Raw genomic sequence first — 56,942 nt, 5'->3', positions numbered from 1 at the left:
AACAACTTCGGACACCTTTCATTGCTATCTGAGCAGAGGTCAAGGACTCATGTTCTTTCTTTCCCAGAAGTTGTCATTCTAAGACACCTTTTTGGGACAGCGCATGGAAACTTGCATGGCTGATGCCCATGCTGCACTGTTCTGTGCATTGATAGGAGGTCTCCACTCTCCGAGGCTGTTTACTTTCCACCTTTCACAAGCATTACAGTCACCGCAATTTCTTTTCTTTCTTTTTTTTAAATTTCTCAAAACAATACAAACAAATCTTAAAAGGTGCTTTAACTTTATTGCATTGTTACCATTTCGTTTAAAGTTAGTGGTACCCTACATTTGATAAAGCTCTTCATTTATGAAGATATACTCTTCATTTATCCATTTGGTTTAGAATGCTAATCTCTTAAAAGGACCTAATCACCTTGTAAACACACTGACTTTCAAAGTGGAAACTTGTTGAAGCCTGAATAGAGTAAATTTTCCTATTACTTGCCTACCTTCTAGTCAACAAGTTAATCCTACAGGGTGTAATGCAAATTACTTTTCAGATCCTCCTAGCAGAAGGGCAAAAGGAAACACTGCTTCTAACATACGACTAAAGCTTATTAAAAGGTTTTTGGAAAGATTGAACAGTCACTTTTAAAAATAGTAGTTTTTAATTTCTTTTTATTTTTAATACAGATACAATATTGTTCCAAGGTCACTTTAGTTTAATATTTAATAGCCTATATGGCATTTAAATGGCAATACCTTAAAAATCATTTCATGTTAAATGTATACAGTGAATTCTATAACACACAAAATGCAGTTTGAACTTCCCGTGCTCCAGAATGTTTTAGCAGCTTCCAAGAGGTTTTATTACACACTTTTGCATTTTCAAAGCCATCATCATCATCTGTTAAACAATGAAATCAAAATTTGTTTCAGAAACTGGGCCTCCCCACCACAAAATGAAGCATTTAACTCGGTAGATAACCCTTTGAGGATTTGGATGCAGCACTTGCAGAGCTGTCTTTATCATGATCCTCAAAATAGTGTTGCTCTATTCTCCTGCAAAAGGCCACGAGGTTGCTGTAGTTTTTCACTTTTTCAGAGAGTTCATCACTGGTCAGCTGAGTAGTAAGAATTGTGAACAGATGTCCAAATACCAATGCATCTAACTCAGTTGGCCTATAAAAGAGACAGGGGAAAAAGTGGGCCTCTGGGAGTCAGAAAACACTGAAAACCTTATAAGGAAAATCCTACTGTACTCTGGTTTTTTTTTAAATATTAAAAAAACTCCAAGTATTTTCTCAAAGTAATCAAACTGGTCATATTTAACCAAATAAAGCTCAAGATTTAACAAATGCATAAAACCTTAAATACAGTAGAACCTCAAAATTATGAACACCAGAGTTACAAACTGACCAGTCAGCGATACACCTTGTTTGGAAGCAAATACAGTACAGCACTGTGTTAAATGTAAACTACTAAAAAAATAAAGGGAAATTAAAAAAAAAAAAGATTTGACAAGGTAAGGAAACTGTTTCTGTGCTTGTTTCATTAAATTAAGGTGGTTAAAAGCAGCATTTTTCTTCTGCATAGTAAAGTTTCAAAGCTGTATTAAGTCAGTGTTCCATTGTAAACTTTTGAAAGAACAACCATAATGTTTTGTTCAGAGTTACAAACGTTTCAGAGTTATGAACAACCTCCATTCCTGAGGTGTTCATAACTCTGAGGTTCTACCGTATTTTATATGTATACTAACAAATTGTGGCCTGAATTCTCAATTGCTGCTCAGTGCTCCCATTAACAAATGAGCGGTTTGGGGGGTTGTTTTTTTTTCCCAAACAGTGAAGAAGTTACAAAATACCTTTTCATAAAATGCATGCAAAGCCTACCCACTGACTCCTCTGTCCAGCACCAACTGTTTCTCACTTTTGATTTTGTGGGAAGGGAATCTATATTCCCAGTCTCCTCTGCAGATACTGTGCATAACAAAACTACCCCTTCGAACAGAATGGTGCTCTTCAAAACAGCAAAAACGCCACATCTCTCCTGGGCTTTTCAGCCACCCAAAAATTCCTTGAGTAGTGCGAAAAAGTAACTACATGGTAGTAGCATTTATGGCCATCTCTTTTGTGTTAAAGAGACTAAACAAATGGAAATAAAACACTGTAACCAAAGCCACCATAACCCAAAGGAGAACAGTGGTTTCTTGAATAAGTCTGCAGTCATACTCATGGCTATGTGTACAAGCCTTCCATAGCTTGACCTTAGTGAACTTTTTGCAGCTCTGGTCTATCTGCAAACAAAACAAAACAAAAAAAAAACCCAAAAAACATTTTCCTTAAGTATATTTTAACAATTTAGAGCTTTTCTTCACTAATGTCCAAGAACTACATACTAAGTATTAATGAGCTAGAAGAATATTTTATGAGACTAATTATTGAGAAACTCTACTATTTACAGACAAAAAACATTAAAAAAATTGAAGGTTGAAAGCGTGTGTTATGGAATCCACCTAACACCCCCAAACAATAGCATATCCTTTACAAAACAAATACCACCTTTATAAAAGACTGTTCAGAATGCCTCAAAATGAATAGTTGGAATAATTGTTCTCTACTACTATGTAATCCTACAGCACTCACTCTCATCCAACTACACTGCCCACCTAACCTTAACTTTGCAAAATCCTTGGGGGAAAAGAGGCAAGAAACAAAATATTACAGCCTGCTAATTGAGGCATTTTTCCATCCCCACCTAATGTACTGGGGATCATAAACTGAGCTTTCTTCGGTCTGGTCCAAACTAACAAGTAACAGTCAGTTGAAGTAAACTTAACCTATGGGAAAAACCAAACAATCCAATATACAGTTACTCAGTTTCCCAGTTCCTCCTTGCTTTCTGATTCTGTGACATAGCTGGACAAGACAATTGCTTCCTCCCACCCCCAGATGCCTCCCCTCTGAATCCCACTGGCTCCTTCATATATCCTTGCTTTAATAAGCCGTCAGTTAACCCCTTCCCTGTCTCTATTAGTGTGTAACGTCACAAGCTGATTTTATTTAAGTGTCTTTGTAATTTCCCCATTGTCACCCCACCAAAAATACCTAAAACTGGCCCCCAGATACTGCCACAATCAGGGGAATGCAAAGGCAGCTTTAAAAAAAAAAATCACATACATCGCACTTGGAATGTATATTCTTTATGTAACTTCATGGTTCACATGCCATGGTGATGGGTGCAGTACATGAATATATTCAACATTATTTTAAATTCACAGTAATTACAAGAATATTTTTGGGAGAGTACACATTTGCAACTGGACCTGACTGACAATAGCAAAGGACAGCTGGTGTATGTCAGATCTGGGTCCGCAGTGGCTTTTCTGCAAAGGCCCAGAACAGTACTTACTCAAATCATAGCTGCTACTTTGTAATCAATCCTTTGTGGGGAGAAGACCAGTGTTTCCCCACAGTCATATGACTTCACAGGCATCTTCATGTGAACCCAACTCTTTAAAGTATGTCTACGCTGCAATCCAAAGTATGAATCCTTTACCTGCAGTAGCACAGCTAAAAACAGCAGCGTCGATGTGGAGACACAGGCTTCAGCACAAGCTAGCAACATGAGTATTTACCCAGGGTCCCCAGTGTGCTTGTTCAGGCCGTGCTGCTATTTTCATCTGTGCTAGCGCCCTTAAAGCTAGTGTGGTATGTCTACACGGGCTGCAATCCCACCTTGGGATGCAGTGTAGACATAGCCTTCCCCGCCACTGTGTCACTTGAATTAACCTATGCAGGAAGCGCGGTTGGATCAAAATACGTCTCATTCATTCTGCTTATCATGCATTAGCGCACTTACACTGATAGGTATCTAAGAAATGCCAACATATGCTAATGTAATTAAGTGGATTATTGCTTAGTTACCTATTAAAACTACAGGTTTCTGTTTTTACATTATATGTTTTTAACTGACAAACTATTGTGTATTCTGTATCATGTCAGTAGAAAATAGGATTAAGTCTAAAAAACACTAGAGAAAATATATGAAATATTTTATGGAAACTTAGTATCTTTTATAATTTCAGAAATTCTTATATATGCAATTTATGGATTCATTCCCACATGTTCCTTACTGCTCATAAGGTATTAAAATAAGGCAAAAATAGTCCCCATCCAGCTATGTTCTGGAGAGTAATATACCTACAGTACATTACATTTCCATATAAAATAACTTACTGCTTATTGAAGAAATATGATTGTGTTCCCAGTCTTTGAGAGAGAGCTTGACAACACTGATCTACATCTTCCAACACCTAAACAAACAAAAGATTAGTACAGTACCTAAATAGTCAGATGAGAACACAATTCTCTACAAAATAGCTCCCTTATTGCATACATAGGAGCAGTAGGCATTTGTAATAAATGACTAAATTAACTATGTAGATCATAGATGTTACACAGATTCCAATTACAAATCTTATTTCCAGACCTTCAATGACAAGTATATTGTTGACATAAGGAAAGTTGCTAATATTCCTACTGTCAGTAATTGGGTTAAAATTAATATATCAAATGTTTACCTCTAAACTTCCTTGTATTTTTCTTGGAGCTCCAAGAACAAAATTGCCACAATCCTGCAAAGGGACCCCATTATCTTCACATGGGAATCAGAGTCCTTGTCTGCTAATCCCTTTCCAGGATCATGGTCTAAACTCACATAAACAGACATTCAGCACAGAGATACATATTCATGAGAAAACATCTTTCATTTTTCTCAGACTGTGTGTGTGATTTAAAAGTTTATTGCTGTTGAAGCCAGAGACATGGATTCCATAGACAATTGTTTTAAATGTATGGAGTTTCACAATACATATATTTTATGAAACATAGGAAATAAAATATTGCTTCTCTGGAATTTTGACACTTTTGATATTTTATTTATATGTATTTCATTGCTGAGAGGTTATTTAAAAAAGAAAAAACAGAATGAAGAATTCAACTCTGGCTATTATCTGACTGACCTGTTCAAGTGACTTGCCAGCCCATCCAATAGCTTTCATCTTACGTCTGATCTCCCATTGTTTCTGATAGGCCAAAATGCGATTGAGAGGCCAAGGATAAGGGGATCCATACCTTGGATGAGTAATCTTTGTTTAAAAAAAACCCACAAAAACAAAATCACTTTTTTTTTAAAAAAAAAGCAGGTAAGACAGTATGCTGTTATTTACAAAACAGCTATGGCTGTCATGGGTCAAAAGGCATTCACACTGGCTTTTGTAAAATATTAAGAAGTTACTCTGCACAGAAATTCATAGTTTGCAGCCTAAAGAAAAAGAAACCATTTACTCTATTACTCTAGCTGAAAAATATATAAAAACATATCTACTTTGCAGCCAGCTACCTTCAGTAATGACGCACAGCTTCCCTAAAACGTATATGCAAGCAAAATTAAAGTGAAAAACTATATCATTAATGGTATAAACCTCAATGTTTCATTTATGAGTAGGGACTTGCATTTGCGAGCAAAAGTGTTTTCTCATTAAATTTTAATTAAGATAAATGCTGCAGAACCACTCACCTCCTGTACTGTAGTATCATCACACCACTGAAGATACAACTAGGGGAAAAAAATCACTACTTTATTCTGAAATTTCGGTTAGATTGCACAGAGAGTTATTTCTAAATATTGATGTTTTCTTTTAAGTTAAATTAACAGCATATCCCACAAATATTTTAAGTCTAACAGTGCCTTCCATGAACACAAAAGAGAAGTTAATGGTGATGCTTACAAGACAAAAGCCTGGTTGCTAGTTCTCTTTCAGAACAGCCACCAGATCAGATTTGAAATTAAGATGGAGTTCAGAATACACTATATAAATTATGTGTCAACTTTCTTTACAGCTACATGTTAGTCTTTATAAACTCACCGCTGTTTTGTACAACAAAATTCAACCTCAATTCATGAAATTTTCATATGACATTTGTAAAGAGACCACAGAGAATGTGGAGTTCTTTTCTTGTAAGGACACTAGCTTATGAGTTGATGAACTATTTCCCAATCTAAGAATTTGAAAATAAAATACATTTTCCACATAGAAAAAAAACCCCTCCATTTTTGCCCACTTATCACCTACAAAATCAACAAATTATTATGGTTTGCTGTACCTCTGCTGTCAATAGCATATTATTGACTAATTCCATGTAGGCTTTCATCTCAGCTTTTTGGACTTCATCCAACCCATCACTGAGTGAATGGCCCTAAGGGGGTAAAAGAATATACAACCCTGTAAGAAAGGATATTACAATATTCAGCTAGGGCTTGAGCTAAAGTCAACAGAAGTCAATGTGCTTTAGATCAGGTCTTGATCTCTCTATATAGGTCTCTAAATCATAAAATAGATGGGTAAATATTATAAAGTACCTTCCATACTAAAATTACCTTCAGTATTAAACAGAAAATGTTCTATTGCAATATAATCAAACTCAAAAGACAAATGTAGATTTATTTTCAGCGACAGAACTACTGTGCATTTCTTTTTTAGCTGAGTACAACTTGATTTCATGGCTTCACTATTACTATGATTTCTTCTGTGTGAAGAAGTAAGTTGATGATATAAACAGTTTATCAAAATAAACTACTTAATAAGCAGACCCTGCTTTACAAGGATAGAACAAAGTAAAAGCAAATATAAACATATATTAGCTGAAATTTCAAGCCTTAAGCAAACACTGTATGTCTTTCTAAGAATACTATACTTGGGAGCCAAAAAAGAAGTGCTATTGCAAGGTCTAGGTTATTTTTCAGTTCCTTGTTAACATGATGAAATCCTGTACTTACAGCTGATTTCTATCATTTGAATAAATGCCAGAGGAAAATACCCCCATCATACCATCACAAACCCCCATTACACCATATTTTCCTTAAGCAAAAGGTTACTGCCTGCATTGGGGTTAATATATTTGCCACATTGTAAAAATGCAGTTACCTTTACATTCATATGAAGTTTTTCTACCTTACTCTCTTAAAAACTAATTATGTCACATTTCATACTAGTAAGCTAAATGAGTGCAAATGCTAAAAAGAGTGACTACCGTATTTAGCAGTTACTGATCAAGTATATTTAATATCCTTACCTTGGCTTTTACAAACTGGACTATGGGGCCAAGTTCAGATACTACTTGATTTCCTACACGAATAAAGGGTACTTTGCCTGCAGTGAGAGACAGTATATTTTTAGTAAATTAAACCTTTCAATACATACTGAGAATAATTTTTGAAATCATGGCTTTGAAGTGTTTCTGCACAAAGTCTATCAGATTGTACATGAGAATGAACATGCAAAATTTCATTTGAGAGACACTTACAAATAGAGCCTCCCCACGCCTATCGCTTTAGTTCACACTTTTATGCTACGACTTGTCCTATTGATTGGCTTTCATGCTAACGTAGTGGTCCCCAAACTTTTCACCGTCGTGCCCCCCCTTACTCCTGTCCACCCCTCCACCTCCTAGGAACTAGGCCAGGAGCAGGGACATAGCTCAGGGGGTAGGGCGGTGGTCAGGAGTAAGGGGGCCAAGGCTGAGGCTGCAGCTGGGAACGGAGCCAAGGCCAGGGGCGGAGGCTGGGACTGGGAGCTTAGCTGCAGCCAGGGCAGCGGAGGCTTGAAGTGGGGCTAAGGCAGGGTGAGGAACCATGGTGGAGGCTGGTAGCCAGGGCTGCGGCTGGGTTCAGAGCTGTGGCCAGGCTGTGGTGGGAGCCGGCAGCTGTGGCTGGAGGCAGTGCTGGAGCAGAGCTGGGATGGAGCAGGGCGTCATGGTTGCTTCCTCCCTGCCCTCTGTAGGGGCTGGCCCAGGCCACACCATACCCTGCCTCCCCACCCCTAGGTGGACATGCCCCACAGTTTGGGGACTACTGCTCTAACAAATATTTGCAAGTTATTGTACAAATCGATAGGTCTCAATCCAATCATGAATTAATCTTGCTTTGCTGGGAAGATTATTAGTTTAATGTTCCCCAAAGCATAACTGTGGAAATCCCAGGAAAGTAAATAGAGCACTTGGCCGTCTTTATGAAACACCTACTTGACAGATACCATCTTTAAACACCAGTACATACACAGGTTTCAGAGTAACAGCCGTGTTAGTCTGTATTCGCAAAAAGAAAAGGAGGACTTGTGGCACCTTAGAGACTAACCAATTTATTAGAGCATAAGCTTTCGTGAGCTACAGCTCACTTCCTCAGATGCATATCGTGGAAACTGCAGCAGGCTTTATATATACACAGAGAATATGAAACAATACCTATTCCCACCCCACTGTCCTGCTGGTAATAGCTTATCTAAAGTGATTTCCAGCACAAATCCAGGTTTTCTCACCCTCCACCCCCCCACACAAATTCACTCTCCTGCTGGTGATAGCCCATCCGAAGTGATAACTCTTTACACAATGTGCATGACAATCAAGCTGGGCTATTTCCTGCATAAATCCTGGTTCTCACATCCCCCCCACCCCCATACACACACAAACTCACTCTCCTGCTGGTAATAGCTCATCCAAACTGACCACTCTTCAAGTTAAAATCCAAGTTAAACCAGAACATCTGGGGGGGGGGGGTAGGAAAAAACAAGAGGAAACAGGCTACCTTGCATAATGACTTAGCCACTCCAAGTCTCTATTTAAGCCTAAATTAATAGTATCCAATTTGCAAATGAATTCCAATTCAGCAGTTTCTCGCTGGAGTCTGGATTTGAAGTTTTTTTGTTTTAAGATAGCGACCTTCATGTCTGTGATCGCGTGACCAGAGAGATTGAAGTGTTCTCCGACTGGTTTATGAATGTTATAATTCTTGACATCTGATTTGTGTCCATTTATTCTTTTACGTAGAGACTGTCCAGTTTGACCAATGTACATGGCAGAGGGGCATTGCTGGCACATGATGGCATATATCACATTGGTGGATGTGCAGGTGAACGAGCCTCTGATAGTGTGGCTGATGTTATTAGGCCCTGTGATGGTGTCCCCTGAATAGATATGTGGGCACAGTTGGCAACGGGCTTTGTTGCAAGGATAAGTTCCTGGGTTAGTGGTTCTGTTGTGTGGTATGTGGTTGTTGGTGAGTATTTGCTTCAGGTTGCGGGGCTGTCTGTAGGCAAGGACTGGCCTGTCTCCCAAGATTTGTGAGAGTGTTGGGTCATCCTTTAGGATAGGTTGTAGATCCTTAATAATGCGTTGGAGGGGTTTTAGTTGGGGGCTGAAGGTGACGGCTAGTGGCGTTCTGTTATTTTCTTTGTTAGGCCTGTCCTGTAGTAGGTAACTTCTGGGAACTCTTCTGGCTCTATCAATCTGTTTCTTTACTTCTGCAGGTGGGTATTGTAGTTGTAAGAAAGCTTGACAGAGATCTTGTAGGTGTTTGTCTCTGTCTGAGGGGTTGGAGCAAATGCGGTTGTATCGCAGAGCTTGGCTGTAGACGATGGATCGTGTGGTGTGGTCAGGGTGAAAGCTGGAGGCATGCAGGTAGGAATAGCGGTCAGTAGGTTTCCGGTATAGGGTGGTATTTATGTGACCATTGTTTATTAGCACTGTAGTGTCCAGGAAGTGGATCTCTTGTGTGGACTGGACCAGGCTGAGGTTGGTGGTGGGATGGAAATTGTTGAAATCATGGTGGAATTCCTCAAGGGCTTCTTTTCCATGGGTCCAGATGATGAAGATGTCATCAATATAGCGCAAGTAGAGTAGGGGCTTTAGGGGACGCTTCCTCAGCTCTCGTCCCCTAAAGCCCCTACTCTACTTGCGCTATATTGATGACATCTTCATCATCTGGACCCATGGAAAAGAAGCCCTTGAGGAATTCCACCATGATTTCAACAATTTCCATCCCACCACCAACCTCAGCCTGGTCCAGTCCACACAAGAGATCCACTTCCTGGACACTACAGTGCTAATAAACAATGGTCACATAAATACCACCCTATACCGGAAACCTACTGACCGCTATTCCTACCTGCATGCCTCCAGCTTTCACCCTGACCACACCACACGATCCATCGTCTACAGCCAAGCTCTGCGATACAACCGCATTTGCTCCAACCCCTCAGACAGAGACAAACACCTACAAGATCTCTGTCAAGCTTTCTTACAACTACAATACCCACCTGCAGAAGTAAAGAAACAGATTGATAGAGCCAGAAGAGTTCCCAGAAGTTACCTACTACAGGACAGGCCTAACAAAGAAAATAACAGAACGCCACTAGCCGTCACCTTCAGCCCCCAACTAAAACCCCTCCAACGCATTATTAAGGATCTACAACCTATCCTAAAGGATGACCCAACACTCTCACAAATCTTGGGAGACAGGCCAGTCCTTGCCTACAGACAGCCCCGCAACCTGAAGCAAATACTCACCAACAACCACATACCACACAACAGAACCACTAACCCAGGAACTTATCCTTGCAACAAAGCCCGTTGCCAACTGTGCCCACATATCTATTCAGGGGACACCATCACAGGGCCTAATAACATCAGCCACACTATCAGAGGCTCGTTCACCTGCACATCCACCAATGTGATATATGCCATCATGTGCCAGCAATGCCCCTCTGCCATGTACATTGGTCAAACTGGACAGTCTCTACGTAAAAGAATAAATGGACACAAATCAGATGTCAAGAATTATAACATTCATAAACCAGTCGGAGAACACTTCAATCTCTCTGGTCACGCGATCACAGACATGAAGGTCGCTATCTTAAAACAAAAAAACTTCAAATCCAGACTCCAGCGAGAAACTGCTGAATTGGAATTCATTTGCAAATTGGATACTATTAATTTAGGCTTAAATAGAGACTTGGAGTGGCTAAGTCATTATGCAAGGTAGCCTGTTTCCTCTTGTTTTTTCCTACCCCCCCCCCCCAGATGTTCTGGTTTAACTTGGATTTTAACTTGAAGAGTGGTCAGTTTGGATGAGCTATTACCAGCAGGAGAGTGAGTTTGTGTGTGTATGGGGGTGGGGGGGATGTGAGAACCAGGATTTATGCAGGAAATAGCCCAGCTTGATTGTCATGCACATTGTGTAAAGAGTTATCACTTCGGATGGGCTATCACCAGCAGGAGAGTGAATTTGTGTGGGGGGGTGGAGGGTGAGAAAACCTGGATTTGTGCTGGAAATCACTTTAGATAAGCTATTACCAGCAGGACAGTGGGGTGGGAATAGGTATTGTTTCATATTCTCTGTGTATATATAAAGCCTGCTGCAGTTTCCACGATATGCATCTGAGGAAGTGAGCTGTAGCTCACGAAAGCTTATGCTCTAATAAATTGGTTAGTCTCTAAGGTGCCACAAGTCCTCCTTTTCTTTTTGCGAGTACATACACAGTGCTATGTAATTTTAAGAAATTTAGATTATATATATGTATTTTACATATTGTTATTTAATCACCTCAACATGATGGAGGAGATGTTGGACATTTTTTGTTTTATGTTAGTAAACATAGTTCACTGAATATGACGTAAGACAATAATGGAGTTAGCCAATAAACGAAACAGGTCACAATACACAAAAGGCTCTCAAGGAGAGACAAGGAAAAGGAAGACAGAAAAGTGTGTCTTCACAGAATATTTTAAAAGAACAAACCAAAGTCAAATATTATTTACAGGGTTTTTAAAAGTAATATAATTTGAAAGATATTAATGAAAATATTAAGAAGTCCAACCATATGCCAAACGCACAGAACCTACTACTAGACCTAGTTCAAACAGAGATCATAACAACATCTGGTTCAGTCATGGTCTTTATCATGAGATTCACTCCTCTCTGATTCACAGTCAGCCTAAGGGTAACAGATGAGGTGCACTGCACCAACAAAAACCTCATCTGCAGCCATATGATGACATATTACAATAGAAATGCAAAGTTTTCTGAATTGCAAAAACTATGGTTTATGTTGCTAGCATATAAAGATGATCCTTTGGTATTCCTATATCCACAGTCAGCATTTGACTCCCTCAAAAGGATCTTCTAGTTGTGAAAAGTAAGTATCATTGCAAAGTATCCTGCACAAGTGTGGAGATGCACGTCTGAGAACCACTGCAATCAGTTTGAGATTTTTTTCAGGAATGAAAACCTTTTATGAATAGCCTGTTTTGGTTGGAATTAATTTTAAATGTTATTAAAACGATACTGAAGTAAACAGAAAAACAAGGACAACAGTGCGCAAAAATAGTAGGGGCACTTAGGACGATGAATAAATCACCACATTTCTACTCCTAGCTGTATTTAAAATGGAACCAGTATGACAAATAGAATATCCTAGATGTGATCCGTACAGCACAACTCTCATCAGCCCCTGTCAGTCATGCTCCTTTCTGCATTATTTAGCCAGTGGTATAGAAAAAAAGCTGCAGACACAAGTAATGGTGTATTAGATAATAGCCATGTGGCTGGGAGGAAGGGAGTGCAAGAGGTGGAGAATGCAAGTATCACCACTCCTATTCCCATGCATGTAAGATACTGGCTTGTTTCTACAAAGAGTCAGCCCATTGCGTTTATTTTGAAAGACTGATTTAAAAAAAAAAAAATCCTGGTTTTGCTACAAGAACTGTACTGTTTTCAGTGCTACCAATCATTGAGATTTTTTTTAAAGCATTAATTAAAGACAGGATTCCAGCTTATTTTCCACTAATACCAAGAAGGAGGACCAGAGCTAACCATGCAGTATGTAAATACAAAGACCCATGTAGGCAAGCATTTTTACTACTCCATACTCGAATTAAAAATTATAGAAGTAGCTTAATTTAACTCACACAAACGGATCCTAATGCAATGAAGAATTTTAGGATATCAGAACTGTGTTGTGCATTCAGCAATTCTTTTCTAGTAACCTTTTAGATGAGAGTGTATAGAAATTTCCAACATAATTTGGGATAGCATACACATCAAATACTGAATCTGCGTTTTTTGCAATCAGAAGAGGACTGAAGTACAACACTGTTCTTGGTACTGATAGTTTATCCATGATCTGTCCACAATTATTAATATGCTGACAATCACCTTCCACCTAAGATTACAAAATGCATTTCTTCTCACCCTTACAACAGTGGAAAATGGAACACCATTGATTGGCCAACAGAGTATTCCCAGGGGTATCTCCCTGGAGATCAGAAGAGATACTTCTGCGTACAGAAATCTTTGGGGTTGAGAAGGCCAAGAGTCCCTAGGCTTTTTCTGAGAGTGTTACACCAGACTTCTGAGTAACCAAGTACGTGAATCCACTGTATGTCCACTGCATTTAAAATTGCAATGCAGCACATTTAAAAAATTTGTATTTGATTTATCTCATTCTCTATAGAGGAAAAAATCGCAGTAGACTAAGGAAAAAAATAAAGAGGCAACCCACATACACAAGCACTGACTGGCTGTTATCTGCAAGATGAGGTGCTGTTGCCATGGTATCAAAACATAGGTACTAACACAGTAATTTAAATGAACACCACACTTACCAGATGGGGACATATATTCTGCATTTGCTCTACAAACCACCTGGACTGGCAGATTGCACATTTGCAAAAAGGCCTGGAAACAAAGAGGAGCACAGAAATAGGAAAACACGTATTAGCTGATAGCAAAACATGGATTTGTTTTAAATATATTAAACTAATACTTAGCACAATTTTTATAAAGTACAGATATCTGTATTCTGTTTTAGGGAAAATAGAAAAGGAAAGAAAAAAAAATATAAAACTTCATTGGACAATAGTGTATAAGGATATATTGTCCAAAATCATTAGGAAGAATTCTTCTGTTTAACAAAGTTGCATCTGTTTTTCCCATTTTATGGTGGCATTTGACTGCCAAAGTTACTGTTGTTTATAAAAAGAAAAGGAGTACTTGTGGCACCTTAGAGACTAACCAATTTATTTGAGCGTAAGCTTTCGTGAGCTACAGCTCACTTCATCCAATGTGCTGGAAATGGCCCAACTTGATTATCATACACATTGTAAGGAGAGTGATCACTTTAGATAAGCTATTACCAGCAGGAGAGTGGGGTGGGAGGAGGTATTTTTTCATGCTTTGTGTGTATATAAAAAGATCTTCTACACTTTCCACGGTCTGCATCCGATGAAGTGAGCCGTAGCTCACGAAAGCTTATGCTCAAATAAATGGGTTAGTCTCCAAGGTGCCACAAGTCCTCCTTTTCTTTTTGTGGACACAGACTAACCCGGCTGCTACTCTGAAACCTGTTGTTTATGAGTCACCAATAATCATTCTAAGTGACATTTTGTCAACCTGAACATTGGGGCACAAATCTTCTGTGGCTATTACTGACTAATATGCTTCGAGAACAAGCCCCAGCATGTGCTACAACTCTAACATATTTTTTTAACAAAAAAAACAAAAAACACCACACATACTTCAGGTCCTTCTGCTGCCATATTTTCACTAGCCAACATTTTCACGATTTTTGCTTTGCAATTCTGCTAGATTAAAAGGCAGTGTTTATTACCAATAAAGTTTACTTGAATTAAGGATATAGTTGACTAATGGAATGGTTTTTTATATCTATCTATAACCCTGGACAAAGCCATTTCCACAGGATACTAATTTTTATCAGCGGCAGTCATCGTCATAAAATACTTACAGTGTTTCTGTGTAAGAATAAAATAACTTTCACAAGGTAACTCTCACTTTCGATAGTGAGAGCATGGCAAGTATAAATAACCTTTCAAGCTCAGTGGTGAGGAACACAATGTTAAATCCTATTGGGTATTTGGCATTCGCCTTTGCCAGCCAAAAGGCCAAAATCTCAAATTCCAAATCTGAAAGCTATTAATCCAGACTTGAGCCCTTCACTGCTTTCTGAACAAAGGCAGGTACAACTAAATTATTTGTAAAGAGAATCTACTGCACATAAAAAGAAGTTTCATTATGATTTTAAGGATGGTATATGGACTTAACATGCATGCACGACAGCTTTGTTAACATAGCAGACCAGTAGGGTCTATCTGTTATATTGTGTGACACTGGCAGACCAGGTTTCAGCTCATGCCAGGGTCCCCATGTCTCAACTGAACACTGACAAACCAACAACTGGAATCAGTCTGGCTCACCTGTGTATTATCTTTAGGACTAGGATTATATAAGAATATGTTTAGTGTTTACACTTTATTGAATGCTTGTAAATTGCTGCATGCATTAATCTCACTTATAGCATCTATATCCTATATTGTAAGGTAATATTTAAGAATTTGGATTGTAAACCTCTATGACTGGGTAAATCATCAGACAGGAGAAAGACATTAACTAGTGTAAAGTACTGGTCTCCAACAGAAGGTGCAACATCCTGGCCAACAAGGAAGTCCCATCAACACCAGACAGACTATTGTGGAACATTAAAGAGAACAATAGATTGTGATGCTCTGCACTCCTCCCCTCCCCATGAAGAGGAGTCATGCAAGTAAATTCATCTCATCAGCTCAGTTTGCAGCTCAGCGCGGGCGGGGGGGGGAGGGGGGAATAAAAAACCCTAACAAGAAGGAACGGTATCTCTATGCTGCTTGGACTCTAGGGGGCAAGGTTTTCTAAGCACAAGCAAGGAATCCCCAGCTGCTTAGCTCGGGTTAGCCCTAAAGGACGTATACAGCTTGCTTATTATAGAAGCTTCTATTACCTTTTGAAACTTAAGATTGTAACTCATTTGTGTATAATGTTTACCTGCTTTAATCTTGTAAATAACTCATTTTCTTTTTGTATTAATAAATCTGTCGATAGTTTATTTCAGTCTGCCCGGTACTTGAACCACTGCAGAAGAGCTTGACTTATTGATCAAGGTGAAAAGGGCTATTTCTGGTTCAAAGTACATAACCTCCCAGGAAAGAAAAACAGTCTTTTTCTACCTTTATTTTGGAAACAATCCCAGCCTGAGGAATGTATATTTTTTGCAGTTGTTTCAGTTCTACTGAATACAATTTTACTTGTATTAAAAAGACAAACTAATGTATGAAAATAAACTTTAACTAAAGGTAAGATTGTCACATAAACCAAGAAAAATTCAAATCTTAAATTGACACTTGCCTGTTGCCCACTATGCACAAGTGTGCCATCACTGTGTGATTTAATGTACCAAATATTCTACAATAGTCAGGCACTAGGGGGCAAGTTTAATACATGGCTTTATATTTTTGGCCAAACAACTCTTCTTTCTTTATTATAATTTCAGTTTAGTAAAAATATTGAAATTAGGATTAATTTAAGAACACACTTCAAAGCCCTGGTTTCCTTCTCCTGATTTAAGTCAGAGGCTGAGGAAATCTTGCTCTCATGTTTTGTGGCTAGAATGATGCCAGAGAGCTTAGAAGAGTATGTCTCAAATCAGTCTCAACCAGTAGAGACTATACTAAAATACCATCTAAACTAACAGCATTTCCTTCCCTCCACTTCATTTAACCTCCTCCAAGAGTTTAGTTTGGGAAATAAGAATAAATTTAGATCTTTGGTAGGACTTTGGAAGAATGAAGTTAAGGAAGATAACCAGCAACCCACTGAATAGTTTGGAAAAGCACAGAAACTGAATGAGACACACAGAAAGGAGGTCCCCTCACAGACTGCCGGATGACGGCTTCTCCAGCCACACACTGAGTAGGCAGTAGGAAGAAGAGCCTTTTACCCCCAGCCGGAGGACAGCCAGGAGCTGGGACAGTTGCCAGGAACCAGCTTCTTCCTTGGCCACTGTGCGAAGAGACTCAGTCAGCATTCTTAAACTCACCTGGTTCCCTTCTGCTGTGCAGAGATATGAGGAGATTGCTGCTTCTAGGGAGCCCAGCTCTTATATGGCAACAGTCCTACCTCAGGGATAAAAATATCTTCACACATTTGCTCACATCATTGCAAAAAACAAAAAACAGCTACTCAGCTGCCTGTCAACAGCAGTCCTCCTTTCCTGTTTTCCTCTGCTCCGTTCAGCTCCATTCTCCACAAAACAGCACCAGGACAGTTGTCTCATCCCCATCTAGGGTGACCAGACAACAAGTGTAAAAAATTGGGACGGGGGCGGGGGGTAATAGGTGCCTATATAAGAAAAAGCCCCCAAAATTGGGACTGTCCCTATAAAATCGGGACATCTGCCTAAACATCCTGGTTCTGCTCTATCCTGCCCTAATTCCTGTGTTCAACCAGGAAGCATAAGCAATGGCTGGGAAATAAGATTTTTTTTAAAAACCCAAAACTTATTAAAAAACTGATTGAAACTTTCAGCATAAGCCTCCCAATACCAAATAAGCTATTAGAAGTCATAAAAGCCTTTAATGTATAGGGCATTTGTCTTAACTTTGAATTTCCTTTCTTTGTTATTCTGGGACTGTATGTATTTTTTTTTAAGTACCTTTGCATACAAATAGGCCCATTCTCTCTCCATAAGGTCATCTAAAAAGACTGGTGTACAACATACTTTATAAAACCCAACATGCAAGGTCCACTAGAGAAGGGCCTACATGTAACCCCAAATACAAACACTCCTGAACTTCGGGACAGCGTTGGCTCCATATGTACTAGCTATCTTATGAACTAATTAAAAAACAGGAATTTGATTTTATATTCTGTGTACTGGTAGAGTAGGAGTATGTACAGAATTTTAGACACAATATGCAGGTGTAATATACATAGGTTACTAATTTTGCATGGCTTTCAAAGCTGTATCTGGGCATGCAGAAATGTAAATAGCATTCAATCAGCAATACAGCATTATAGTGCTAACAGTGTACATCTCAAATGACAGCTTCGAGAAATACAACCTTTCAGGAGCAAAACATTCTTAAATTAATTTATCACACCTCAAATCCATGCTCTTATTCCCTAGCTGTTTATTTCCTTCTTGAAAAGTAGCTGAAGTTTAATTTTGTCCAGGCTTGCCACAGTAATTCCCTTTGCAATAGGGCACTAAATTAACTTCAGGATTCTACATCTAGCTGGAGGTGAATTTTTATAGCTGCCATGTGCTGGTCTCAATGCTGGTTCTAAAGAAAGTGTGCCTGAATTATCCCGGAGTCAGTGCAGCAAGCAAGTCATCTCAGAGCTTTTAAATGTAGTGGTACATGGAAGGATAGGATTGTATGCCAAAGAACTATCACTGACCTTTTCAGGTCTGAACAATGTAGCTATACAGACATAAATTCATAGTGTAGATCAAGCCATAGTCTTTTCCTTCCAGAGATAGACCTCACAAATGCAAGCCAATAATTAGGGAGGCTTTTCAATGAAAAAAAAAATCTACAAAATTAAAGCTGATCACACAAGCAGCAATGGCCATCAGAATTAGAAAGTTCTTCTAATTCTTATTTTGCCAGATCTTAGCTGGAGAAATTGACGTGGGAATCACTTCAGATAAAGTTAACTGGATTCATTCATCCATCCATCCTCCCTCCTGCAGTGCCCCACCCAACAAGCCTTAGGTTCATTATGGTTTGCTCTTTCCCTAAGCTTTAGTAGGCTCCCCCTGTGATGTTATTGACATGAACTGTGATCAGTGTTGCAACCAGGGTCCTATGGTTGCACCAGGTCTTGTAAAGAGGAGGTCAAGTGGGGTGTCTATTGAAAGGTTGTATGTAGTTTGCTAGTCATGATTATGCTGTCTGTATGTGTGTATCATTTTTGTATTTGAAGTTATGAATATTGGCTATGTACTTGTATCTCAATGTGTTTGAGTCTAAGTAGCCTCAGTGAACTACTTGGTCAGCTTCTTGAGAAAGGACTATTGTCAGTAAGTGCCAAATCAAGAAACACTTAACTGACAATAGACTTTGATAGACGCCAATTCACATCTGAGCTTTCCTGGGACCGTTCAAACTAAAATGTAAACAATGGCCTCGGCCTGCAAAAAGCTAAATCATTCATGAACATGTGACTTGCCCAGGTGGCTACAAACTCCATCTTGTTGCTTTGACTTTGCACAGAAGAACAAAGGGGTTTCCACCCACAAGAGAGAGAATATAAAAGGCCCCGGAAGCCTCTCCATTTTGTCTTCAACTGGCTCAAGAGATGGCCCCTCAACCCCCAAGAGATGAAGGAAACTGGAACAAAGGACGGTAATTATGGGGGTGTGAGTGATTGCTGGACCCAGACTAGGAAGGAGTCCAGTCTGTGAAAGAAACTTACTGGAACATCTCTGGGGGTAAGATTTCATCTGTAATCAGTTTCTCAATGTATTAGGCTTAGACTTGTGTGTTTTGCTTTATTTTGTTTGGTAACTTACTTTGTTCTGTCTGTTATTACTTGGAACCACTTAAATCTTACTTTTTATACTTAATAAAATCACTTTTGGTTATTATTGAACCCAGAGTAAGTGATTAATACCTGAAGGAGCAAACAGCTGTGCATCTCCCTCTATCAGTGTTATAAAGGGGGGGGACAATTTATGAGTTTACCCTGTATAAGCTTTATACAGACTAAAACGGATTTATTTGGGATTTGGATCCCATTGGGAGCTGGGTGTCTGGGTGCTAGAGACAGGAGCATTTGCTAAGCCATTTTCAGTTAAGTCTGCAGCTTTGGGGCACGTGGTTCAGACCCTGGGTCTGTGTTGGAGCAGACTGGCATGTCTGGCTCAACAAAGCAGGGTTCTGAAGTTCCAAGCTGGCAGGGAAAATGGGCTCAGAAGTAGTCTCAGCACATCAGGTGGCAGTTCCAAGGGGGTCTCTGTGACTGAACCCGTCACATCCTCATCCTCTACAATCGTGAGCAGGATCATCAGATCCCAACAAGCCTTGGGTCCTGCCTTCAATCATAGGCAGTGGGTGGCGAGGGCTACAGGAGGCTCCAAATCTCCCCAAATCTCTGTCCGGCTGTGCCAGGGCCATGAAGAGGATGGCAAAGGAGAATCCTGAGGGAGGGGAGAGATCCTGAGGCCCCATGTTTAGCGCCACCAGAGCCAGGAAGGAGACAGGGCGTCGTGAGGGAAGGGCCCCACCTGCGTGTGGATGTGCACGTCAAGTGACGCTGTGGCAGGTTCCTCCGAATCTACATTGAGAGCCAACAGGCCAAAGTGGGGAACTGGGCCCAGCCCTGTGGGACTGGAGCCACCGTTTCAGAATGAGTGAGGGATGGGCTCAGAACATCCAAAGAATACTTTCACCAGCTGCCTATGCCTACACTTGGAATTATCTTTGAGTGGAACCATCAGAATTGCTTCACTGGTACAAACTCCAGGTAAGAAAAGTTGTGATTTACACAGGTAGAGTTTTCCTCCGCTTCAAACTGCAGTAAGTTCACTCATTGTGAATTGCTGCTTTCTTTGCCTGTGCTAGAGATTTGCAATGGTTCAACCTCTGGTTGAACTGGGCTAACAGACAAGATAGAACTAAGCAAGAAAGCAAGCAGGCAGGAGATTTAGAGGCCAATAGACCAAGGGAGGTTATTTCTCCACTCCCCACATGCAGAAGTCCTTCTAAGATTTACTACATTAAGATTCTTCTATTATTTACTTGTATTACCATAGTGCCTAGGAGGTCTAGTCACAAACCAGAACTCTACTTTGCTAGGTGCTGTACAAACAGAGAACAAAGGCAATATCTGCCCCCAAGAGCTCGCAATCCACTGTGGGCTTCCTCAAGTCTCAGGGAAACAAACTCTTCCCCAGCAGACCTTTGACCATTTAAAAAAATAAAATAAAATAAGAAAATTCCCACATAAACTTTGTTAAAAATAATTAAGGTTCCAGACACTTAACATACACTCAAAACACTAACTTACCAGAACATGAGAGTTGGAAGAACCCCGAAGTGTTAAAGACCTAGGAAATTCAGAGGTAATTACTTATATATTTTCAACTGCTTAGAGTTTTAAGTTCACAATTAAGGTATCCAAATGAACTTAAAGAAATGGAACTCAAAGTGCCTTATTACCCATCCACATCAGTAATTACAAAAACTAGAATGTTTTAATCAATCACATGGCAGCTGTGCCAACTCTGGCTTTCTTTATGGAATCATAGAACTGGAAGGGACCTTGAGAGGCCATCTAGTCCAGTCCTCTGCACTCTTGGCAGACTAAGTATTATCTAGACCATCCCTCACAGGTGTTTGTCTAACCTGAGCTTAAAAACCTCCAATGATGGAGATTCCACAATCTCCCTAGGCAATTTATTCCAGTGCATAACCACCCTGACAGCTAGAAAGTTTTTCCTAATGCCCAACCTAAACTTCCCTTGCTGTGATTTAAGCCTTGTTCTTTCCCTATTTTATCCTCTTCTGTTCCTACCTCATTTTCACGGGTATTCACTATGTTAGACGTCCAATCCCATCAACCTTCTTGGTGAAAACTGAAACAAAGACGTCATTAAGCACCTCTGCCATCTCCACATTTTCTGTTATTGTCTCCCCCCATTGAGTAATGGTCCTACCCATCCTCTTGCTTCTAATGTATTTTTAGAATGTTTCTTGTTACCCTTTATGTCTCTAGCTAGTTTCATCTTGTTTTGTGCCTTGGCCTTTCTAATTTTGTCCCTACCTACTTGTGTAGTTTGTTTATATTCATCCGTTGTAATTTAACCTACTTTCCACTTTTTGTAGGACTCTTTTTTGATTTTTAGACCATTGAAGATCTCCTGGTTAAGCCAGGGTGGTCTCTTGCCATATTTCCTCTCTCTCCTACGCAGTGGGGTTGTTTGCTCTTGTGCCCTTAATATGGTCATTCACCGTTCACAGCGGGGAGAGGAGGTGACTGACACTTTTTCACAATCTGTGTAATATCTTCCTAATCGGGAATTTATAAACATTCTTCCTCATAGAGGCATTATCCTGTAAGGTGCTGAGAACTCTTAATGTATGTGCGGGCGGAGAGAGGGCGGAGGTCAGGGGTGCGATTATACAATTTCCCAGATTTCACCACCCATTCATAAATATTGGGGCTGGTCTACGATGAAAACTTACATCAGCATAGCTATGTCTCTCAAGTGTGAAAAAATCTACACCCCTGAAAGACGTAGCTATGCTGACCTCACCCCCTATGTAGACAGTGCTAGGTTGATGGAAGAATTCATCTGTTGACCTGGCTACTGCCTCTCAGGGAGGTTGATTAACTACAGAGACAGGAAAACCCCTCCCGTCACTGTCATGAGTGTATACACTGAAGTGCTGCAGTTGTGCCAGACTATAGTGTTTTAAGTGTAGGCATAGCCTTAGACAATTTATTTCACTATTATAACTTTCACATTCTCCTGTATTAATGTGATTGACAGAGTTGGTAAATTATGAGCATTAAAAACTTAACTGAATACCACAATTAAAAACATGGTAAGCACAGTTAATGCTTTTCATGCAAATGACAATTATGTTATCCCCTAGATCATTTGAGGGTAAGGGAATCACAAGCAACATATGCTTATAGGTATGTATTGCCAGATAATTTTGACTGCTTTTTTGATACAGTAAACATTATTATATGAAGAGAAAGCAGTGGATTAATATATTTGGATTCTAGTAAGCATTTGATAAAGTGTCAGGGAAATTACTCAAAATTAGTTTAAATTGTCTGGATTTGAATAATCATGAGGAGAGAAAACAGACAAAGACCACAAACAAAAAGGCACAAAAAGTGACAATGGACTGAGTTGGGGATATTTGGGAGGAAGGGTCTAGTGGACAATGCATAGATCTTTGTTAGGCTTGATCTTATTTAAGATCTTCTTTAGTGACTAAAAAGGAGTGAGCAGCACTAAGTGTATAAATGATACTAAACTGGAGTGCATTGCAATACCAGCAGGAATAAAAAAATAATAATAGAATATTGATGACTTTGCAGCCCCAAGTATCTCATTTTCTCACCATAGTACCTTCCATATATGAAGAGTGGAGGGGTGACAAGTTGGAGTTCTACTTCACCTTTTATAGAAGAGCCCTTGTGACAGTAGGGGATTACCCAACATTCTCTTGGACTTTTCAAAGAGAAGAGATTGGAATCACTCCAACTCAATTCTGCTAAGGTCCACAAACACATCAGTTCTACTTCACAGTCAATGGTAGCGAAGGCAGACATATCTATTGGTTCAATATTCATCAACAGAGATCAGTCAACCAAACCTATGCAGTCTCTGTCCCATATTCAGGCCTAAAATCAGAATACAAAGGGCCAAGGAAATTTGATTCTAGATGACACAAGAAGTTGCTATGCCAAATCCTTCTTTAAAAAGGAAAAAAACCCGCCCCCAAAAGGTTAGGAACTGGGCAATAACTGGGAAGATGACTAATATCAAAAGATAGTTCATTGAGAGTGGGCACAACAATCACTTGTTGAAAAGATGCCAACATCTCTAATGGGAAGCATTAATCTCTATCAAGAGTGCATCCAACTCCCCCAATAAATTATTTTACAAGCCAGGAGGGGTTCAGTTTGCAGGCCAAAATCTAACGTTCCCCCAAGACCTTCAGAACCTCATATAGGAAAAATGTAGCATTTGCACACATCCACTGACCTCAGCCTGGATCTATTACCCAAGCAGCAGCCAAATCTTAGTAATCTTGCCAATGAGCTCTTTAAGGGAGATATTCTACTCTGAGTGAACACAGTGCAGATTCACCCCTTGCAACACATCTGCCACTCATAACTTCAGATGGAAAAGTTTTCACAGCTATTTTAGTCAGGAAAAATGTTCATAGCTTTCCAGGTCCCCCTCTAGGGAAGTCTTAGCCCTCTCAGCCAAAAATACTCAAATACCAATAGAAAAAGGAGAACAGCTTCAAAATGCAAACTGAACTCCTATTTGGTAGCTTAGAAAGAGAAAATGTCTTTTTCTGACTTATTAGCATCTGGCCATAAGAGCTGGGGTAGATTAACAGAAATATTTAAAATCAAGAAGAATAAAGTGAAAACTGATCAGTCTTCTTCTTATTTCCCTAGCCTGTATTATAACAATAAGGGATGGTAGCAACAATACTAGTAGTGTCCAGCACACTTATAAAAGTAAAGGAAACTTCCTACAAGAGTTAATGTGGAATTCATTGTCACAGGAAGATATCAAGCCAAATATTCAGGCTGGATTTTAAAAAGACTCGATTTTATGGCCTGTATTTGTAGTTCAGCATGCTATGATAACAGTAATCAAATCTCGTATTTCTGGGTATAAGATTATTGCCACTGGCATCAAGAATTCCTTCCCTATCCACCCATCCCATGGGATCTCATGGAGGGGTTTGCGTTCTTCTGAAGCAATGATATTGGCCACTGCCAGAAGCAGAACATCAAACAAGCTGGACCTGCAGTGCAATCCAGTATGGCAAGTCCTATATGACCAATATAGCCTCTGAGGGTTATATTCTATTAAAAATTGTTCCTAAAACTGAAGGTATGTTGTCCTCTCAGTGACTGAGGTTATTAAGCTTGTGGCAGACAAACAATCCATCTCCTAAAGCACAATGTATTCCCGTAAAGGACCTTAGTTTGCTATTTCATGTGCATTTTTGGTTCCACTTAGTAGTAGCAGCAGCATCTATTTTATTTTGAATGTCAGTATGGAACAAAAAAGTGCATTTTAACTGCAGGAGAATGAACTAACAGCAGATATGCAGAAAGGGCTCCTGTCAAACTTTAACATGCCACGTGTTATGAAACTAATAAACCTCTTTCACAGGTCTTTCATTTTAATCAAGGGAGATTGCACATCCTATCAAAATAGCATTGTTACCCATGTCAGCCAGTTCTAAGATGCTCCTATATATTGCCTTACAAAGTCAAGTTACTGAGCACATGGTGTCTTTTAATATTAATAATCAGAAAAAAATAAGTTTTCAGCCTCTGTATGAGCTTTTGAAAATGGATTTCACCTGTAAATTTAGTTTGATTTTAGGTGAAAGAACTGTTAACTAAGAAAGCATGTGAGTCTATATTAATTGAGAGAATTTGAATGGGACACAGTGTGATTCAATTAAAAGAACAAGAAACAACAACAACATTGCTTAAAATAAGACCATCAACTTGTTTTATTTCCCCAATGTCAGAAAATCCAATTTTCTGATAGAGCACCCTTTAAATAGCATGTGTTGAATTTTGGTTAGCATTAAAAATAAAGAGAATACTCTTCCTGAACACATTGCTAAGGTTCAGAAGGGATCTGGAGCAGGCCAAGAGGACACAGCAGGGTTTGCTCAGTGTCCCTCTCCTTTCTCTGTATGCTCACACATGCCTGCCATTTTCACCTTTGCTGCTGCTTTTGAAAGTTCCCCTCAGAACTATGCAATAGACTGATGTCATCATACTAGGGCATAAAATGGGAAATGAAAATGACTATACACAGTGCTATTAGAGAGCGAAGGTGAGTGAGGTAATATCTTTTATTGGACCAACTTCTGCTGGTGAGAGAGACAAGCTTTGAAGCTTACACAGAATTCATCTTCACTCCTGTTAAATGTACAAAGTAAAATAAACAAAATAGAAGATTTATTCTCTTTAACTTTTCAGTTAGTTATCCGAGGTGTTACTTGAACACTAGTAGGTACAAAAAAAATTTTTTTTCAAACAGAAATGTTATTTTTCAAGTTGACAATGCGTCTACTACTCCAAAGTATCTCTTAGTGAATCATCCACTAGGTTTTTCCATCTCAAAGCAGAAAATACACATCCACTAAAAACAATAATCTAAGCATAAATTCCAATTGGATGTAAATAATATCAAGATTTCAGTATTTAAGGTCAGAATCACTACCTCCCGCCCTCTTATTCCAGAGTTCAGACAGTTCGCATTCTATATCCCTGTATGAAAAACCCTACTTTCAGATGACAAGATCCAGGCTTCTTTCAGAGGAGACACACATTATCAGTTTCATAATTAAGTCCAAACCATTGTAAGTAATATCTCATTGACTAGTATTTTAAAAGCACTCACAGAATGCTACTGTGAAGAAAGAGATTTGTGTTTTCATTCTTATTCTGTTTCATCAAGACACAAAGGAGAATCTGTGATGACAACTGAAGAATTATTCTTCCCCTTATTGAAGGGACGTGTTTTAAAATGAAAAACCACGAACAAATCTACAAAATAATTCAGTTTTTATATCAAACAGCTGCAGACATTGTAATTGAAATAGTGTGTCTAAGACTACAAATGAAAACTGTTCAGTATCATTCTTTGAGTGACAGATTAAATTCCTAATCCAGTTGTGGTAATGGCCATATTTGTAGTTTAACATAAATTAAGAGCTTAACTATATTTGCAACTATTTTAAACAAAACAACAAATTTCTTTGTACCTGTGAATGTAATTTATAGCAAAGCCAGGTTCATTTTCCAAAACAATCTATTTTACACTGCAGCAGAACACTGCTAAAATGGTATAATGTAATTCTCGTTGTAGAATGTGGAAAGAGTAGATTCACTGGTAGTACAGAGGAGGTTTTGAAGATAAATGAAGATGCTATTCATTCAGGGGTAATTTCATCTCAGAACTATATGAAAGATGTTTCACTCACATGCTGTAGTTGTATGGCTAGGGATATAAGTGTATTTTCAGCTACGAAGTAATGCTACTAGATCGATTATGTTGATACTGTATTTCTCATCATGAAGAATTTTAGCTTTTATTCTGTTTCAGAATGGATTGTCAGATTTTCATTTCACTACTGAATCTTTGTTTTGTGTAGGGCAACAACTTAAAATTCAGCTTACTGTTTAGCTTCAAAAACAAAATTACACAATTCATATGCTAAAATCACAAGTCTACAAAAAACTATCAATCATGGGTGATATACCTCAACAAGTTATCAAATAATTGTGTAAATAAGCAGTTAACCTGGGCAATTTAAACTTCTGTTGCATAATCATCCCTCTTTGATGCAATACTACTAGCCAATTCTAGCCCCCTTCTTGCAGCAACACAGACCAAATGCATGGTTTCTGCAACTGATACTGGACTTTAAAGTATCAACATGTTTAGGCTTGTGTAAATACCATTTTGAGAGAGAGAGATTACGAAAATGGTTTATAATGTAAAGTATTAGGAAACCTAAATATAGGGTCATTGTTATACAATATACATAGTATTTAAAGCAATACATATATACTTAGCCTCACATTTTATATAAGAACGTAACAGAACACTCACTTCTGGAATTTAGAATTGAATACTAAAGAGGTCTTAATTCCCCACTCATCTTGAGCAAAATTCACACTCTCCCTTTCCTTCCAGCATAATGTCTGAGTAATTGACTTTTGTGTGGGAAACACCATGGAGATTGTGGGGACAGAATCTACTTCCAGTCCACAGGCAGACTGCAAAGCAGCCTGTCTGTTATTCCGTCCCACAAGCTAGAATACTATCTGCAGACCCGCCATGCCCTCTTATTTGAGGCCCATAGATTCATAAAACGCACAAATCCAATTGCCCCACTTCTGGTTTCTCCTTGACTGTTTAACGTTACAGAGGTCTCAATAAATTTGGCTTCCAGACTTTCTTAAGGTCACTGAAATAACCCTTATTCAGTCAGGTTTTAATTTCTGTAATTTCTCTTCTTTTATGTGTTTCAGTCATTATATGGATTACATACGTGATTCACAAATAAAATGCCTTATTGACTTGAGAGCATAGAGGTTGTTACAAGGAAATAAAATATGGTGTTTTCCAGTTCCTATCTTTTGCTTTTTGTATTGCAGTAATGTCAATAAATTGGGGCCCAAATGTGGTAGGTGCTGTGTGAACTTGGAGGAAGACCATCCTGAAGAGTTTACAGTTAAAAATAAGAGAGTTATTTAAATAGTATTATGTAAGTTATTAAAATTGAGTGTTAGTAATTTCCATTTTGTTTCTCTCTCTCACAAACATAGTAAAATGGTACCATAGAGAATCAACACAAAATCCTTTTGTCAAATTCTCAAGGTTCTTCTTTCAAAATTAGAGTGTGTGTTTAAGGTACAACAGAATACAGCAGGCAGAAACTGTAAAATTTGAGGCATTTAAATAAGAGTTTCATATCTGGGGAAGGATTTGGGGGACAAAAATTATATCTTTATTTTTATTGCTAGGTGTCTGTCGAGTCCTTTCTACTTGTCCATAGGATTAAATAAATGGCTGGGCAAGGGAGACCAGGAGAGTATTTTGCATGTATACACTGGTCTACAAAATAAAATAAAAATATATTAGAAAACCACTGCTTTAAAATCAACAAATTTGCAGTTTGCCAGAGGGAGTTATCTTGGGAGTATAAAATGTTCTTCTTTGCAATAATACAGTAGTGTGTGTGTATATATATATATATACACATACACACACAAACCATACTATATGTATTTAGGATGTCACTGATTAATATTCTCGTAATGGTTTTCATTGTTAACTACATCCACTCCTTTTTGGATATACGGAGGTTTTGCTATTGAGATACTGTTTTTATAGTAAGCAGAAAGGAAAAACAGGAATACTGAGTAACGGAAAATACCATCATAAATAAGGTGTAGGAAATGATTTTTGGGGAGGAAGATGATAAGAACAAAGTTATATCACTTATCTTGATTTTTGCATGTAATTTTTCATTAACTTTAATGGGAGCAAGGCTGCACATATCATGGGAAGAAAAGAGACTTATTCTATGTATGGCATTCTCTACCCTGTAGCAGGATAATCATCACTGAAATTACACCATTTTCCTTTTACATGAATTTCTTTGCTGTGAAAGTAAATTGACATTTTGTATCAAGATTTCCAGCATAAAATCGAATCATCTTCATTTCCAGTAGGACTGTATAATATACTGCTTTAGTTTAATGGACAAGCAGTGTACATCAAACACCATGAAAGATTGATGGATTCACAATTAAATCTACTTTCAGGAATTGCAGGTTACTCAAATATATATATATCTCCAAGCAGGATCAGCACAGGAGTTCCACAATGGGAATTATTAATTAAAAGAAGGCATTAATATTCAGTATAATTACTACATCATACCCCTTTCTAAAAAGATTACCCCTAGTCACATATACCCAGTCTTAAGTTTGCACTGCGATGAGCAAAGAATAGGCCATGCAACTCCATTCAATAGTTAAAAAATGTACATAATTAATTCCTTATACTGAATCTTTAGCCGTTATAAGAAAATGTCTGCAATAAATCACTCACACACAGAGAGAGAACTTATTTTGCTTTCCACAGTATCTGTTCCATAGCCAAGCAGAAACAGACATGCTAGATCAGGGGTGGGCAAACTACGGCCTGCGGGCAGGATCCGGCCCATGAGGGCTTTGGATCTGGCCTGCGGGATTGCCACCCCCTTGGCGCCATAGGGCTAAGGCAGGCTGCCTGCCTGCCCTAGCCCTGTGCCACTCCCGGAAGTGGCCAGCACCACGTCCCTGCGGCCTCGGGGGGAGGAGCGGGGGCAGAGGGTTCTGCACACTGCCCACGCCTGCGGACCCCCCCCCCGCAGCTCCCATTGGCCAGGAATGGGGAACCGCAGCCAATGGAACCTTCAGGGGAGGTACCCGCAGGCAAGGGCAGCGTGCGGAGCCCTCTGCCCCCCCCCGTCCCCCAAGGGTCGCAGGGACATGGTGCCGGCCGCTTCTCGGAGTGGCGTGGGGCCAGGGCAAGCAGGGAGCCTGCCTTAGCCCTGCTGCATGCTACTGCCACCCCGGAACCGCTCACGGAGTGGCACCAGGCCAGAGCCTGCACCCCGAACCCCTCCTGCACCCCACACCCCAACCCTCTGCCCTGAGCCCCCTGCCACACCCTGCATCCTTCCTGCACTCCAACCCCTTGCCCTAAGCCCCCTACTGCACTCCACACCCATCCCTGCACCCCAACCCCCCTGCCCTGAGCCCCCTTGTACACCCTGCATCCCTCCTGCACCCCAACCCCTTGCCCTGAGCCACTTCCTGCACACGACACCCCCTCCCACACCCCACACTCCCTCCCGCATCCCAACCCCCACCCCAGCCCTACATTCATGGCCCTGCATGCAATTTTCCCACCCAGATGTGGTCCTCGGGCCAAAAAGTTTGCCCATCCATGTGCTAGATGCATGGTAGCGTTACCACTTGTAAAGACTGTGGTCAGCTTTTATTTTAACTAATTGCTTAGTAAGTCATTAGTTATGCCCTTTTATAGATATATATATATTTATTCGTCTATTCTTTGGGAGCCAGCCAAGACAGACATCATAAAGAGGTGCTATGATGGAAAGGAGATTTCTAGAAGGATTTGGTGTAAGTGACAGCCAAATTATGGCAAGTTTAGAGTTTTATCTAAACCATCTTTCCTGAAGGATCTCCTAGCAGCCTCCCCACCAAACCCCATTTAATCAGAGGAACACAGAACTCCGAGGCATCTTCACCATGCGGAAGCCCAAAGAAGCAATGAACAACCTGTGTGCTACGTCTAAGGGAAATCCACGTACCATAGGTCAGTGGCTGAGAGATACTGGAGAGAAAAAGAAAGGCAGTTTGTATAAGAATATATTGAGGAAAGAAGTCCCAGGTATTGGCTTCCTCTCTTCCTACCCCAACACATGCCTATCCACCCCTCCTTAAAAAACACAGACACAATTCATCAGAAAAAGATACAACTGTTCCTGTTTTTGATATTGCCTAATGCAATGTATGCCAAGTGAGCTAATTTTAAAACTGCATGATCATTAAGCTATTTTTTTTAAAATTACACATCCTAATATTTATATTTTGTGGACAGCTACTTTTTTTTTTTTTTTTTGAGATCACAACTGTGTTCCTAATACAGATTCTTCTAAACTGATACCATTCCCCCATACAGAATAAAATTGCTCCATAAAGTTTAAATCAGATATCTGCCAAAGTCATATTTATAGTCATGGCTACTATCAGCTGTCAAGCCAAAGAATATTGAAGAAAAACAGGCATTTTTAATATATTATGGTTAATATATCATCTAAGTGACATGTACAGGATAACAATAGAATTGGAATGGTCAAGCAAAATCCTACATTAGAAAAGGAAACTTCTGTTTTGTTTGGAAAGAAACCAAAACCACACCTGTAACCCTGATGGATGGATAGAAGATTCATGAGAACTACATAAGCAAGGGTTTCTGGAGCTAAAGCTAACACTGAGATCAAATGCTCAACAAAACTCCTTATTTCTTTCCACTGTAAGGAATTATTTAAAACATACTACACCACAGAGAGAGAAAGGTAAAACACTAGCATCTGTTTTTCAAAATAAATGGAAAACTTGTCCACCTATCAACAAAACAAGATACTTTGGAGGTGGTGGGGGGGAGGGGCTATCAAAGGAACACTGGTATTTTCCAGACTCTCGGCAAAAAATATATTATATATCTTGGACCGAATAAGGTCCATAGAGGATTGCTAGAGTGACCAAAGAATCCTGAACTTTTGATTGGCATTTTTACAAAATACAGGTTAGTGGACCTTTTACATGATGTCTCTAATGGTCCCACTCTGACCAAAAGAGATGCAGCCTTCTGGGATACATAAGCCCCCAAAGGGTTATATTAACTAGACCACATGGGGGAACAAGTGGAAGTGAGGGAATAAATCAACCCTCTTCCACAGCCAATACTAGAGTTGCTTTGGAGGATGAGGAACTTTTCTTGCCAGCCAGTCCCTCTCTACTACTGGGAGCAAGTATCCCGTCAGAATAAAGAGAAGCCTCTGGGGTCACTGAACTTAAAAGGTTAATGGAGTTTACATGGACTTTCCAGCCACAAAGGCACTTTTAAGCAAATTAGAGCCTTTACCTCTAACACATACTGGAGTGTACAAATATACAGTGGATTCTAATTCTTTACATACAGCGGACCTGGATTCCTTGTGTTTTGGGGATATTGGCTTTGAGGGTAATGTAACCAACAAGCATATGAGTGGTCTTTGGGAGGACACCTTACCCTAAAAAACCCAGAAGGTGGACGACAGCTGGAAAGACAACAACAAAGGTCAAATATGAGCTGCCAGTAGTGTGTCCAATTCAGATTATAAATAGGTAGACAGATGTAAATATTAACAGATGCATAGGCACTAATATTAGGAATCTTAAAAACAAAATCAGTAACACCTCAATGATAAAGACTAAAAAGGAATAATTTCAACTTGAAAAATTATGTTGTGTCCAGGAACATAAAATGTTAAATCTACAAAGTACTTAGAAAAATTCTAAATATGTCATTTGAATACTTTTTATGTAATTTACTTAGGATTTAATCCTTCCAAGAAATATTTTAATTTAACATCTCTCTATTTTAAAAAAGATGATGCTTTACCTGAACAGCAAGAGAAGATGCATTGTCAGAAAGCAAAATTTGCTCCTCTGTAGAAAGAAAATGAAAGAATATAATTACAAGAAATAGTTCTTCTTTAGTTATTCATGTGTAACTGCATAACATTCTGTGTTAAATCTCTTGTATATAAATTAAAAGGGCAAATACTTCAACAGAGAATATATGCACCATTAGATTAATTTTATGCTATGCTATTGGACAACCAAACATGAGGTATGAATACAAAAATATACCAGGAATATTTCTTCTAGAAATGCCCTCCCCTTTACCTTATTTCACCAGAGATATACAATTAGAAACCTCAACTAAAAAAAAGAAAAGAAAAGTGTCTCAATTTTAAGCCAATTATTCCTCTACTAATCAAAGTTAAATAAAATAGCATCTTCATAATTCCTCTAGCTAAGAAGTAAAAGCTTTCAGAATCCTCAAAAAAACAGCTTGCAGTTAATATTGCACACTGTGTCTAGGTCTGTCACACAAAAGAAAGATGACAAGTTCGCTGCAATAAAAATTCCATGCTTAGAAGACTAGGGCTGCTACCTATTAGTCTTCATTACTTTGCAGTCTTCTGACAACTGTAGCAGGCTGCTGAGCCCCAAATGGGGGCCATAATGTGATCTGATGATATATGAAGAGCTGCTAAAGGGAGCCTGAACCATCCTAGCCTATACATTTTAACAGTTCCTTTTTACTGAGAGCCCACTTTACCATAAGACTTCAAAAATCTGCTGCCTCAGCTATTGGTGCAGTAAATCTGCCAACGGTGCCTGCAACCACATCATTTTACACTGCCTACAGCAGCCAATATAATGAGTCAATAATAAACCAAGGACCTTATAGGCCATGAATAGCTGGTTTATATTGGCAGATGCAAGCTTAGCTAAAACCTCTGACCAGACAAACACAAAAGAATCTCTTCTTAACAGTTTCTATTTTCCCTGAAGTTAATTATATTACTGTATATTTAATGTTTTTAAAAATAAAATCATTAATTGTAGAAAATGATGTACCCACCCTTCAGTTGCTGATACAATGCAGCATTTTCAGGCCAAGGTTCTGCAGCTGTGGAAAGAAAAGAAATTCATAATTAAGCCAACCAACCAACAATATGCTAGCGGACGTGAACTGATCATGAATGTTACCTAGAGCAGAAACAGAATTTTAGAGCCACTAATGCAAAATTTGACCTACCTTAAAAATGGCCCACTGTTATTCACACTGCTCTCCTTTTCCCAGGGAATGAAAAGGGATGGGAGAAAAGAGAAATCTGATTCCTCCCAAAAACAAAGGCTGCAATATTCCTTAAATTCAAGCTATGCCAAAGGGTGAACTTACTGCTCTAAAACCATAGTAGCAGATTTCTTCCTAACTGTAAGAGTTCTTGTACACTTTCCCAACAAAACATACCATGCTCCATTCTGCCCACTCACAAGACAAGTAATTTAAAAGCTGTAAGATAAAGAATTCTGATAAGAACAGAACAGACACGCAGAGGAGAGATGGCACAACTGGCAGTTACAAAACTAAGTTTAAGAGTTTGCTTTGGGACAAAAAGTTTTCTGCTGTTTTAATGTTGGTTCTTGATTCAGCACCCCCTATAACAGAACACTCAGCTAAGTGTTTGGGCACTTCAGAAGGCAACACACCAAGTAGATAGTAGTACTAATGGTTTATTTTGCCACACAATATGTGACAGCACCAAAGTTGATATTTGTCAGTATTCTTTTGAAAGACTATCATCATTTGTTCAAAAAGGCAAGATAGTCCAACTAAGAATCTGTGTGTTTAATCAATCATGTACCAAGTGAATTTCTGGCATAGCATAAATAATCATCCATACTGATTTACTATTGCTAACAGTGGTTAGATAACAGACAAAATGACATTACAATGAACTATTACATTTCTTTGTTAAATACATCTTAGATGTCCGTTTTGCTAATGTTAATTCAAGTTTTTTTGTTTCAATCAAATTGACTAGTTGTGATTAAAATTCATTCTACTCACAAACATTTTTTAAAAGCATTCAAGTCTACAAATGACTATATGTAGAGCAAAACGGAAGCCTGCCACTGGCTAAGAAAAGGTGTATCAGTTGGCCTTCAGAACTCTAAAGAAAAATACTGCATGATTTCATAATTAAAATATTCTTTTCTACTACTCCTGCACTGTTAAACTTTATTTTTTATGACAGTTAGACAAGATTGTAAAACTTGTAATGTATACACAATCTTGCAAAAGGTCACTACCCTAACATCAAGCACAAAAAGCCTACCAGTATGGGCATGAGACGGTAACTAATCACATCCAAGTGTCATGACAAAATGTTTTATGTTTTCTTATAGCATTTATTGCTTTTAAACCCATCCATTAAAGTTTGTTTCCTGAAATAATAATTCTTGAGATGAAATACACTCTTATTTATTTAAAGAAAAAAAAGACAACACCACAGCGTACCTGGCACCAATTGTTAAAATGACGTATCTAAATTGCATTTCTTTAATTCAGTAGAAGTCCAGGCCCATAGAAATGTTGAAATTTAGTGACACGACCTCCATATGTGAATGGACCAACTACTATTTGCATGGAAGAGGCGGAAGTACTGCCAATATCAAATGATCTGTGTGGTTTCCACCATTTGGGGATGAAGTCTAGTGAGATTTCAGCACCAAATTGACCTCAAAATGAAGCCTAATCTCAATACAGATCTAGATGTAGACACCATATTTCCATTAGGAGTCGTGCTAAGAAGTCAAAGAAGCTCCTTCACTGAAGATACAGATGCACACAATATAGGGCAAATGTGAAGATACCTATTTTTGGCTGTGACCACCTGGATGTCCTGTTCAAAAATTTCAGTCATATCCCATATGTTAAAAAGGACTGCCATCTTCAACCTGCTATGTATATTCAGCTGTGGACTTCACATTCATTTTGTTAACTATTACATATAGCCCTAGCTCCCAACCTCAGGTGTATGGACGAGCACAGTATAACTTCAGGAAGAAAGGTGCAATAGTTGTTTTAAGCCACAAATGTGCTCACGTAAACCTAAACAGACTGTGCACCAGTCCAGTCTCTGGAGGCAGAAAACCTCCATCTGTTCTGTGAATAAATACAGCACAGATAGTAATGCAAACTTCCCCATACTGCATTGCCCATGTATCTCAAATCCTGATCTACAGTAACTACTTCAAGGAAGTAAGAGTGTAGTACTGTCTGTGTTCAGTCCAGGGCAACAACAATCACCGTGCTTACCTCTCTGCTAGGTGTGATGGTGCTTGGGTGATGTGGACGTTTGTCTGAAAGAACTGGACTGCGTGTCAATTTAGTTCTCACAGACTACTCATCAGATGGTAACAGCTTTTGGTCACTGAAATCTGGCCTAGGATAGTAAACAACAAACTTGGAAGAAGAGGCTTCATATTCTGTTACTCATATCCCAAAAGAACCACCTTATAAGATTTTCCTTAGATTCTTGCACACTGGGCCAAGTGTCCTGGAAGAGTAGCCAAACTACAATACAAAGGGTACACTCTCAAAAGTCTGCACAATTCTCATTGACTTGACTGAGAATTATGTTATTAAACACCTACACACTACTCTATTACTCACCCTGTATCTTGTGGGCACCCTATATGCAGTCATTTCATATATTGCTTTGGACAGAGGTTTAATACCACAATATAAATCTGACAAATGACAAGCCATGAAAGATGGAAATTTAATTCAGAATAGTATCATTAGAGTCCCAAAGACTACTTAAAACTCGTCATAACCCCAAAATCTACTGCTCAGGAAGACTAGAGCCCCTATTTTATGACAGCAAGGAAAAATTTTAAAAGAGATGCCATGTGTCTCCGTAACAGGAGAAAAAGAGTATAGTATTTTTAATGTTCAGCACGACTCCTGGCTTCTGCAGGTGAAGACATAATTTGTAGAATAATAGGCACTAATATTACATGCTGCTTCAGTTCTGTCATATTTCCAATCCATCAAGTTGATTAATGCTATAATAACTCTACACAAACTTATCATTGTGCACTAATGAAGTCAAATCCAGTTTATCCTTCAGCAACTAGATTATTTTGGTCTCCAGATGTTAGTTCTCCAGCTAACTAAGGCCAGCCTGGCAGTGATGGGGCAGAGGAAAAGCAACAAATGTGACATATACCCAATTTTGAAAGTTTTCTGCAGGGGATCAACTTCATAGTGTCTCAGCAGCATCAGATCCAATAGAACAGACAACCATCTTCATCGCTAGCTTACAGTATGAAATAATTGACTGGTTATATGCCTTATGGACTGCAAGTTATTGTTGAACCTCAGGAATATGGACATGACAGAGGAGCTAAAACTGATGGTTCAGCAGATGGAGCATTGCAGTGATCAAAGAAGCTAAACGGTAGTTAAACCTGGCATGTAAAAGCTTCTATAGTTTTTAAAAAGAATTAAATATAAAATTTAGTTATTGAAAACTTTACTAAACGTCATGTGCGTTTGATTAACCATATCAGTTGTTTACTCATCACTGGTGGGTTTGGAGAACAGCAGCATATAGAACTAACAGACATTGGCAGGGTTCATTGATACCAAATTAAATTCTCTAGAAAAAAATCCTGAAAATTAAGAGTCATCATATGACCCAAGAAGCTTTAACTACCAAGGACAGTGGCTATATAAGTTGATTCCCAGCTCCTCTTCTGTCATATACTGTCCTAACCATTCCTTGATATCATTTTTTCCTGATAGAAACAAGGTTCCATATAAATCAATCTGACATGAAAGTTCTGTCAAATTCTTTGTTGCTGGGAAAATATTGCATAAGGTGCACTTTTCAGATTTAGTAATGGAATATTTTACTCCTGAAGCATTAAGGACTGGTTCAGCTAACCAATTTGTCTTTAGATTTAAAATGATCATTTCTAGTCACTTCTGATTTTTAGTTCGGTTTATCTGTCTAGGCACTTATATGCCCTGTCCCATCATCGGAGCAGGAGCATCTCACAAGCACTTGTGTAAATATATTCAAGACTCTCCCGTCAGATAGGGAAGTATTATCCCCATTGTATAGACAGGGAATTCAGGCATAAGAAAATGAAATTCACCTCTGTGCAGGGAGCCCACACAAAGCCTATGCACCCGCTCAGTTCCCAATTAAGCTTTCAAAACAGAGCTGAAGTGGGCCGTCAGTGATATATAGGCCTTGTGGAGGCTCTCTGCACAAAAGTGAACTGCAACTAAAGAGATCAGGTGAGGTGACTCAACCAAGTTCACCCAAAATGTCTGGAAAAGCAAAAGACTGAATTCAAACCCCCCAAGTTCCAGTCCAGTGCCTCAGCATCAAGAATTCCCCTTTCTAGACTGTTACTTCAAAAATTAAAACAATTGCATTAAAAATTATCTCATGACATTAGAGAAATAGCCACTGAATTTCCAGTCCGGCAATCATAAGCGAGTGTGAAAATTTCCAGCAGAATGGTATTGACACAGAATGGGGAAGGGAACAGAAATAATTCATCCGTGCAGCATTAGCAACAATTCTCTTCCATAAACTATTTACAATTATTCAATTATTACTATTTACAATTATACAATTATTACGTTTATTACTTTACAAAAAATAAGAAACTGACTCTAAGAAACTACAAGATATTAAATAGGCTTTCAAGACTTTAGTGAGGTATAGTATGTGCTAGGCCACCATTTTACAACTTTTCTTGCAAAATTCCACAGGGCATAACTAATGTAAGATAGCATAGTATATGGTGGTATGGCTTACCTGCTGCTCAGCCACCCATTCAGCAAATTTACTTCCAAACTGTAGCACTCTTTTATATTACAGATAGATAAATAAATAAATGTCTTAAACCCACTGGGAGACTTCCAGATCCATCCTTTAAGCCCTTCACCTCAGAAAAGGAGATAGAAGTAGTAAGAAGAGAAGGTATTTTGTTACCGAACACATCCAACTTGAAAATTACTTGTTCCCTGCTTCTAGGAACACCGCAGAAAAACAAAATATAATTTAAAAAGTAAAGTTTTTATTCAATATTTATGATAATGCCTACTTACACACTAGTTCAGCCCCATCTACAATCAAGGTAAAGAATTAACCACAGCACTGTCCTCTGGCACATTCATTATTTGTTAAGTGATGATGCTATATATACTCTGTGCCAAATAAGATGCAAATAAAGACAATCCCTGCCCCCAACGCCTACAAACTAACTCTCTGATATGTCCACTATGACACTAATTTACCTTGGTTTTCTTTCTTCCACTTCTAAAAATAACAGTTATTTAATGGGCTACCGAACTAGTTCATGTGATTCACTACATGCAATTATGTAATTGAGGATAGAATCTAGTCCTTGGTCATTTTGGTCCATTCACCCAGTATAGTTTTCTAAAATGCCACGTAATGTTCATAGATCTCAAATGAAGGAAGGATGTGCACAGAAAAGAAATGTTCCTTCTCTGTGAAGAAGTGGCTACATGAATTAGTTTCATTTCTCTATTTTTACCATGTTCTCATGGTATACTACAATATTTAATTTGCATAAAAAGTAGAAAAAAGAAAAGCATCTGTACGTTAACAATTAGACATAAGAATTTAGGTTCACATAATGGTAAAGCCCTGTCTTAAACTAGCTAAGAGATAGAATATTCTGAATTAAGACCAGAAATGTTGTCCTTAATTCACCTTGCTGTTTAGACACTGCACCTGGTGAGATAAGTGAATTTATATACTATTCTCAAAGATTTCTCAAGAGTATTTCATCACAACAATGCAAACACTAAAAGCAATGGAATTGTAAATTTGGGCAATAGCCACACCTACCAATCTTAATATCCAAGTATTCGCTCACAAACCTCTCCACATTCAATCACACTGACACCTAACAGTAAAACAGACCATTTGTGATCCACCCAATTTCAGGCTGAGACTGGAGCCACAGGAAAAATCTGCTTTGCAGTCAGTATCTTCTACCTTTAGACATCCCAAAGAAAACCCCATTGTCAGTCTCTTTCCTAGCTGAAATACAACAAAAGGAGGCAGATTACCAGTGTATTCTCCTTTCATAATGGAAAAGCAAACATTTTAAGTTTTGGGGGTGCCAATGGGTCTATTAAGTATAAATATGGAAATGCTGGTAATTAATATTTTTTTAATTTACCTGAAGATAAAAGTGTAGGAATAAACCTTGATTAATGCAATGATATTGCAGTCAAATTGGAACCAAAGCAGTTCAAAGACATCTTATCCATTAGTAGTGATCAATAAAGGAAGTATAACTAAGTTATGAATTAGCTGCCTGAACACCAGCCAATTCAACCCACCTATGTGAAGACACAGATCAATTTTAAAAAGGTACTCAAATCAATTTCATAAAATTGACCTAATGTTGTAGGCTAACAAGGGTCAAGAAAACCAGTTCATAGAGTCAGTAACTCCAAGGCTCTGCCAAAAATGAACACTAATTACTTGAAGGAAAAAATGTGTTATCCTAAGATTCATAGTTGTGCAAACACCCACCATTTGTTCTCAAATTGAAGTGTATGCATTAAATCATGTACCAGTAATTACATTATTTGGTTAAATGCATTCCCATAACCCTTCCCCCCAAAGAAGTTACCGCAGAACTTCAGAGTTATGAACACCAGAATTACGAACAGACCAGTCAACCATACATCTCATTTGGAACCAGAAATATGCAATCAAGCAGCAGAAGAGACAAAAAAGGAAAACTACTAAAAAATAAAGGGAAAGTTTAAAAAAAAAAGATCTGACAAAGTAAAGGAAACTGTTTCTGCACTTATTTCATTTAAATTAAGACAATTAAAAGCAGAATTTTCCTCTGCATAGTAAAGTTTCAAAGCTGTATGAAGTCAATGTTCAGTTGTAAACTCGTGAAAGAACCACCATAAGGTTTTGTTCAGAGTTACGAACAACCTCCATTCCCGAGGCGTTCATAACACTGAGGTTCTACTGTACAATGCAGATAGATCATGTATGTTCAGTGAATATTGATCAGCAACCTGGTCAAAGGAAAAACCCAATTTCAGCAGCAACTCTGGAATTTAGCGGCCAGCAACTTGTAGAAAAGTGTCATATGCAGAATCTCTAGCAGCCATTTGACATGATGGAATTTGCTATTTTATCCTACAGAAAGACTGACTAAATAAGTATGACCTTTAGTTAGCTTATTTGAACTGGGTGTTCTAGCTGGCATTTACTGCAAGGGTAGGGCGTTGACCCTACAAAATACTGAAAACTTTTGACTAGAGCTGAGTACCCACATCTCTCACTTGAAGTCAATGGGTATTGAGGATGCTCAGCACCACATAGGAGTATCTGACAGGATGAAGATTGAAGACCTAAGACCAGTCAGGATAAAACCAGGTCAAAATTAAAATAAAATAAAAATAAATAAATAAATGCAGCTCCTAAAACAAAATCTATATGTTTTCCTGGGAGTGAGGACAAAGGGTTAGGCAACTTAAGAGGACTTATAAAGAAAATCCTCAAGAAATGACATACTATTACTTGTTCTATTCATGTGAAATCCTCCCTCTCAAAGAAATTCCATAACTCCTAGTTATACCTGTGACACTGTATGGAATCTGAGGGTCACTTTAGGATATCATGAATACCAATACTGTAAAATTGCAATGTGTGCGCCAGATATGCCACATAAGGTATCTGTGAAAATGTTATAATTTACCAAGTATGATAATCTTGTTTATATGTTTGCATCATCTTTGTATTGTAAGTTATAGATATGTGTGGTATATCTGTATTCCCAAACTTGTGCTGTGCATCTGGGTGACATCCCCAGACAGATTGGCATCAGCACTGTAGGAAATACTAGCTGCATGGCAAAAGACTATAAAGGGCAGCTGCATCTTCTCCATTTTGCCTTCAGTCCTGCTTCTTACCTCTGGAGTAACTTTTCTACAGACTGAAGCTCTGAACAAAGGACTGGATGACCAATGCAAGCTGTGGATGTGTTCCAGAGGGACTTTCAAACCAGCAAACTCACCAGTACTGCTAAGAACCTGATATATGGATTTTGATAGTCTCTGTATATATTTGAGTGCTTTATCATTTAACAACTCTCTTCTTGTTTTTTCTTTTTTCTATATAATAAACCTTTAGTTTTAGGCACTAAAGGATTGGCTGGCAGCATGGTAGTTTGGGTAAGATCCAACCTAATATTGACCTGGCAACATGGCTGACCCTTTGGGATCAGAAGAACATTTTGCACATGTGAGCAGAGTTTCTAAAATAACTTCCCACTATACGTCAGCTAGGTGCTGACTGGGAGCCAGAGAACTGGAATGCAATAAAGAGGGCTGTGTGATTTCTGTTTTAGCTTCTTGATAACCAGCATGGGGGATCAGAAGCACAGTTTGTGACCGGTTGGGGAGTTTAACTTCAGTGTTACCCACCAGTCTTGGGAGTATCGGCTTTCTCTTTTGCAGCCTGCCCTGACCTAGGCATTTCCAGTGAGGGATACACCCCAGGCACCCCTGGGGCACGATACCTTCCTTTGCCACTCTAAATACATTATCTTCCTGCCTTATGCGAACAGCCTTCAACTACTTTTAGGCTACATCTACACCTGCACTGCTACAGTGGCACAGCAGCAGAACTGCAGCTCACAGCGCTTCAGTGTAGACACTCACTACAGCGATGGCTGGGGTTCTGTAGGTAATCCACCTCCCCAAGAGGCTGTAGCTAGGTCAACAAAAGAATTCTTCTGTCAACCTAGCACTGCGTACAAAGGTGGTTAGATTGGCTTAACTATGTTGCTCGGGGTGTGGATTTTTCATGCCCCTGAGTGACATAACTCGCTTGACTTAACTTTTTAGTGTAGACCTGGCCTTAGATTTAGGTCACCTGACCCATTTTGACTATCATAGAATATCAGGGTTGGAAGGGACCTCAAGAGGTCACCTAGTCCAACCCCCTGCTCAAAGCAGGACCAATCCCCAATTTTTTTTACCCCAGATCCCTAAATGGCCCCCTCAAGGATTGAACTCACAACCCCGGGTTTAGCAGGCCAATGCTAAAACCACCGAGCTAGCCCTCCCTCCTTGAGCTACTAGGATTCAGCAAAGTACTTAGGCATGTGTGTAACTTTAACCATGTGAGGTGTCCCAATGAAATCAATGGGGCTACTCAAATGCTTAAATACCAACCTGAATTGGAACTTGGTCATCTATTATCCAAGTTATTTACATTCACCATACTTTAAACTTTCCTCTTAAATCAGTGTCTTCAGCCTCCTGATCATTTTTTGAGGCGAGCAGGGGGCTCTTTTCTGAACACCTTCCAACTTGTCAATATCTTTCTAGTAATAAGGTGCCCAAAAACAAATACAATATTCTAGGTGCAGTAAAATCAGAGACCTTTGCAACACCCCTACAATGCCCCTCTGCCATGTACATTGGCCAAATCGGACAGTCTCTACACAAAAGAATAAATGGACACAAATCTGACATCAGAAATCATAACATTCAAAAGCCAGTAGGAGAACACTTCAATCTCTCTGGTCACTCAATACAGAGCTCAAAGTGGCAATTCTTCAACAAAAAAACTTCAAAAACAGACTCCAATGTGAAGCTGCAGACGGGAATTAATTTGCAAACTAGATACCATCAGATTAGTCCTGAATAAAGACCGGGAGTGGTTGGGTCATTACAAAAACTAAACTTAATTTCCCCAATACTAATTTCTCCCTACTGTTACTCACACCTTCTTGTCAACTGTCTGTAATGAGCCACTCTCTAACCACTTCAAAAGTTATTTCTCCTCCCTTGGTATCCTGCTGTTAATTGATTTATATGGTTAGACTGATCTAACACTTGGTAAAGCAACCCACATCCTTTCATGTATTTATACCTGCTTCTGTATCTTTTACTTCATACATCTGATAAAGTGGGTTCTAGCCCACGAAAGCTTATGCCCAAATAAATGTGTTAGTCTCTAAGGTGCCACAAGGACTCCTTGTTCTTTTTGCTGATACAGACTAACACGGCTACCACTGAAACCTATCCCTACCTATGGACTCCAGAAGGGATGCCAGCTTGCGATACAACAGCTAGAAAGGTATTCCTCGGTTTGACATATTAGCCTACCACCTCTTTCAGCATTTCTATCTATTAGGTTTCACCCTTCAATTCAATACCTGTGTTATGAATAATTTCCCCCCTCCCAAATAAGGCTTACATTTTCCCCTCTACATTATTTGCAATTTCATTTTGTTATTTTCTAATTTCTCTGATCTATTTTGCACTATTTGTCTTGACTGTTTAAGCACCTTCTTCCAGTTCATAGTAAAATTAAATGTGCAGATTAACAGGCTATTTATACCCCCTTCTAATAATTAAAGATGTTAAATAAGACTGGATTTAAAGATCAAACCCCATAGAATCCCAATGAGCACCTTCTCTTCCCTGCTTTCCTCTGCTTCCTACACCTCCAATACACACACTGCAACTTTGCACACTACTGTATCTTTCATTATAATTTTAAAAAGCCGCTCTAAGGAATGTGCCAACAGTGTAGTGGTATGTGGTATCTGTTTAGTGCCCAGAGCACTGGAGCTTGGAATGGCAGCAATAGAGTCCCAGTTCTCCCACAAACACACCTATTTGTTTTAGTTTCAAAAGAGGAAAGGAAAGGAAAGGAAAGGAAAAAGAAAATGGGATTTTCATGGGGAGTGCATGTATTTATCCCAAGGGGCAGAAGGAGGAAATTGGGGAGAGAGATGGGAAAAACCTGATGCTTTCCCAGAGCAATTACTGGACTCACTCTAAAAATACTTTGGACTTGTACTAACCTTTGTTGCAGTCTTTCGGTCAGTTTTCAATTCACCGGCCACTGTTCATATTCAAGCCATTTTAAAACTAAAACCTAACTTTGCAAGTAAGCTTTCATAAGATCATATCAAATAAGAGAGTATAAAATGTTACTAACATCCAGAAATATATCTACTGTCTTCCCTTCATCTGTTAAATTTATAATTATATTTTTAAAAGTAATCAAGTTTGTCTGTCAAGAGACAAGAGAAGCTGTTACTTTAACAGAAAACATGAGACAATAAATACCAATTAGAGAAAGATTGCTTAGTCTTAATGGATCCAGAAACAACTACGGAAGCATTTTACATTTATGAGCTGTAATTGTATTACTTCTTAAATCAGGAAATAAGACTCTCTCAAGTGAAATACACAGTGTATCAAAACAATGAAAGTAAATTATTTCTCCTCTGACCTAGAAGAGATTTGACAGGCAATCAGCTCAAACACAGCTATAAAACATATGGAAACTACACTAGCCTAAGGTGGTGTTAGAATTATAAAAGTTCTGTTTATTAAAAAAAAATAACATTTAACTTGACAGTGCCCCTTTAAAACAGCTTGCATTGATGTTGACTACAGCACAGACTGCTTAAAGCTAGTTTGAAGCAAGTACAACTACTTTTGCAACATACAAGCTTGAACTATTAACATGATATACATCCATATTTCTGTTATACACCAACTAAGAAGGCATTTTGTATTATTATTTAGACTTTGAACTTTTATCTGTAAGAACAATTTATGTGGCAAGTTTTGTTCTCTATATATTTATTATTAGCAAAATCATGGTTCATCTTAATACATAAAAGATGCAGACAGACAATTTATTTTTACACACACCTTTATTGCACTGGGGGTAGACTTTTTGGGAGTGTAAAATATATATAGGCAGACGGAGCATGTTTTTCAAACTGTATTAAATTTCCCCCAGTACTACAATTAGACTAAGGACTTGGCTACACTTGCGAGTTACAGCGCAATAAAGGCACCCCGGGCATACTAGCTCACTACCCGTCCACACTGGCAAGGAACGTAGAGCGCTCTGATTCCGCGGCTACACTGCTGCTGGTACTCCACCTCGGCGAGCGGAATAACGTTTGCTGCACCCCTGCTGGAGTACCGTGGCGCCAGTGTGAATGAGGAGTTGCATTACTGCGCTCTGATCAGCCTCTGGAAACGTCCCATAATCCCCTTAAGTCAAATGGCCACTCTTGTCATTTTTTTTGAATCACTGTAGGAATGCAGATATGTCCTTTGAAAGCTCCATTTCTGACATCTGGCATGCTTATCTGCTCCGAGACAAAGCAACCATTAGTGTGGAATACCGTGTGTGAGAGAGAAAGGCGGGGGTGTAGAGGAGGGTCTGCTGCTGTCTGAACTTACAAGACAGCATGCTGACATGCTCTCAGCCCCCAAAAAACCCTCTCTCTCCCCCCACATACACACAACACACTCCCTGTCACACCCCACCCCACCCCATTTGAAAAGCAAGTTGCAGTCACTTGCATGCTGGGATAGCTGCCCATAATGCACCGTGCCCAATGCTGCTGCAAGTGCCGCAATGTGGCCACACCAGTGCTCTTGAAGCTGTGAGTGTGGACAGACTGCAGCACTTTCCCTACTGCGCTCTCCGAAGGCTGGTTTAACTCAAAGCACTCTACATCTGCAAGTGTAGCCGTACCCTAAGAATCTGGGTACAGCACATGAGCAATTAGCAATCCTTGGTCTAGAACCAGTGCTTGGGAAAGGTTCTTTTTCTCCCTACTCTTTGTCCATCTTTGCAATAGTCTTTCTAGATGATTTCAGCATCTGATATCTCACAAAAACAGATTGAGTTAAGAGATTAATATTTTATACCATTTCAGAGCTGGGCTCCTAAAAAACTTTCCAATGCTATAAGAACTCATTACTATCCTTGTAGCTATTTTGTGATTTGTTCAGGATTAGTCTGCATATGGTCTCTTTCATATCTATGGGAGAATATATTGTTGGATGTATTTCAGAGATAGTCAATATGTAAACAGATCATAGCAATGCAAACCTATCTGCCATGCATGAAACATTTATACTTACAGTTCATAAAGCTACAGAAAAATGTTATTTTTCCTCTAGCTTACAGCAGCAATATCTTGTATATTCAAAAGAGAAAAGTGTAAGTGAATGGTTTTAGCATTACCCAGCCAACATTACCATAAAAAGCTTCTTACTCCACATAAATGATTTGTTCATCTTTTTATATTTAATCATTAGTGCATTAGAGCAGCAGACTATACTCAGCATGTTCAAATGAACAAAAGTACTCATGGCACCTTAGAGACTAACAAATTTATCTGAGCATAAGCTTTCATGGGCTACAGCCCACTTCATCAGATGCATAGAATGGAACATATAGTAAGAAGATATATATACACATACAGAGAACATGAAAAGGTGGAGGTTGCCATACCAACTCTAAGAGGCTAATTAATTAAGATGAGCTATTATCAGCAGGAGAAAAAAACTTTTGTAGTGATAATCAAGATGGCCCATTTCAGACAGTTGACAAGAAGGTGTGAGGATACTTAACATGATTCAATTTGTGTAATGACCCAGCCACTCCCAGTCTCTATGCAATCCCAAGTTAATGGTATCTAGTTTGCAAATAATTTGAGTTCAGCAGTTTCTCGTTGGAGTCTGTTCTTGAAGCTTTTCTGTTGCAAAACTGCCACCTTTAAGTCTGTTACTGAGTGACGAGAGATTGAAGTGTTCTCCTACTGGTTTTTTAATGTTATGATTCCTGATGTTAGATTTGTGTCCATTTATTCTTTTGCATAGAGACTGCCCAGTTTGGCCAATGTACATAGCAGAAGGGCACAGCTGGCACATGATGGCATATATCACATTGGTAGACGTGCAGGTGAACGAGCCTCTGATGTGTGGCTGATGTGATTACGTCCTATGATGGTGTCCCCTGAATAGATATGTGGACACAATTGGCAACAAAGCCCGATGCAAGGATAGGTTCCTGGGTTAGTGTTTTTGTTGTGTGGTGAGTATTTGCTTCAGGTTGGGGCGCTGTCTGTAAGCGAGGACTGGTCTGTCTCCGTGAGAGTGGGGGATCGTCTTTCAGGATAGGTTGTAGATCTTTGATGATGAGCTGGAGAGGTTTTAGTTGGGGGCTGAAGCTGATGGCTAGTGGCGTTCTGTTATTTTCTTTGTTGGGCCTGTCCTGTAGTAGGTGATTTCTCGGTACTCTTCTGGCTCTGTCAATCTGTTTTTTCACTTCAGCAGGTGGGTACTGTAGTTTTAAGAATGCTTGATAGAGATCTTGTAGGTGTTTGTCTCTCTCTGAGGGGTTGGAGCAAATGCGGTTGTATCGTAGAGCTTGGCTGTAGACAATGGAGCGTATGGTGTGTCCTGGATGGAAGCTGGAGGCATGTAGGTAAGTATAGTGGTCAGTAGGTTTCCGGTATAGGGTGGTGTTTATGTGACCATTGCTTATTAGCACTGTAGTGTCCAGGAAATGGACCGCTTGTGTGGATTGGTCCAGGCTAAGGTTGATGGTGGGATGGAAATTGTTGAAATCATGGGGGAATTCCTCAAGGACTTCTTTCCCATGGGTCCAGATGATGAAGAGGTCATCAATGTAGTGCAAGCAGAGCAGGGGCGTTAGGGGACAAGAGCTAAGGAAGCATTGTTCTAAGTCAGCCATAAAAATGTTGGCATACTGTGGGGCCATGCAGGTACCCATAGCAGTGCCGCTGACTTGAAGGTATACATTGTCCCCAAATGTGAAATAGTTGTGGGTGAACACAAAGTCACAAAGTTCAGCCACCAGGTTTGCCAGGACATCATCATGGATACTGTTCCTGATAGCTTGTAGTCAATCTTTGTGTGGAATGACTGCGTAGAGGGCTTCTGCATTCATAGCGGCCAGGATGGTGTTTTCTGGAAGATCATCGATGGATTGTAGTTTCCTCGGGAAGTCAGTGGTGTCTCGCAGATAGCTGGGAGTGCTGGTAGAGTAGGGCCTGAGGAGAGAGTCCACATAGTCACACAATCCTGCTGTTAGGGTGCCAATGCCTGAGATGATGGAGCATCCACGATTTCCAGGTTTATGGATATTGGGTAGCAAAAAGAATACTCCTGGTTGGGGTTCTAGGCATGTGTCCGTACAGACCTGTTCCTGTGCTTTTTTGGGGAGTTTCTTGAGCAGATGGTATAGTTTCTTTTGGTATTCCTCAGTGGGATCAGAGGATAATGGCCTGTAGAATGTGGAGTTAGAGGGCCGTCTAGCAGCCTCTTGTTCATATTCCAACTTATTCATGATGACAACAGCACCTCCTTTGTCAGCCTTTTTGATTATGATGTCAGAGTTGTTCCTGAGGCTGTTGATGGCATTGTGTTTAGCACGGCTGAGGTTATGGGGCAAGTGATGCTGCTTTTCCACAATTTCAGCCTGTGCATGTTCAAATGGACACAACTCACACAGAGCCCTTAAGAAATTACCATTCACCAGTCTGCTGAAATATTGCAGGTATTCAAGCATGTGGTCAAGTGATTAAGTATGAGATTCTGTACCCACTGTCTTGATGGGAATGCATGAAGTATGGTAAAGCGGAGGATAGGCAGTACTTTAAAAAAGTCGACATCCTCTGAGAAGTTATGACACATTCCTTGACAGAAAAAAATCCTCTGCTTCTAATACATTTCTAGAAAATAAACTATGCTGGGCTGATTCTATTTAAGTGCACATGTGAAAAAGCCATGTTTTATGGCTGCTATATTGCTAGGGCAGTTAGAGTTAATTGGAATTGCCATGACAAAATGATTGGCTAATAATAGAGGGTCCTGTTCATGAAAACAATCAAATTTCATTTTTATTACTAATGTAAAAAATTCTTAGTCATGATTACATTTCCATGAATGCATAATAGGAAACCAGTACTCACAAATGGAGACGTAGAAAATAAGGACATTTTAAAGCAATCATAATTTTAAAATGGTATTCTTTCTAATATAGCACTTTTTTCACCCTCAAAAACATATTCTTACGTGTGTGCACAACTGCTTGTCTTTGGCATAAGAATGAGAAACTGTACTTCATCTCTTCAGGTTGCTCAGCACACAGTATGCACTGGAGCATATTTGACTATTTTTTTTTTTTTTTTTTTAAATCGCCTCTTCTAAAATACATTACTAAAGTAATACCCTGGGGCCCTGTTTACTGAGTAACTTCTTGGGAAAGCTAAGAAATGTAATGTGTTATACCAATAAAATAAAAACCAGCAGGATCTTATTAAAAGGGGAAAAGGCAAAATGCCACATTTATTGTGAATACAGAAAGAATCATAGTAAGCAGTTAGTTATAGCTATAACATTCCATTCAATCTCTCATTTATTCATATATATATATATATATATATACACACACACACACATACATATACACACACACACACATACACAGGTTCTGCAAGGTTGTTATCATAGTTACCAGCCTTAGAGTTGCTCATGCCAAGCCACTGGGCAGGTGGCCTGGACATGAGGGAGCAGGGCCTTGTCAGATGCTCATCTGATGCTCCTGGAAGTTGGTTTGCAGAATCAGACCCCAAAGTTCTCACTTTCTAGAGTCCATTTTTATAGGAATTTCTTCCTATGCCAGGCTATGGGAATTGCTTCATCATGCTGTTGCTGAATCAATCAGCAGATGACACATTCCTGACGGCTCCGTGCTGCCAGATGTTATCTTGTTCTTTGGTTCTCCCATCCTTGAGGCTGTTGGGTGGATTCCAGTCTGCCCTCCGGGGGTCCTCTGGTTATTTCCACTTGACGCCTTCTTCAGCCAATGGACACTGGATTCTTAGGCTGGCACCTCCCTGATCATTCAGTTATTATCCACACCAAACATCCATCCACGCACATCCTCTATCTCTATTTTAATCACAATTGTTAAAGCGAGATGAATACAACAAAAGGGCGGGGAGTCTCTGGGTGCTGTTTCTGTTGTTACAGAGTATTGCTTTGAGTCTCTCTCTGTGTGAGTAGTAGTTGTTACAAAGAATTGCTTTGAGAAGAGACTCTGTCTTAGAATGTACTAACACAATTAGCAGCTTGCAAGTTTCACACAAAGAGGGAGAGAAACAGTACCAAAAACCAAGAGACTTCTTAATTAGTAATACCCTGGAATTTAAACTATAGGGAATCAAACTCATTTGTGATTTTAATACAGAACTTCTTAGTGTCAAAAGGAGGATTATGTTGGATCATATTAAAGATTTATAATCATCAGTGTCACTTTCTATGTAGCCTATTCAAGAGAAGGTACTGTGAGGCAATTTGAGTTTGTGATTCCAATTCATGCCATATACTTGATCCTAGTGATGTATCTTTACTACAAGGTTCTGGGGCAACAGGCAAGGTGAGGCACACCCACTTTTGAGGAGTCCATTCGGTACAACCTCTAGTGTCCAATAGCTTCCCTCCCTCCCCAGCCCACTGGCTCAAGGTGAATAACTTCTTGGGAAAGCTAAGAAATGTAATGGATATTGGCCAAGATACTGCCTGAGTTAATCTCCAAAAATACTTATTTTGTTCATACTGGAAGATTTTCTGTTTTCATTTACTTTCAGTCTATAACTGTACGGTCTGTAATGTAGATCAGCTATGAAAACTAGAATCATAGAATATCAGGGTTGGAAGGGACCTCAAGAGGTCATCTAGTCCAACCCCCTGCTCAAAGCAGGACCAATCCCCAATTTTTGCCCCAGATCCCTAAATGGCCCCCTCAAGGATTGAACTCACAACCCTGGGTTTAGCGGACCAGTGCTCAAACCACTGAGCTATCCCTCCTGCAACTGAACTATCTCTCCCCCTCCCACCCTCGAGCTATCCCTCCTTCAGTTTTTTACGGCTGAAACGTCTATTATTTTAAGGCCAGATAAGTGCTTTGACACTGAGCATTTTCCGACAAAGCAGAGGTCAGGTCATAAGTTTGTTTTATAGAATAAGGTTCAATAGACTGTAGAGGGCTCTTTAGATCTTGTTATGCCTTTGCGAGCTAGATTAATGAGCTGGACAGAGAAGCTGGACAAATTCAGACTAGAAATAAGGTACACATTTTTAACAGTAAGTGTAATTAACCATTAACTTACCTAGGTATGTGGTGGATTCTCCACCGGTTGAAGTCTTTAATCAAAGTTGATGTGTTTCCAACCAATGCACTGTAGATCTGCTAGAAGTTATGGGCTTGAAAAATTTCACTTGGTAAAATTCTATGTCCTGTGTTATGCTGGAGATCAGACTAGATCATCATAAGTCTTTTCTGGCCTTAAAAATCAATGAAGCTACAGAAGACAGCAGGAAGGTGGACATCTAAGGAATTAATTTGGTGCTGAGTTTTATGCAACACCTTAGCTAAGAGGAGAGTTATTCAGCCATTTGCAGAGTCATATAACCATATTTTCCACAAATCCCTATCTAAAACTGAAGAACAACTTGCCTGACTAACTTCTAATTTGACCAAGACATTCTCATCTAGAAAAAGACTAAATATCATAGAATCATAGGACTGGAAGGGACCTTGAAAGGTCATCTAGTCCAGTCCCCTGCACTCATGGCAGGACTAAATATTATCTAGACCATCCCTCACAGGTGTTTGTCTAATCTGCTCTTAAAAATCTCTAATGATGGAGATTCCACAACTCCCTAGGCAATTTATTCCAGTGCTTAACCACCCTGACAATTAGGAAGTTTTTCCTAATCTCCAACCTAAACCTCCCTTGCTGCAATTTAAGACCATTGCTTCTTGTTCTATCCTCACAGGTTAAGAAGAACAACTCTTCTGCCTCCTCCTTGTAACAACCTTTTAGGTACCTGAAAACTGTTATCATGTCCCCCTCTCAGTCTTCTCTTTACCAGACTAAACAAACCCAAGTTTTTCAATCTTCCCTCACAGGTCATGTTTTAAGACCTGTAATCATTTGTGTTGCTCTTCTCTGGACTTTCTCCAATTTGTCCACATCTTTCCTGAAATGTGGCACCCAGAACTGGACACAATACTCTAGTTGAGGCCTAAACAGCACGGAGTAGAGCAGAAGAATTACTTCTCGTGTCTTGCTTACAACACTCTGGCTAATACATCCGAGAACGATGTTCGCTTTTTTTGAAATAGTGTTACACTGTTGACTCATATTAGCTTGTGGTCCACTATGACCTACAGATCCCTTTCCGCAGTACTCCTTCCCAGGTAGTCATTTCCCATTTTGTATGTGTGAAACTGATTGTTCCTTCCTAAGTGGAGTATTTTGCATTTGTCCTTATTGAATTTCATCCTATTTACTTCAGGCCATTTCTCCAGTTTGTCCAGATCATTTTGAATTATAATTCTATCCTCCACAGCACTTGCAACTCCTCCCAACTTGGTATTATTCACAAACTTTATAAGTATACTCTCTATGCCATTATCTAAATCACTGATGAAGATATTTAACAGAACCAGACCCAGAATGGATCCCTGCAGCACCCCACTCGTTATGCCCTTCCAGCATGACTGTGAACCACTGGGAACAGTTTTCCAACCAGTTATACACCCACCTTATAGGAGCTCCATCTAGGTTGCATTTCCCTAGTTTGTTTATGAGAAGGTCATGTGATACAGTTTCAAAAGCTTTACTAAAGTCAAGATATACCACATCTACCTCTTCCCACCATCCACAAAGCTTGTTACCCTGTCAAAGAAAGCTACCAGGTTGGTTTGACACAATTTGTTCTTGACAAATCCATGCTGACTGTTACTTATCACCTTATTATCTTCTAAATTTTTGCAAACTGATTGCTTAATTGTTTGCTCCATTATCTTTCCAGATATTGAAGTTAAGCTGACTAGTCTGTAATTCCCCGGGTTGTCCTTATTTCCCTTTTTATAGATTGGCACTATATTTGCCCTTTTCCACTCTTCTGGAATCTCTCCTGTCTTCCATGACTTTTCAAAGATAATTGCTAATGGCTCAGATATCTCCTCGGTCAGCTCCTTGAGTATTCTAGGATGCATTTCAGCAGACCCTGGTGACTTGAAGACATCTAATTTGTCTCAGTAATATTTAACTTGCTCTTTCCCTATTTTAGCCTCTGATCCTACTTCATTTTCACTGGCATTCACTGTTAGACATCCAACCACCACCAACCTTCTTGGCGAAAACTGAAACAAAGAAGTAATTAAGCACCTCTGCCATTTCCACATTTTCTGTTATTGTTTTCCTCCACTCATTGAGTAACAGGCCTACCATGTCCTTGGTCTTCCTCTTGCTTCTAATGTATTCGTAGAATGTTTTCCTGTTACCCTTTATGTCTCTAGCTAGTTTGATCTCATTTTGTGCCTATGTACTTGTGTTATTTTTTTATATTCATCCTTTGTAATTTGACCTAGTTTCCACTTTTTGTAAGACTCCTTTTTGATTTTTAGATCATTGAAGATCTCCTGGTTAAGCCAGGGTGGTCTCTTGTCATACTTCCTATCTTTCCTACGCAGTGGGATAGTTTGCTCATAGTAATGTCTCTTTGAAAAGCTGCCAACTGTCTTCAATAGTTTTTCCCCTTAGACTTGCTTCCCATGGCATCTGCAAGATTTCAGGTCTCCCACTCCAAAAAAGTTATCTCCCTACCCAAAACGGGGGGAAGGGGGTGGTGGAGGAGAGAACAATATTGTCAGACATCTAGATGAACATAATTTGTTGAGTAAGAGTCAACATGGTTTTAGTAAAGAGAAATCATGCCTCACCAATCTACTAGAATTCTCTGGGGGCGTCAACAAGCATGTGGACCAAGGGGATCCAGTGGATATAGTGTACTTAGATTTTCAGAATGCCTTTGACAAGGTCCCTCACCAAAGGCTCTTACGTGTAGTAAGCTGCCACGGGATAAGGGGGAAGGTGCTCTCATGGATTGGTAACTGGTTAAAAGATAGGAAACAAAAGGTAGGTATAAATGGTCAGTTTTCAGAATGGAGAGAGGTAAATAGTGGTGTCCCCCAGGGGTCTGTTCTGGGACCAGTCCTATTCAACAATTCATAAATGATCTGGAAAAAGGGGTAAACAGTGAGGTGGCAAAATTTGCAGATGATACAAAATTACTAAAGATAGTTAAGACCCAGGCAGACTGAGAAGAGCTACAGAAGGATCTCTCAAAACTGGGTGACTGGGCAACAAAATGGCAGATTAAATTTAATGTTGATAAATGCAAAGTAATGCACACTGGAAAGCATAATCCCAACTATACATATAAAATGATGGGGTCTAAATTAGCTGTTACGACTCAAGAAAGAGATCTTGGAGTCATTGTGCGTAGTTCTCTGAAAACATCCTCTCAACATGCAGCGGCAGTCAAAAAAGCGAACAGAATGCTGAGAATAACTAAGAAAGGGATAGATAATAGAACAGAAAATATCATGTTGCCTCTATATAAATCCATGGTACGCCCACATCTTGAACACTCTGTGAAGATGGGGTCTCCCCATCTCAAAAAAGATATACTGGAATTGGAAAAGGTTCAGAAAAGGGCAACAAAAATTATTAGGGATATGGAACGGCTTCCGTATGAGGAGAGATTAATAAACCTGGGACTTTTCAGCTTGGAAAAGAGACGGCAAAGGGGAGATATGATTGAGGTCTATAAAATCATGACTGGTGTAGAGAAAGTAGATAAGGAAGTGTTGTTTACTCCTTCTCATAACACAAGAACTAGGCGTCACCAAATGAAATTAATAGGCGGCAGGTTTAAAATAAATAAATAGAAGTATTTCTTCACACAGCGGACAGTCAACCTGTGGAACTCCTTGCCAGAGGATGTTGTGAAGGCCAAGACCATAACAGGGTTCAAAAAAGAACTAGATAAATTCATGGATGATAGGTCCACCAATAGCTATTAGCCAGGATGGGCAGGAATGGGGTTCCTAGCCTCTCCTTGCCAGAAGCTGGGGATGAGCAGCAGGGGATGGATCACTTGATGATTACCTGTTCTGTTCATTCCCTTTGGGCACCTGGCACTGGCCACTGTTGGAAGACAGAATACTGGGCTAGCTGGACCTTTGCTCTGACCCAGTAGGGCCATTCCTATGTTATGTATGAGGAATCATTGAGGGGGGAAGGGGAATTTGTGGTAGGTATCTATAATTGCTGCAGTTAAATGTCAAGGGCAACTACAACGTATAGATGGGCACCATTTTAGCATTTCTAGAAATCAAAATAAAATGATTTTGGAACTTGAACTTAATATTTTGGTAACAAGTGTCAAATTGTATGTATCCTTAGAAAATGAAGAGGAAAAATAAGAAAGAGGAGAAAGTTGGCCTCTATAAGATACAAATAAACTTCAACTTCTGATGGAGGAAAATGGCCTAGCAAGTTAAAAAAAATATAACATAACACTTTTTGGGGTGGCAGGGCAACCAAGTCACACTAAGATATTCAAATAATATGTGATATGTGTTTACCATTGTAATCTGACACTGTAGGATACACATGTTGTTGACATCAGGCTATTAAACACTCTGAGCTTTGCATGACAACATTTCCAAGGCACAACATATACAGTGGGACACCACACAATGCCACGTAGTATAGTTACTGCAATAAATAATCCAGCTCTTTAAACACCACAGCAAAACTACCTCAGACAGCATCATCAATAACATGGTCACCACGCAGGTAACATTTACTGACACTGCTTACAAGGCGTGCCAATACTCGACAAGAGCCTGACGCCAGGATGGCTGGGCTCTCTGGGTATGGGGAGCTGGGCCAGGCCCACTGGCTTTTGCACCCCGCTCCCTCCCCCCTTGCTAGTCCCATGCCCCCCTCTGAACCCTGCCTGCCCCCGGCCCGCTCCAGCCCCCACCCCACGCACCCATCCCCCCTCTGCCACCCGGTATCCCTCTACTCCGACTCTCTCCTACTCCCCCGCCCCGTCCACCACGCCGCCCTCTCCTGCCCGCCCATTACCTGCTATTTGAGTCACAAACGCTTCCGCCACCAGAGACATGATCCCCTCCGGGCCACGCGCGCTCCGCAGGTCCCGGCCGCGCCAGGAGGCACCAGTGGCAGCCCCGCAAGGTTAAGGGCACGCACAGGAACTGGGAGCCGGCCTCGCAGCGCCGGGGCAAGTGCATCCGGGGCCCGCTCCGCCTCCCGGCCCGCCCCTCCCGCAGCTCTCTCCTTGGGGCGGCGGAGGCCGCGCTGGGCCGGCCCCATCCCCCGCCGCTCCGAGCAGGGCAGGCCGCTGCCGCCGGGAGCCCCGCAGCGAAGAACTCGGAGTCCCCGGGGGGCAGAGCCCCCTTCCCGCAATGGCACCGACGCGGCGCTATGAGCATGACCCTGGCGGCAGCCAGCACCTGTCCTACACTGGGGATCAACCCTACACAGACACTGTACAGCCCCGTGCTGGGCGGAGGATCCCATGGACTGGGGATCAACCCTACACACACACACAGACACTGTACAGCCCCGTGCTGGGCGGAGGATCCCATGGACTGGGGATCAACCCTACACACACACACACACACACTGTACAGCCCTCTGCTGGGCGGAGGATCCCATGGACTGGGGATCAACCCTACACACACACACAGACACTGTACAGCCCCGTGCTGGGCGGAGGATCCCATGGACTGGGGATCAACCCTACACACACACACACACACTGTACAGCCCTCTGCTGGGCGGAGGATCCCATGGACTGGGGATCAACCCTACACACACACACACACACACTGTACAGCCCCGTGCTGGGCGGAGGATCCCATGGACTGGGGATCAATCCTACACACACACACAGACACTGTACAGCCCCGTGCTGGGCGGAGGATCCCATGGACTGGGGA

General features: G+C 39.8%; 1 protein-coding gene across 4 annotated transcripts; it reads right to left on the bottom strand.

Moving 5' to 3' along the window:
* Positions 1-658: 658 nt before the first annotated feature.
* On the bottom strand, positions 659-56,365 carry MTX2 (metaxin 2). Of its 4 annotated transcripts, XM_073305954.2 has the most exons (12): positions 56,065-56,365; positions 37,998-38,121; positions 33,230-33,277; positions 32,198-32,244; positions 20,722-20,761; positions 13,482-13,554; positions 7,119-7,195; positions 6,150-6,242; positions 5,563-5,601; positions 5,006-5,131; positions 4,221-4,297; positions 659-1,164 (listed from the first exon to the last, which is right to left on the bottom strand). In XM_073305954.2, exons 4-12 carry the CDS (start codon positions 32,218-32,220, stop codon positions 954-956), a joined length of 759 nt encoding a protein of 252 aa, XP_073162055.1. In that variant the 5' UTR covers positions 32,221-32,244; positions 33,230-33,277; positions 37,998-38,121; positions 56,065-56,365; the 3' UTR covers positions 659-953. The 4 variants fall into 4 exon arrangements, with proteins under 4 accessions (XP_073162055.1, XP_073162053.1, XP_073162056.1 ...); XM_073305952.1 differs by lacking the exon at positions 37,998-38,121 and having other exon boundaries at positions 56,065-56,106; XM_073305955.2 differs by lacking the exons at positions 33,230-33,277; positions 37,998-38,121; positions 56,065-56,365 and adding an exon at positions 21,229-21,289 and having other exon boundaries at positions 32,198-32,226.
* Positions 56,366-56,942: the final 577 nt, after the last annotated feature.

Source organism: Lepidochelys kempii, chromosome 11 (assembly GCF_965140285.1).
Source record: "Lepidochelys kempii isolate rLepKem1 chromosome 11, rLepKem1.hap1, whole genome shotgun sequence".
Classification (NCBI taxonomy): domain Eukaryota; kingdom Metazoa; phylum Chordata; order Testudines; family Cheloniidae; genus Lepidochelys; species Lepidochelys kempii.
The sequence above is the reverse complement of the archived record's forward strand: the minus strand, read 5'-3'. Positions and strand labels throughout refer to the sequence as shown.

Coding starts and splice junctions, on each gene's coding strand:
- MTX2 (XM_073305951.2), bottom strand. CDS start 56,104: ATGTCTCTGGTGGCGGAAGCGTTTGTGACTCAAATAGCAG. Junction 33,278..56,064: donor GTTTGTGACTCAAATAGCAG/GTAATGGGCGGG, acceptor TTCTTTCCACAG/CTGCAGAACCTTGGCCTGAA. Junction 5,132..5,562: donor ATGATACTACAGTACAGGAG/GTGAGTGGTTCT, acceptor TTTTAAACAAAG/ATTACTCATCCAAGGTATGG.